Source organism: Gossypium hirsutum, chromosome A06, assembly GCF_007990345.1.
Source record: "Gossypium hirsutum isolate 1008001.06 chromosome A06, Gossypium_hirsutum_v2.1, whole genome shotgun sequence".
NCBI classification, from domain to species: domain Eukaryota; kingdom Viridiplantae; phylum Streptophyta; class Magnoliopsida; order Malvales; family Malvaceae; genus Gossypium; species Gossypium hirsutum.
In genome coordinates, this window is record NC_053429.1 from 41,488,809 (window position 1) to 41,560,897 (window position 72,089).

The 72,089-nt window shown below is 34.2% G+C and overlaps 1 protein-coding gene across 14 annotated transcripts; it reads right to left on the reverse strand.

The window, feature by feature from the left end:
• Positions 1 to 25,096: 25,096 nt before the first annotated feature.
• LOC107893937 (putative E3 ubiquitin-protein ligase LIN-1) lies at positions 25,097 to 41,439 on the reverse strand. 14 transcript variants are annotated; one of them, XM_041115868.1, is made up of 12 exons: positions 41,196 to 41,439; positions 40,784 to 40,941; positions 40,569 to 40,631; positions 40,138 to 40,486; positions 28,556 to 30,286; positions 27,958 to 28,227; positions 27,834 to 27,861; positions 27,100 to 27,748; positions 26,295 to 26,439; positions 25,891 to 26,148; positions 25,460 to 25,766; positions 25,097 to 25,384 (listed from the first exon to the last, which is right to left on the reverse strand). In XM_041115868.1, exons 5-12 carry the CDS (start codon positions 30,116 to 30,118, stop codon positions 25,266 to 25,268), a joined length of 3,339 nt encoding a protein of 1,112 aa, XP_040971802.1. In that variant the 5' UTR covers positions 30,119 to 30,286; positions 40,138 to 40,486; positions 40,569 to 40,631; positions 40,784 to 40,941; positions 41,196 to 41,439; the 3' UTR covers positions 25,097 to 25,265. The 14 variants fall into 14 exon arrangements, 8 of the variants coding, with proteins under 8 accessions (XP_040971802.1, XP_040971801.1, XP_040971800.1 ...); XM_041115867.1 differs by having other exon boundaries at positions 40,755 to 40,926; positions 41,196 to 41,434; XM_041115866.1 differs by having other exon boundaries at positions 40,755 to 40,941; positions 41,196 to 41,433.
• Positions 41,440 to 72,089: the final 30,650 nt, after the last annotated feature.

Here is a 72,089-nt window from a genome sequence, read left to right on the forward strand (position 1 = left end):
CCTTTGAAGTCTTTTTATATAGGAAGTATCTTTTTCAACATCGTGTCCCTCTCGTTGAATTCTTTGGGGCGGACCTTTTTGTCATAAGGTCGCATCATTCATTTTTGGTACATTGACCATGACGAATAACTTTCAGCCTACTTTCTTCGATCAAATTCAACTGATCATATCTAGATTAGATCAATTCTTCTTCATCTAATGTCAATTCTGATAAACTCAGAGAGAAGGAAACTCAACTTCAACGGGCAAGTCTGCCTCTATTCCATAAACCAATGAAAAAAGTGTTGCCCCGGTGGAGGTTCTGACAGATGTTCGATAAACATAGAGGGCAAATGGTAATTTCTCATGCCAATCTTTATATGTCTCTGTCATTTTCCCCACGATCTTCTTAATATTCTTATTGGTTGCCTCCACTGCACCATTTATTTTTGGGCGATATGGTGACAAGTTGTGATGTTTGATCTTGAATTGACTGTAAACCTCTGCTATCATGTTGTTGTTTAGGTTCAATGCATTGTCAGGTATGATCCTTTCTGGCATTTCATACCGACGTTTAATCTCTTTCCTCAAAAATTTGCTAACTGTCGATTTCGTGATGTTAGCATAACAAACGGCTTTTACCCACTTGGTGAAGTAATCAATGACCACAAAGATGAATCGATGTCTATTGCAAGCCTTTGGCAGATCGGCCCAATGACATTCATGCCTCATATAGAGAAAGGTTATGGAGAAGTCATAACATGAAGAGGTGAAAAAGGCACATGAATTTTGTCCCCATAAATTTGGCATTTATGACACCTCTTGGCATAATTGACACAATCCCATTCCATAGTGGACCAATAATATTTGAATTTCATGATTTGCCTAGCCACTATGAAACCATTGGCATGTGTTCCGCAAATGCCCTCCAAGATTTTCTTGGCATCGAAAGTGTCCACATATCTTAGTAACACCTAATCCTTCTTTCTTTTGTATAAGATCTTTTCATCTAGAACATACTCATTAGCCAGCCTTCTTAGCATCCTTTTATCATTCTCGATTGCTTGTTCAAGGTACTTACAGTTCTTTACAAATTGCAATATGTCATGGTACCAAAGGTGATCATCCCATTCTTCCTCCTCGATATTGTAACAATGAGCTGGAGCGTCATAGATGCCCATCTAGACGGGTTTTACATCCTCTTGTTTGTTCACTTTGATCATGGAGGTTAAGGTAGCCAAGGCATCGGCCATATTATTTTCATCTTACGGAGGTAGCAGAATGTGATGTAATCAAACTCCTTAATTAACTCAAGAATCAGTTTTCGATAATCAATCAATTTGAAGTCTCTTGTCTCCCATTCGTGATGCATCGTTGAGAGCACCAAAAATATCCTATTCCCTATAAAATAATGAAAAATAATAGTAAAGGGGAAGTAGGGTCGAATCCTCAAGGATTGGATTATACAAATACTTGTTTCTTGAAATCCTGGGCAGAATCGTGCCCAAGAAAACCTGCGTGGCAGAAAAAAATCAAAATAACAGAATTAAAGATTTAATTTGGAAAAGAATGAAAAACAGAATCCAAAGTTGACTGAAATTGTGATTACGAAAATAATAAAAATAATAAAGAGAGTTAAAGGAAAAGAAATTCTTATTGGTAGATTCCAGCCTCCAGTTGTCTCATTCCGCCTTGGGTTCAATCCTTGGCTTTTAAATGACCCTTCTCAACTCAAGTAAGCCAGTTATAGTAGAAGAGGACGCCTACGACCACCATATCCAAATATTAGACTTACGATTTTTAGGGAACCTGACTCTAGCCAGTAATCTATGCTAAATCAATGCTTCTCAATGGCGAATCCCACGCCATTTTGTCTCTTTGGCTCGCCAACCTCTGACGCAGTAAGTTAACGAACCGACTATGCAATCCTTCCAAAACATACAAAGCGGTCGCCTTTGCATATGCTGAAAAGCTTACTTCTTAAGGGCCATCGACGGAAGCGTCAGCCCGTAGTGCGGAGAAACGATGAATACTTGGCGAGAAGGCTAAGTACGGATTCTAGGCCTCAGGAACCCTTTTTGGGGAATATTGACAACTTTCAGCTAGATAGGTTTTAGTGGCTCATGATAATGGTGGAAAAGAAAAGAAATATAAAAAGGGAAAAGGAAATTTTATTGAAAGAAAATATGAAGAAACAAAAGCCTAGACTTTCAGGTGGAGAGTGTTCACAGAAAAAGATGAACCCAAATAGAGTCACTTCACCCCCTATTTATAGTAATAGGGGGATAGTCTAATTTAACTTAAATTCTAAAAAGATAAATACATTTAATTAAAGATAAATAGAGATAATTAAAATAAAATCCTAAAATTTAAATAATCCTAATAATTATCCTAATATAAATTATCCTAATATAAATAAAATGGAGTCTTATAGAATAAAATCTCTTCTTTTTGCGTTTTTAGTCCTTGTGTCTTCCATGCTTGCACTTTTGGCACAATCTTTTTCCTGTGTCGCATATCAGCCCATTGTGTCTCCAAATTCGCACTTTTGTCCATTAATTTTGCTTTTTTTAGTCCCTAATCGATAAAAAGACATAAATAGCTCAAATTAGTAGGATCAAGCCCAGAATAATCACATGATTAATACATAAAAATATGTTATTCTAGAGCATTATCAAATTCCCCCCTACTTAGCCCATGCTTGCCCTCAAGTATGGTTCCTTTCCACTGTGAAAATTAAATCCTGCCATGAAAGAAATACTACTCCAAAGTTTTATAAAAATTAGTGAAAATGCATACGAAAAATAAAGAGAACCTTTAGCTTGATTTAAGTAAAATTGAAAAAGTGTTCCAATTAACACACATAAAATTAAGATCGACTTGGATTATTTCATGAAAATTAGGTAATTTACCAAACCTATCAAGACACCCTATTCGTTTTTACCTTTGGTCCTCACATTTTATTAATATGACTTTTTTTATTTTTTTTATAGAATTTTGATTTAATTTATTTATTTTTACTTAGGAATATATTGAACCTTTTGACGTGAAGAGAGATAACAGCCAAGCACCCCACCCTAGTTACTCAGCGCAACATACTCCTAATTTTTATTTTTTCCTAAAAACATATCGAACCTTTTGACGCGAAGAGAGATGACAACCAAGCACCTCACCCCGGTTACTCAGCCCAACACATTCTTAGAAATTAATTCCAGTTAGCGGAGTTTTACCTAACACGTTACACAACCTTTTGACGTGAAATAGGATGACAACCCAAGCACCCTACCCCGGTTACTCAGCTAGTCACGTCTTAAGCTGCACTCATAACCACGGAAACATTATTATTATTAAACGAAATTTTAATTTTGGAGGACTTAGAAAAAACAAACAAGTGTCAAAAATAAGTTTCAATAACCACCTTAATAGTCATGAACATATTTTAAGCATGCAATTATATTAAGTGTCCTCTTGTATTTGACTTAATCAAATTTACCAAAATCAAGTTAGGGTTAACTCCATTAATCATAATTATTTAAACTAAAAGAAATAAAACAGTGGAGATAAAATCTATCAAGCAAAATCATAATTAACTCAGTAGATAAGACTCATGCATGTGGGTCAAACAGTGGGCAAGTCGTGGTCAAATTCTTGGGCAAGAAAAGAGGCAAAATATGCTTAAAAAAATTATATGGGCAGCAACAACCAAATCAGCAGCTAAAATGACGGAAATAATGAGGAATGCCTCCCCCTACTTAAAACACATAGTCCTCGATGTGGAATAAATAAAATAGGAGAAAAAGGTGTAGAGGAACTCCCCATGTTATTACTGTCATTTGCGTATGATGGCAATGACATCCTCTAGTTGCTGGCCAAAAGTATCGAGTAGGGGCTGTTTGGCTGCAGATTTGTCATTCCTCCTTTCTTCCTATCTTCGTTTCGATTTACCTAGAAGAAGAGAATTTTATTAATATTTGAAAATAATAACTAATAAAATAATAAGATAAAATAAATAAAAATAAAAATTGGGTTGCCTCCCAAAAAGCGCTTGTTTAACATCGCTAGCTTGACGCCTCAACTAGTATTGGGGCTGTTCCAGCTGAATTCTTTCGTTCGTATGGGTTTGGAAATTCTCCTTTTTTATCACATCCACTATATTTGGGTTTAATTGTCCTTGCGCCTCTTTCATAGGTTTCATATTTTCCTTCAAGGGGTTGATCCCTTTTAAGTCAGCAATGGTCTCATCATTCTCTAAAAATGTGCATTTGAGATGCTCGAGAAGTGGTTTTAATTTCAGATCTGGTACCTGCACAACAAAAGGTAGAAGTTTACTATTCATGGGAGCCAATAATTTATTAACATATTCAAAATCATTAAACATCATTTTAGATTTATCTCCATAAGATGACTCAAAAGTTTTTTCTACTGATGAGTCAATTATGTCGACACGGTTTATGTCCAAGACTTCACTTGGGTGGCTAATAGTGCCATAAACATTAAACTTCACGATCTCCCCGTCAAACTCCATCGTAAGGGTTCCGCTTTGTACGTCAATCTTAGTATTTGCAGTACTAAGGAAAGGTCACCCCAACAAGATGTCTGAAGACCCAGGAGCGTTATCCTCCTCCATTTTTATCACATAGAAATCTACAGGGAAGATAAGCCCATTAACTTTGACTAATACGTCCTCCAGGACTCCTTCGGGGTGTACAACAGACCTATCTGCCAACTGAATTATAACACCTGTTTTCGTCAGAAAACCCGCGTTAAGTGATTCATAAATAGAATAAGGCATAACATTTATGGAGGCCCCTAAATCACACATAGCCTTCTTAATTCCTAAATGACCTATTTTGCAAGGTATTGCAAACATGCCCCTATCTTTACATTTCGCTGGCATTTTCCGCTGTAACACTGCAGATACATTTTCACCAACACTTATCTTTTCATTACCTATTAATTTTTGTTTGTTGGTGCAAAGCTCTTTGAGGAACTTGGCATACCGCGGAATCTGTCTGATGGTATCTAACAGTGGTAAATTGATCTCGACATTCCTGAATGTTTCGAGGATCTCCTTGTCTTCCTTACTTTTTTGACACTAGTTTAATCGTCCTGGGAATGGAGGTTGAATTTTCGGCAGTGGAGGCTTCACTCAGACCTGTTCGTCGTCTTCGCGTTTTTCCTGGGTGATTTCTTGGCCAAGATTCCTATCAAGAATTGGTTCTAGTACCTTTCCACTTCGCAACATCACTATATTTGCGTGTTGTCTTGGATTAGGTTCTGTTTGTGATGGAAGCTTCCCTTGAGAGTTCAATTTCTCAATTGATATGGTCAATTCTCTTATAGATGTCTCGATTTTCTGTTGAAAATCAAGCATATTAGCTGTTAATTTATTAACCAATGTTTCTAGAGAATTACCTGAATCTTGTGGCTGCTGTGGAACCCGATTTTGGTATGGCTGGTTATATCGTGGATTGGCCCCATAACTTAAGTTAGGGTGGTCCCTCCATCTTGGGTTTTACGTGTTAGCGTAAGGGTCGTATCGCCTTTGTGGTGGCCCAGGAAAATTTCCCGCAGCATCTAAATGAGCCATAGTATCATCATTCAAACTGGGACATGCATCAGTTGTATGTTCAGGGGTAGCACATATTTCACATAACCGAGCTGTTTTTGCTTTTTCTGCAACAAGAGAATTCAAAATATTAGCAATTCTATCAACTTTATCTTCTAAGGTTGGATTACTTAGCTGATGAACCCTTCTAGGGGGTTCAGGATTGGCTCGAAATTGCTGAGAATTTGCAACCATTGTGGAGATTAAGTCTCTTGCTTGTTGTGGAGTCATGTTGACCAACGCTCCTCCACTCGCGGCATCTACCATATTCATATCCATGGGTTTCAAGCCTTCATAAAAGTACGGGAGCAAAGACTGTTCCGTTATACCGTGTTGTGGGCAACTTGCACACAACTTCTTAAATAGCTCCCAGTAGTCGTACAATGACTCTGTGTCTTTTTGCCTTATTCCCATGATTTCTCTTCTTAACTCGGCTGCACACGACATTGGGAAAAACCTGTTAAGAAATAAGCGAGATAGATCAGCCCAAGTTGTAATGAATCCAGGAGGTAAATAAAACAACCATTCCCTAGTTGAATCTGCTAGGGAAAAAGGGAAAGCGTGCAATTTAATTTGATCCTCAGTTAAACAACCATTCCCTAGTTGAATCTGCTAGGGAAAAAGGGAAAGCGCGCAATTTAATTTGATCCTCAATTACCCCCTGGGGTTTCATACTAAGGCAAACCATATGGAATTCTTTCAAATGCTTATGGGGTTTTTCATTCTGTAACCCCCGAAAAGTTGGTAGTAGCTGGATCAAGCCTGATTTTAATTTAAAATCAGTATCCATAGAAGGATACGCGATGCATAGTGGCAGTTGTTCTGTCGGCACTTCGGCCAGTTGCCGAATTGTCTGAGCTAGAGGTTGAGGTGCTAAATTAGGGTTTTCGTCAACCCTAGTGTTAAGCACTTCTTCAGAGGAATCGACTTCTACTTTTTTCCCTTTAAAAGTTTGAGTAGGGTTTTCGTTAACCCTAGACTCTGCTTCGTTGTCGATTCTGATTTTTGGAGGTGGATTACTTTGAGTCCCAACCACCGCTGACTGTTTTTTCTTTAGCTTTGTTTCCTTGCGATTAGCTCTTGCAGTCTTTTCAATCTCTGAATCAGACGCAAGAGTTCCTGGAGCAGATTTGGTCATAAAAAACAAAAAACAAGATTAGTACGTTACCGATACCCGGCAACGGTGCCAAAATTTGATGCGTCGTTGAGAGCACCAAAAATATCCTATTCCCTATAAAATAATGAAAAAGAACAGTAAAGGGGAAGTAGGGTCGAATCCTCAGGGATTGGATTATACGAATGCTTGTTTCTCGAAATCCTGGGCAGAATCGTGCCCAAGAAAAAAATAAAAATAACAAAATTAAAGATTTAATTTGGAAAAGAATGAAAAACAGAATCTAAAGTTGACTGAAATTGTGATTACGGAAATAATAAAAATAATAAAGAGAGTTAAAGGAAAAGAAATTCTTATTGGTAGATTCCAGCCTCCAGTTGTCTCATTCCGCCTTGGGTTCGATCCTTGGCTTTTAAATGACCCTTCTCAACTCAAGTAAGCCAGTTATAGTAGAAGAGGATGCTTACGACCACCAGCTCCAAAGATTAGACTTACGATTTTTAGGGAACCTGACTCTAACCAGTAATCTATGCTAGATCAGCGCTTCTCCATGGCGAATCCCACGCCATTTTGTCTCTTTGGCTCGCCAACCTCTGACGCAGTAAGTTAACGAACCGACTATGCAATCCTTCCAAAACATACAAAGCGGCCGCCTTTGCATATGCTGAAAAGCTTACTTCTTAAAGGCCATCGACAGAAGCGTCAGCCCGTAGTGCGGAGAAACGATGAATACTTGGCGAGAAGGCTAGGTACGGATTCTAGGCCTCAGGAACCCTTTTTGGGGAATATTGACAACTTTCGGCTAGATAGGTTTTAGTGGCTCATGATAATGGTGGAAAAGAAAATAAATATAAAAAGGGAAAAGGGAATTTTATTGAAAGAAAATATGAAGAAACAAAAGCCTAGACTTTCAGGTGGAGAGTGTTCATAGAAAAAGATGAACCCAAATAGAGTCACTTCACCCCCTATTTATAGTGCTAGGGAGATAAACTAATTTAACTTAAATTCTAAAAAGATAAATACATTTAATTAAAGATAAATAGAGATAATTAAAATAAAATCCTAAGATTTAAATAATCCTAATAATTATCCTAATATAAATTATCCTAATATAAATAAAATGGAGTCTTATAGAATAAAATCTCTTCTTTTTGTGTTTTTAGTCCTTGTGTCTTCCATGCTTGCACTTTTGGCACAATCTTTTTCCTGTGTTGCATATCAGCCCATTGTGTCTCCAAATTCGCACTTTTTTCCATTAATTTTGCTTTTGCCTCCAAATCAAACCCTAATAGATAAAAAGACATAAATAGCTCAAATTAGTAGGATCAAGCCCAGAATAAACACATGATTAATACATAAAAATACGTTATTCTATAGCATCATCAATTCACCTCTGAGTTGATAGATTACTAGTGTAGAGTCCCCATATATTTCCAACACTTTGATCTTACATTCTATAGCCGCACGAGTACCCATGATACAAGCTTTGTATTCCACCATGTTATTTTTGCAATCAAAATCAAATTTACTGCTAAAAGGATAGTGATCTTCGTTTAGAGATACCAAGACTGCCCCAACTCCGTTACCCATGTCGTTTAAGGTGCCATCAAAATTTAGTTTTTAGGGATATTCTCTTAGAGCAGCTTCTTCAGTGGTTGCAACATACATCATATATTCATTCAAGAAATCAAAATTTAAATGCCTGTAATCCTCTAGAGCTCTACTAGCTAGGAAATCTACTATTGCACTCCCCTTTACTACCTTCTGGTTTACATAGATTATATCAAATTCAGATAGCAACATTTGTCATCGAGCCACTCTTCCATTCAATGCTGTCAACTCCATCACGAACTTTAGGATCCATTTTTGAAATGAGCCAAGCCGTATGATACAATATATATTGTTTTAGCCTCTGGGTGGTCCAGACCAGGGCGCAACCCAACTTCTCGATTGGCGAATATCTTGTCTCGTATTTTGTGAACTTCTTGATGAGGTAATAGATTTCTCTTTATTTCCTCCCCGACTTATCATGTTGGCCTAGTACACATCCCATAGAGTTTTCAAATACTGCCAAGTATAGTATCAATGGTTTATCTGGGTTAGGTGGCATCAGCACTAGGGCATTAGACAAGTAATGTTCAACATTGTTGAAGGTGTTCTGGCATTTCTCATCCCATACACCTAGATTATATTTCTTAAGGAGACGAAATATAAGGTCACATTTCTCGGTTAGTTGTAAAATGAATCGGATAATGTAATTTAATATCCCTAAGAAACCCTCGAACTTCTTTTTGGGTATGCAGCAATGGTAAATCTTGTATGGCCTTGACTTTATCTGGGTCAATCTCAATCCCTTTCTCACTGGCTACAAATCCCAATAATTTACCCGATGTGACCCCAAAAGTACATTTTGTTGGTTCAACTTTAGTTGGAATTTCCTCAACCTTAAAAACATTTCCTCAATCTCTTTTAGAGATTTAGCGATCATATCATCGATATAAACCTCAATTTCTTTGTGCATTATATCATGAAACAAAGTCACCATGTATATTTGATATGTTGCTCCCACATTTTTCAGTCCAAACGACATCACTTTATAACAAAACATTCCTCACATTGTTACGAATGTGGTCTTCTCCATATATTCCAAATGCATCTTTATCTGGTTATATCCAGAGAAACCATCCATGAAAGAGAATAGTGAATAATCTACCATGATGTAGACTAAAGTATCGATGTAGGGAAACAAGAAATTATCCTTCGAGATGGCCTTATTTAAATCCCTGTAATATACACACATTTGCAGTTTCCCATCTTCTCAGGGATGGGGACTATATTGGCTACCCACTCCCAATATTTTACCAGTTGTAGGAAACTAGCGTTGAACTATTTTTTGACCTCTTCCTTTATCTTCAACAGTACGTTAGGCCTCATCCTTGGAAGTTTCTACTGAATCGGCTTGCATTCTTCCTTTATAGGAAGCTTGTGTACCACGACATCATTACTTAAACTAGCCATGTCTTCATAGGACCATGAGAAGAAATCTTTGAATTCTTGGAGTAACTCAACGAGATCTCGCCTTGTTTCTATAGTGATGCAAGTTTTGATTTTCACCTCTTTATTTTCTTGTTCATCTCTTAAGCTCACAATTTCCACCGATCCTTTGTGAGGTAAGAACTATTTCTTATCTTGCTCTACCATTCTTAGCAAATCAGGAGAAAATTTACGATTTTTATCATCTTCGAAGTCCTAAGGTTCTTCTAAATACATATCCTATTTAAAAGGAGACTTTGAGTCAGCAGCAGCGTCACTCATATCATTGATATCCGGAGATCTATTATAGGAACAAAAGGAGACCCAATGAACAAATGAATTTATGAATGATTAATTGTATGGTAAAAGTATGAATGAAATGAAAAAATAATAGAATATTTTTCGAGTGAGACACAAAGATGCATTGTTTTCATTGAAATAAAAATAGTGGACATGCGTCTTTTCACAAAAGGATCCCTATTTCTCCCAAGCTTTAAAGCAACAGGTGTGTTCTGAACATTACTCTGAAATAGTCGTAAAAACTATAGGGATCTCCTCCATAGTCCAGTTGTTCAGAATACTTTCGGGGTGTAGGGACGAATTCTTGTTAGGTTCCCTTCCTCAGTTCCCTTTTCAGACATGGCGTTGACGCTTAAATTTTCCAGCATTCTTCCTACATTCTTGGTTATCTGGTTTTCTTTTTCTACCAATTTTCGTTCAGGATAGATGACTTCTCCTGACATGAATGTTTCAGATATATGGGGAAAGATCATCGGTTCCCACTTGATCTCTTCCCCACTCAGTCGCTCCTTTTTTTCTCCTATTTCTTTTCCCGGTCTTTGCTCTTCTATCTTGCATTTGGCTTGTACCCTAGGCCAAAGCTATCCTGTTTATCTATCAACATTGGTGTATTAACCTTTCTTTGGAGATATTTCCCAAGTCCTCTCCCTAGCAAAGCTCCCTTCCCCACTATCACTTGCAAACCCATCCTTATGGTTTTAGATACTTTTGGTCTAGGGATCTTGCTTCCTTCAGCAATAAAAGTTGCATTGACAAATTCCAATGATCGAAATGAGCATTCTAAAGCATCTTCATCTACCCTTATGTAGGGCACATCATTAGTCACAGATGTAATGATGTCTTCCTTGACATTTATCGTGATAACCAACCTTCTGTCACCAACTTCAACTTTTGATGCAGTGATGACGGTATTGCCCCTGCTAAATGAATCTAAGGCCTTAGTTTTACCATGAGTACTGTAGCAATGTCAGGATTACAGATTCTCGGTATTTTCAAATGTAACTGTTGTAATTTTTGGTTAATTAGTGAATTTTTCATGAAATTTAATGCATGTAATGAAATGCAAAGCTAATAAATGGAAACATTGATTCCAGTTCAATTCCATTAAAACAACTTTACTAGAAAACAAGTTTCATTACATAAAGCAAATACATGTCTGGCCTCGCCTTAACACTCAAAACCTTAACTTTCCCAAGAAGCCAAGCTAATTCTTGGCCCCAATCCAACTCCAATTCATATTTTAGGTTTTAAACGACTAGGGTTTGCAAGTGTGTAGCCACTTCTCATACTTGGTCCAAAGCTTCACTCATAACATGGTCCCTATCTTTGACCTACCCCTCTAGTAGGATGTTACCTTCCTCTTGTTGCCTTCTCTCTAACCATATTCGCACGGCCGCATTGTATTCCACTTTATCAAGAAACCCCTTTTCCATGACAAGCTCTGTATTTAGTAATTGAACACGAATCAGCACCTTTCCTCCAAGATAAAAATGCAATGCAAATACAGCCAAATCAAAACAAAACCAGTTAGCGCATTTTGTATAAAGCTTGAATACAAAGGAAACAATAACAATTAAAATGTTTCTTCTTTGTAATCTATTATGGTAACCGCTAAAGGTTTGACATGGTTCTACCTAGGCCAGGCTCTTAGGGTTCATTACATACGATTTGGTTCTAAAGTAAAGGTAACTGAACCTGTAGGTTCCTTAATCCTCACCTATTATAGGCTCATACAGACCGAATTCAATTCAGAGGAATACATTTCCCTACGACTGCATGGAAGTAAAGACCTCACAAACACATAGGTACGAATGTATCCCGAAAGCGATCCATTATCCTACACGGAGGTGAAGACTTCACGAAGTAATAGCTTCTCACTCCCACTTAAGAAGGGCGAAAGACAATGATTATGTCATGCAATATTCGAAACCTTAAAGAAGAATTGTAACATCCCGAAATAGGGCCTAAATGGAACAGTGGTTATGAAACCACAAATTTGAGGTAGAAAAATTTATTTTATTATTATTTTGAGGTTCATGATATGATTGCATAATTGTGTGAAAATTTCGTGATGAAATTCTATGCATAAAGTGCTTAAGTTGAGATTAGGGACTAAATCGAATAATTTGCAAAACTTGCATTCTAGAAGTTTTTAGTATGAAATTGCTTTGGAATATTAAGTAGGAGGGTTTAAATAAAAATTTGACCAATTTCTAAGTTCATGGACAAAATAGGACATGGATGGAATTTTTGAAAGTTTAATAAGGAAGGGCATTTTGGTCATTTGGATATTAAGGAAATAAAAAGGGAAAAATAACACAAAATTCATCATCTTCTTCATTAGCACGAAATTTCAAGGGTTCTCCATAGCTAGGGTTTGTTTCAAGCTTTCAAGCTCCATAGTAAGTGATTCCAAGCCCATTTTTAATGTTATTTATGTTTTCGAAGTCTCGGTAGCTCGATAAAGGCTTTGCTAGCAATAATTTAAGTTAGGGTTCATATTTGGAAAAATAACCATAGGTGAAAAGTGTTTATTTTGATGTTATATGATAGAATATGAGGTTTTAAATTATGTTAGAAAACTTGTGCTACTCGGTTTTAAGTGAAAACGAGTAAAAGGGCTTAATCGATAAAAATACCTAATAGTCATAAGTACATGTTAGAGCGTGAATTTGACATTGTCATAGAAGGGAAAAATGATCAGCATGTCATAAAACATAAGAAAATAGGATGAAGTTTAAATTACGAGCCTTGGGGAAAAAGTGCAAATATGTGAAAGTTTAGGGGCAAAAATGTAATTTTGCCAAAGTTTGGGTCAAGGACTGTTTTGATAAATGTGAATATTAAATAAGTTAAATTTTCTATTATAGATCAAGAAGAGCGAAATTCAGGAGTAGATCGGGGAAAAGAAAAAGTAAAGGACTAAATTGTAAAGTTTAGTAACATTTTGTATCGAGGTAAGTTTACAGTAAATAAATGCAATATTCTTTTATTTTACATTATTATTGTCAATTTCCAGCATTTATATACTTATTTTCTTTGAATATTTAAAGTTCAATTAAAGGCGAAGTGACAGAGAAAAAGCATTAGGAAGCCCCGTTTGAACCTTAGGAATGTTAGGATATTGGGGTTGACAGGACAGGACAGGACAGGACAGAAATGAGCCATGTAAGTCCATATCAGTTATATGGCTTTGGAGACAGGAATGAGCCATGTAAGCCCATATTATATATATATGGCATTGGAGACAGGAATAATTCATGTAAGTCCATGTCGAAGACATGGCATTGGCAGGATATTGATAGACAGGAACGACCCTAGTATCCTTAGTATTCTGAGTGGTTCAACGGGTCATTGTACACGTTAAATTACAGTGAATTATCAGCAAAAGGGAAGGTAGATTATATTTATGAATAGTGAAAGGTCAGGTAAGAAAGAAGGAAAGTGAGTAAAGAAGAAGGTAGAAAATGAGAAGTAAAGAAAGTTTATGAGGCTAGGTGACATTATGTATAATTATTCATTATGTTGAATGTTGTAATTTATTTGCTTGTAAGCTTACTAAGCCTAGTGCTTCCTCTCTTTATTTTCTTTTTCTTATAGTTTTTATCGAGCCACTCGGGGATCGAAGGAAACGTCGGAGACCCGATCACACTATCGAAGAAATCATATTGGTATAGTTAGACGTTTCGTTTTGTGTATGGCATGTATAGGAACTCGGTTTCTTTTGATATGATATGATCAATGAATGATGTGTAAATACTTGCTAGTGATTAGCTAATAGAGTGGCTGATGATATACATGTTTAATAGTATGTATGATTAAGTAGTACTATCACATGAAAACTAAGAAAAATGCGAAAGTAACTTAAAAATAGATTCAAGTATCAGAAATAATGGGATTTTGAAAAATCACAAGAAATTGTAGAGACATGGGTTGATGGTGAATAATATATGAAATTAAAGCTCGTTGTGTCTATTTTCATATGGAATAAGCAAAACAGGTAAAGGTTTTGTATTTTATAGGGTATCTGAGTTTTGGTGAAATAGGGCCAGAGCGATTTCTGGATCCCCTGTTCCAACTTTAGAAATTCACCATAAATTTTAAAAAAATAATTTGGTGGTTTACTTTATATGGTTAGAATCCTTATTGAATCTAGTTTTAATAGAAACAAACAGTATAGTCATATGATTTTTGTACAGAGAGAAAAGTGGTTCGTAGTAAGTAGAGGCCAGTGCAGTCGAATTCTGAAATAGGGGTAACTTTAACTAATAAACTGTACTAATTGGATAAGTCAAAAATTCTAGAAAAAAATTATTAGATAGATATATGAGTCTAGTTTCAGGAAAAATTTACGAATCTTAATTTTGAGTTTTGAAACTCGAGAAATGAATTTTTAAGAAACCATGACGCAGAAAAATAGTTTATTCTGAAAATTAAAATAAGTGGTTTAGAGTTGTTTAAAAGGTAAGATAAGTTTAGTAATACCTCAAGCTTGACTCCGGTGACGGTTTCGGGCGTGGGGGTGTTACAAGAACTCTTAAACCTCAACAAAAAATAAGACCATATGTCTAAATCACTATGTAACCTGAGATTATTAACAAAGACATTCATACATTTCAACACCAAAACAAGACATGAACGATGAAATGCAAGAAAAGGATTACCAATTTAAACCACATTCTCGATTTTTGACAAAAAGACCAAAAAGTAATGAAATTGTTGCTTGACTGTCTTATGTCCCCAACGGAGTCGTCAAGCTGTCGAAACCTTTTTAAAAATCAACTTTTTATTTAAAAACGAAGATCGAGTCACCACCAATCCTTTTATTAGGTGTGATTGGATCACCTCAGAACTTAATCATTTTAATAAAAGGGGTAGATTTACTAAAATGATAATTTTCAGTCTACAAAATCCAGGAAATGGGTTCGACAGTTGGTTACGTACGAGGAAGGATTAGCACCCTCATAATCCCCAAAATTAGTACACAATTGATTACTTGATGTCTTAGCGTCAAAAATTGAGAATTTGAAAAGAATTTAAAATGCGATCCCCTTTTACATGATGTTATTTGATGACGTCTAAATTAAATTTTATGGAGGAGGCTTTCTTATTTCGGATCGATCAAGACGAAAAGTCATGTCTCGTAAGTTGGGCACAAAATCTCGAATTCTCAAAAATAAGAATGCTCATCGTTTAATTATTACCTAAATCTTATACGTTTTTAATTTTAAAAGGATGTTTGATTATTTTGGTTCAAGGAGAAAGTCCGTAAGTTAGGGGCACAACTACTTGGATCTCTAAATAAAGAACATTGCCTCTTTTTTAATTATTTCTTATGCGTTTGGGCAGAAAAATAGATGAATGTATGTAGCAATATTTACAATATACGATGATGGCAAAATTATGACATTAACAGAATAACAACATAAAAAATGAAATAAAATGACAATAATATAATGAATATAACAATAAGAAATAATAATAATAATGGTAATAATTATTCAATTAATAATACTATATAATAATGATGATAATAATAGTGAAATAATATAAAAATGTATAATGATAATATAATTATATCCAAAATAAAATAGTACTAATAGTATTAATAGTATCAACATTTAAAATAAAGGACCAAAATAAAATAATCATGAAATTCGATGGCAAAAACGTAAACTATGCAACTTAAAGGTTAAAAATTTAAAAAAAAACAGAAAGTACAAGGACTTAATTAAATAAACAGAGGACTAAATTGAAGCTATGATAAAACTTAAGGTATAAATAAATAAGAATAGAAAATAAATGGGTTAAATTAAAAATAAAAATGCAAGGACCAAAAGGGCAAATAACCCTAACCTTAGTACACCTATCACTCCCCAAAGGGTCAACAGTCTAGGGATTAAAATGAAAACAAGTTAAAATTAAATGGTGTAATTTAAATAGAAGAAAAAATTGAAATTAGGACTACACTATGTAGTGCTTAAAAGCAGAGGGACCTGGGTAGCAAATATACCAACCTTTCAAACGGATCTTAAAGGGATCTGGGTAGAGTTGTCGGATCATGCCTAAAACAACGTCGTTTTGGGGCTTCTGAAGTCAGGCCAAAACAATGTCGTACCAGTGCCCTATTTAAGTTAAATATTTTTGAAAAAAAAATCATATCTCCCATTGTTTAAAAAAAATCTTTCTTTCTCTTTTTTTTCTTAGACGTCATCTCTGTGACAGCCCAAAATTGACCCTAGTCGGGAAGTGGTTTCGGGACCGCTAAACCGAGTCACCGAAAGGTTTGAATGTGATGTTTATTGTCTAGAATATGTAATCATGAATGTGTGAAATTTTCAAGCTTCGATTTAGTCGATTGCATGTGAATTTAGTCAATAGGACTTATATGAGAAAATTTTAAAATGTGATAGGTCAATGCATGAGGACCTATTAGTGCATGTGGAAGAAAAAGGGGACTTGCATGTCAAATTCCCCCTCCCTAATATGTAGTGGCCGGCCATGCTATGGGTGGAAACATGTCACCAACATGTTGTGTTAGTGATGTATGGTAAGGAAAATAAAATAATAAGCATGATAATTAAATAATGAAAGGAAGGGTGATGAAAAAAAAAAGAAAAAAATAATAATAATGGTCTCATGCATACACCCCATTGCCGTGAGCTAAAGGAAGGAAAAGAAAGGTTTTGTTCATCCTTTTTCAACCTCTTTTGACCGAAAATCCTAAGGAAGAGGATTAGGAGGAAGTTTGGCCATGCATGTAACTAGATTGAGGTATGTTTAATGTTATTCTTTGAGATTCATGTATATTTTAAGTTGTAAGTTCAAAATCTACCTAGCCATGGTTCAAACTTTGTTAAATGATGGAGATGACATTCGGCCATGAATGTTACGTTCTTGGTTGGTATTTTGATGTCTTTGGTGATGAGGTAAGGAGATGGTTGACTTTGGGTGTTTAATAAAAGGGTTTGGATGTGAGAGTGTGTGAGAAGTAGAAATGAGGAGTCTTAGCAACTCCATGAAGGTTCGGCCATGGTAGTTTGAGGATTAGAGATTTTATTTCTTGTTAAAAATTTGATGAATCCTAGTGTGTGAAGTGTTTGAACCAACTAAGGATTAATAGATGCATGGGTACAAAGTAGGAAGAATCGGCTACTATGGTTGACACCAATGCCGAATGTAAAGATGTTATAGTAAATAATGTATGTGATTTGAGTTGATAATGTGAAAAAGGATAATTAGATGTATTATAAATGATATAAAGATTTTAGAAATTATTTTGGTTAGGTGTGTGTATGATTAAGTATATTCGGCAATATACTTAAAGTGAGTACTTGATATTATATGGGAGTATGTATATTCGGCCACATGAGTAAATATATATATGATGTTAAATTTGATTATGTATAATGGGCATTAAGATGTGGAACTTAAGAAATGTAGTCATATGTGGAATTACATGATGTTATAGTTGACATTGTACACACATACATCCATCCGGCCATCAACATGAGTAATTAGTGAGGATGGTTGCCGAATATACAAACATACATAAGCATGTGTAATTGAATTATGAATGTTTAACAAGATGGTTAAACTAGTGAATTATTGATTAAGCTCAAGGAGCTAAAGGAGGAGAATCAAGCAAAGGCAAAGAAAAGATCACTGAGTAGCCGAGTTGGAACCGTCTTACCCAACACAAGGTAAGTCATTAAGCATGTAGTTGGTATTATTTCAAATGGTCATAATGTTTATGTATTGATGCTGAATGGAATGAATAAATATACATATATATATGCATGTACGTATGTGATGATGAAATTGTTGAATGAAAAGAGGTAAGATGTACTGAGTTGTTGATCTTGGCACTAAACGTGCGGGTATAACCATTTATGACCATGAGATTGGCGCTAAGTGCGCGGGATTAAATTGTACAGCACTAAGTGTGCGATTTGACTATGTTGCACTAAGTGTGCGAAATGAATATGATGCACTAAGTGTGCGAATTGACCATGCGGCACTAAGTGTGCGAGTTTGACTATGTAGCACTAAGTGTGCGATTTGATTACGTAGCACTAAGTGTGCGAGTTGATTATATAGCACTGAGTGTGCGGACTCAATATACATTCGTGAATCATTATGGACACTATGTGTGCGACACTATTGAGTCGATCGCGGACAGCGGATCGGGTAAGTGTCTTGAGTACATGGCTAATAGGTGCTATGCTTATACTTGGTGTTGAGCTCGGTAAGTTTGAACCTATGTGACAAATATACTTGAAGTCACGTACATAAAATTTATCGTAGGATGGGTGAAAGGCCGTTTAGTCGTTTGATTGTAACGAAAATAAATTGATTTATGAAAATGCTTCAATGTCCTATTGATGAGTATATGGAATGTGAATGCATGAATTGATATGAAACTGAATCGATAGGTTGGAGGAACTATGGTATGGTTCGGTATGGATGGAGTAAATTGTCTCGTTCTATTTTGTTTCCTCTTGTGATAATGTTATTGATGGATGGTAGTGCATTACTTATGACTTACTGAGTTATAAACTCACTCGGTGTTTCCTTGTCACCCATTATAGGTTGCTTGGACTCATCTATTTTTGCGGGGTCAGGCCGTCATCGAAGTCATCACACCGGATAGCAAGTTTTGGTACTTTCTTCTTAGTTGGCTTAGAAGAACATTTTGGCATGTATAAGCTATTACGTTGTGTTTGAACTTTGGCATGTAAACTTTAAGCCATGCGAAAATGGCACGAATGTTCGATTGAGTTGGATCAAGGGTAGGCATGAAATGGACCTAGTTACTTTCGTAACAGATGCTGGCAGCAGCAGTGTCTTGAGATTGAAAAATCACTAAAAATAGTAGGAGTGGAATTAATTGATGAATAAATTATGTAATCGAAGCTCGATGAGTCTGTTTTCATGAGGAAGTAACGAAAAGATCATATGGGCAGTATATTAAGAGATAATCAGATTTTTGTGGGACAGGGCCAGAACGGTTTCTGGATTCCCTGCTCCGACTTTGGAAATTCATTATAAATTAACCAGAGATAATTAGGGGTCGTACCATATATGTACAGATTCCTCTCTGAGTCTAGTTTTCATAGAAACAAACGGCATCAGTATTGAAGCCCCGTGCAGGGAGATATCCAAGTCGTAATGGGCAAAGGTCAGTGTAGTTGACCCTGCAACATGGGAGACTTTGACTAATAAACTGTACTAATTGGCCCGACCAAAAATTCTAGAAAAAAATACATAGATGGGCACATGAGTCTAGTTTCTGGGAAAAATTACGAAACTGATTTTCGAGTTACGAAACTCAAGATATGATTTTTAAAACGACTAGTACACAGATTGGGCAGTGTCTGGAAAATAAATTTTTTAAGGGGTTAAAGTCCGTTAACACCTCGTGTTTGATTCCGGTGTCGGTTTCGGGTTCGGGGTGTTACAATCTCCCCCTCCAATCCCAAGGCAACCGTAACCTTAAGTGGCCAAAAAATTTTTAAAAAAAAATTGGGCCCTTTTCACCCTTTCAAGACCCTAGAGATATATCCAAAGTTAAAATGCCCAAGAAGGTCAAGATCGGAGAAAAAAGAAGAAGAAACCTTTTGATTTCTACCCTCTCCGACGAGGCCCTCAATGAAACCCTAAGGGGTTCTGAGGCTTCTTGAGTCAGAGATGGTTTTCGGCGATGGCACAAACAAGTAAAAACTTACTTTTGTTTATTTTTTATATATATTTGCTTGGAAAATAAAGGATAAAAGAACTACTTTTTTTTAAGAACTTCGCTGTTTTTTTTTATATTCTCTTTTTTTTTGTTACAATCCATTTTTGGCTTTTCTAGCTGAAATATATTACAAAATATTATTTTTTTGTCTTTCTTTTCTCTGCTTCTCTGCCTCTATTTCTCTATTTATGTTTCTCTATTTTTTGCAAGTGGTGGTGGCAAACAGGAGTGTGGGTAACAGCTGGAGGGGTGTCTGCCAACGTGATAAAGGCAGTTGTAACACCCTAAACCCGAACCTATTGTAGGAATGGGTTATAAGGCATTACCTAACATAACACAACATCTAGACATTCGTGGATATACATATGAAATAATTATTAAAAATTTAATAAATCAAAAGAAAAATTATATTTTATGGAATTCACATATACAATTATGATTCCTTATAACTTGAATCACTATTCAAGTAGTCAATTCCAATTTCCAATGCCAAATTTTAAACATGCTAATTACATTTATATACGTCTTACCAAATACCTACTTTCATTTTTATTCTTCTTATTATACATCAAACACATTAAGCATAATTCATTTCTATTTATAATTCATAGCCTAACCATCAAACCACATACAAATACATCATACAACATCACTTAATCAAGATGTAAAATCTAACACACTGAATAGTAAGCCATTATCGCATGGCCCAATTATACAAACCGAATTACCACAATTCATGACACACTCCAGCCTATACATGCCATAGGTTCAAAACGTAACTTTTATAAATACCAAAGGTGGTCGATAGTGTGTTAAGCTCCTCTGACGACTTTCAAACTCGTAAGTTGGGTTCAATATCTACAAAGAAAAAGACAATTATACACACAGTAAGCTAACTTAGCTTAGTAAGCCTTAAGCAAAACAACACTCTATATATTAACATAACTTTGAATATCTATCAACTCAAATATCCAACTTAATTCCATACGTTCGTAATATTATACAAATACAATTTAATAACTTCCATTAATGTATATATATATAATACATATCATGCCTTTATATTAAACACTTTCATTTCGGCCGAATATATTCATGTACATTATCAATAAACTTTCAATTTCAAAGTTATAAACTCTTGCATCACAAGTTATTTAATTATGTTCCTACCATCGCCGAATTTACTTGTATAAAATATAGCCATAATTCAATTAATCACATGCTCATAAACATTTAAGACTTAATACTTAATTCCGCAAATGTTACAATTTTTCTTTTCATCTCATGAAATTTGCACTATAATCTCAATAACTAATTTACATTATAACACAAACATAAACTTGCTAAAACATACCTGTTCCCTTTAGCTTATTGTTCATATTCATAAAACACTTCAGCATCAAAACTCTTTAACGTCAATTCCTTATAACTCACCGGCTTTAAGCCTTTTAAGTATCAATCTGAATTCATAACAGCACACAGCCTACTGGCCTATAGTTTGAATTAATAATTTTAACATTTCAAAATAAACAGATTTTATCAATGACGTTATACTTTTACTCAATCATATACTATTATCGAATGTTCAATACCCAACTTTACATCACATAAATGTTTACCTATGTAATCATTTATACCATCTCATTTATATCATCACATAAATGTTTACCTATGGGCCGAATACAAAGAAATAGTAAACGTTCAATGTCATCTTTAGTTTAATTTAATATAACATCCCATTAACTGAATTTGCACATATATAACTAGGACCGCATGTTCATGTGGCCAAAATTAACATATTATATTTTAACTTCTAAAGCCAAATAGTTATTAAATCTAGTTCACATACATTCAAGTATATAAATTCATGTAATACCATATATTTTCACATACATAAATTAGCTACATAACCAAATACACATTATCACATATGCATACAATTAAGACTCATTCAATACTATTCACAAGGCCCAATATACTTAACTAGTTCACATAATAATCTTTATATTGAGTAAATATCAAACTGGTTCATACCTGCCATTCAGCTATATACATGCTAACTATATTACTTTCAATTTATACTTACCATTCGGCCATGCAAACATATCCCAATCTTACTTTCATTTCATAGTAGCCGAATTAAACATTAACGACGTACTTTAATCCAATTGAGTTAACTTGACCGAGTACTCAAAGTCAATTATACCATCATATAATTACTTACATATGTGGCCAAGTATATACAATTCACCATATATATATACATATATTTATACGATATATCCTTACATGAAATTCAATCCTTTAATTAAATGAAACACTTCATATGACCGAATATGCAATTTCTATTCAATTCCCCACATAAACAAATATATCAACTCAATATAGGCTTATATGTTTCACCAATTCAATATAACTTACCTTCAATTGGATATACCAAATCAATATCATTTAAATCATAGCCATCATTCAATCATAAATTACATACAAAAATTCTCATAACTATTCACATGCGTACCTTATTACGAATTAATAACAATTTAACTCATACTTGGCTTTACACTCATTTTTAACTTGTTCAATAACACATCAATTCTTAGTCACGAAAAATCATACCAGCATGTAGCCTGCTAGAATTATAACCTGAATCATATCACCGGCAATATGCCTGCTAGGCTTTTAGCCCGATGTTACAATCATTCACTACTTAGCTCATTGCTAAGATTACACATAGTATGAGTCGTAACACAACTACTTTGATACACATCAATTTCATCAATCCTTTCATTTGAAAATACCTTCGGCACCTTGTCTCAATGTCTATTTCAATTCAAAAAGTATAACCACATTCAGCTCAATTTATTTATTCAAACACACATGCAGCACATTATATTTCTATGTCTATTTCGGATTAATAATTTAGCCACATTCGGCTCTAATCATTTCTCCAAACATATATCCATCACATTATATTTATACATCTATATAATCAAGCATTTTACCTTACTATGTTTATTTAAATTCTAAGCATACCAAATTGAATTTAAATTACTTAAGAACTTACCTCGACAACTTCGTACAATAGTGTCGACTACTCGGCTAACTTTGCCTTTCCCGATCCAAATCTCAGTTCTTTGGGTCTTGAGCTTGAATTAAAGTAAAGCAACTATTTAATCGATCAATTGATCCACTTAACATTACCCTATAGATTATATTATATATATATAAAATAACACAACTTAAAATTAATTCGCATAACATCCCCCTTTATAAAATTCGGACATTAACAATTAAGCCTTAACATCCTTAACATGTAATTACTCAACATTTTATCTATTTCACTTCATCCGAATATTCCTTAGTATTTTCAAGTCCTTACAAATTAATCTAAGTTCATGCAAAATAACAAGAACCAAATTTGTCAAAGATACTCTTAACCGAATGCCATCTCTTCACATACAAGTCCCTCCAACTCATTATTTTACCATTTAGTCACTTATAATTATAGATTCATAAATTTCTCTCCTTAATTAAGACAAACAACTAAATTTGATTTAATTTCCTCTATGACCGAATGCACATACCTCAACCGAAATCAAAATTTCAATATGGGCTTTAATACTAATTAAACAAGGATCACACATCTATTAAAAATTAACAAAAACTACATGAAATTTACCTTAAATTTTTAGCTTGCTATATTGCCGAAATCCTTAAAGCATATTTCTTCTTTCTTTCTCAAACATTCGGCAAGAACAAGGCAAGGATGTATGGCTTTCTTTTCTTTTATTAATATCTTATGTTTATTATATTATAAACTAGCTTTTAACATGTTTTACAACTTTAACCTTGAAATAAAAATAATATAACCCTATACAATAAGGGTACATTCGGCCATCCCTTAATAGTGGACTAATTCCAACATAACTACTCCATATAAAAAAAATCACAATTCAGCCATTACACATTTAACTATCAAATTTCCATCTTATGCAATTAAGCCCTTTTTATTCAATCGGGCACTCAGACAATAAAATTTTTATACGAAATTTTCACACATGCAAATTCACATATGATAAACACGAAATAAATAAAAAATATTTTATTTTTTATTTTTTTATTTTTTTATTTTTTATTATTATTTTTTTACTAGGATTCGGAGTCCCAAAACCACCGTTCCGATTAAGGTCGAATTTGGGCTGTTACAGCAGTGGCGTTGATGGAGTTTAGGAATTAGGGTTTTCTATTTAGTTTTTTTTAGGTTTTGGGCTATTGGGCTGTTGGGTTAGTATTTGGGTATGGGTAATTTGGGCTTCGGGGTAGTTTAGGTAATCGCTAGGGTTAGTATTTGGGTCTTGGGCTTGTATATTTGTAAATGGACCCTTCTTTCTTTTAATAGACTTTTATTAATTTATTATTTTTTCGTTTCTGATTTAGTTTGTTTGGGCCAGATAAAAATGTACTTCTACGAAAATTATAACTTTTATTTTATGGAAACATAACCTTGAAATATTTTTTTTTCTTGTAATTCTTTAGATGTTATGAAAATAACTTGCTAATGCCTATATTTATAATGTTAAATATTAGTTTTAATTGGTATATAACTATCACACTAATTAAGTAATAAATAATCTAAAAAAATAAGTATAGTTTAATATGGATTCAAAGTATAATGAAGTTATAATAACTATTATAATAATAATGAAAACAATAATAATAAAATAATTATAATTATTAATAATTTATTATGAACGTAAAACCTATTTATTAGTTTTATATTTAAGATTTAAGAGAAATTATTAATAAAATAATTATTATCATATTTAAAAATTATTTTTATATTTATAAAAAATGATTTTAATATGTAAGATATTTAAAATAAAATCTTTTTATATATAAAAAATATATTTATTTAATTAAAACCTTGGATTTTTATTTTTTTTAATTTATGTAATTATATTAAGTGGTTTTATATATTTACAATTTCAATAACTAATAATATATTAAGTTTTTTTATGTAAAACTTTTAAAAGATATGATCAAATGAATTAATTTCACATTAACATACTATTATACTAATATATATTATTTTTATTATTATAGCATAATAATACTAATAAATTATTTTCACTGTTAGTTTAGTAATATAATTAATAATAAAAAATATACTCATCAATTAAAATGTTCTTTTTTTTTTAAACTCATGCTTTCATATGGATTATAGATTATTGGTAAGCTAATAAAAGTTACATAATTGTAAAAAAGTGTGACCAAGTATTGCTCGAAAACATAATTGTACTGTTGAGAAGAAAAACAAAAGACATCACCGGAAAGTCTTTCTATTGCTTTTGACAATGTTGTGATGACAATACTATCAATAGTTGGTTGTACGGATCACTTAGAAAACTAAAACTTTCTCTACATCTTTACAGCAACATATGGCATTTATCAAACTGGAATATTTTATATAGTAACATATTATATGTCTGCATTTAGAGGTCTGCTCCAGAAATTATGCCATGTAGCTCCTTTGCTGTCCATGTTATATCAGCAAGGCTTCTTAAAGGAACCACCATCTCTTCTGCAATTGTCATTAGCAAGACCCTGCATTCTGCCAAAATAAGGGGAGAGGTCATTTTATAGTTTAAAGCATAATATGAACTTCATTCTGAGAAAAGTAGCTAACCTGAAATTTTACTCAAGTTTAGCAAAGACATTGAAGCAAGAATCTTATGTTGAAGTTGTGCACCATTTTCCAGGCTTTGTTTCAGGTGGGAGATAAGTGAGCATAAGGTCCGCTGCAACTCAGCCTCAGTTTGTAAGGGAAGTGCACTGGTCAACCACGCAACACTAGTTAGGCAGGCAGTCACCAGATCCCGGTTTCCTGACCCTAAACACTTTGAGATTGCCTCTAAAAATGATACTTTGCCACTTCCAATTAGTGATGCTGACAAATTCCTCAACCACTCTGCAATGGCACATTCTTCATCTTCCTGCTTGGATGCAAACCTCAATAAAAATGAATCAGGACTTGAGGAGCAGTGCTCCTATATCTAATATGATTGTTATAGAAGAAAGGAAAAAGAATAGTGAACACGACCTCGAGAATAAACTTACCAATATAATACTGTCACCAATATCTAAATCCTCTTCCTTTTCAATAGAGTTCACTTCTGGACCATCATTGAACCCAGCTACCTTCAGAATCCAATCCTCTATCAATAACTTTCCTGACAAAGAAAAACGTCCACCCAACATAAGTAGTACTTTGCAACATTTTTCTCCAACCTCCCCATCAATCAAGCTGCTATCTAATGCTTCTGTAATGGCATCAACAGCCTCTTGTCTGTATAAGCCATATTTTCGAGGATCTACCTGCAGTATGCATTCATCTCAGTCTTGAAACAGTCTTCGTTCAATATTAACAAATGACAACAGAATAAAAGATCTAGAAACAATCACAACATTCACTGCCAAAGGAAACAATAATATGAATCTACTACTAAACCCAAAAAGCTTACCAGCAGATCTATGTTCAACAAAAGTGTGGCACCCAACGGTCTTTGGATAGGAGGAGAATTTAGGAGATGATCATGAAGAGCATGCATAATATTCATTATCTCTTCACTCTGAAACTCACTTAGAAGTAGTGGGACATATTTCCTCCTGTTATGACGAAAATGAGACTTGGAATCAGTGATAGCTGGAACCGGGTGATGCTCAACCGAGTCAAATATCAAATGAAATCTCACATTTTCACTCTTATATACGTTTGCTCAAGTGTTTTGTTTATTTTTTTCTTTAATGTCATTTCCACAATAGGGGAACTTTATTGACAATCTCCCTACACTTCTCACACTATCTAAAAGTAATATTGATAGATTTCATAATTTTTATTTCCAATTATTTTATAACATGTTAAAACACAACAAAATGATAAGATAGACAGAGCATCTTTCAAAAAATATTGGACAAGTCATCAATAGTAGTAATAATACTAGTTAGGAAAGAGAATCATAACATGATTAAGGGGAGTTTGAGTTCTAAGTAAGAAAATGGAACAGGAATTTCTGAAACTCCTGCTAGATCTCTCCAACCTCACTGGGAATAGGATATATATGCATGCTTTCATTCCTCATTTGACAATGCACACACTGACAACGTGAGGAGAGTGAAGTGGAGTGGAAAGATTAGCAGGAACTTTTGTGAGAGTTGAATCGAACATTTGCATATAATTTTTTTTCCTATCTACCCTATCAGTGCTGCACAGAATGGGAAGGAAGAAATCATGTCGAAACTGTCATAGATAGATTAAATATCACAAACCTGCTCAAGCATATCAGTTCTGTCAGTAACAATACCGCATTTGTTCTCAAGTTAACTTGCTTGCTGCAAACCAGCTCAAAAAGACATCTTTTGTTAATGTCTCTTGCTATGTGATATTTGCAAACTGAATCTGCTTCAATGCAGCAGGAAAGAATTGCTGCAATACGTATTTTCTCTTCCACATTTCCAGCTTTAAACCTTTGAAGAAGAAATGGTAAACCCCCAAGAGAAATTAGGTGTTTGGTATTCCTTGTTCTTTCTTCTTTGCTTAAAGTAGTAAGAAATTGGTCTAATATGAATATAGCTGCTTCCTCTCTCCCTGGTAAGCCATGTTCCCTTGAGTTACCAACTATCAGAAAGGCCAATGCCAAGTTTTTCCTACAAATTTCCAATTTCCAACTATCGATTACATGTTTCAAAATAATGTTGGTTAGTGGAACAGACAGATATTCCAACAATTTTCCTGTTACTGGACAAGTTCTGTTTCCCTGATCAAACCACTCCTTGATGGCTACTCTCTCAAAGGTTTGACCCGTCTCCAGGGTTACTGGGTCTTCGAAAAACTTTCCTGTCAGAGGGCAAATAAAGTCACTGCGCATGCTTGAGAATGAGGATTGTTCATGAAAACGTCTGTAAGTTTCATGCAACTCTGCACCGAGACAAGATCAATATGGGCAATCAATTCAAAACCTTGAATATAAAGCAAAAGCATTCATAACGTATTCCCCTCATACCTTCAAAAGTAGGCCTGACTGTTGTTGGCTGCCCCAGTGAAATAAAAGAGCTTAGTAGTAAATAAAACACAGCAAGTATACTACAGATAAAAATGGAACAGGGTTAAAAAAATAGAAGAGTTACATATGCAATAGAATTGTGGTGCGGATCCTCACTAAGATTTGGAGGACCAGAGAGAGTAAGATCATATGTGATCCTAGTTTGTTGCAACTCAAATGCAGGTTGTGCTAGCCTCTTGAGCATGAGTTCATTGGCAGTTAAAAGAACAGGTGCATGCAGCTTATCGTAATCTTGTGCAGTTGACTGCAATGTATTATAAGCTTCTTTTACTTGCAGTATACTTGGTCCTGGCAGTCTCCATTCTTCCTCAGCTGTTGAGGAGCTGCCATCTTCCTGCAGCATATTTAAATTCTGAAAAGGGTTGCTTAAAAACAATTGTCTGACATTTCTTTTTTATTATATTTGACTTTGTCCTATTTTGCTCAATCAATAATGGACACTGCAAATATGTCAAATACAGCATGCAACAGAATACAATATAGTCCTGGACATTACAAAATGCAAAGATATATATATTAGGGAACAAGGCTTGACCATGTAGTACTGGACCTTTGTGAAAAAGGAGAAACAATAAACTGTAAGCGAAAGGAAGGAAAAAAGGGCCACATGAATTTGCAAAGGAAAAAAAAATGAAGGTTGATGTTTGTTGAAAGTTACTTACAAGAAAGGATGCATCATCCTGCGGACTTTTGGAGGAAGCTTCACCATTAGTTTGGTATGGATATTTAACTGTCTCTGAAGAGCATGTTAATGTTTGTTTAACATAAATAGTAGAGCCATCTGAGCTTCTCCCACATGTATCATAGTAATGTGACTCATTATCTTCGGTTTCCTCCAGTCCAGGTTTACTGGATCGTCCAAATACAGCATCATATAACTTTTTACTCACCATTGGCTGCGCTGAGCAAGGACTAGTTGGACTAGCTAGATCTGGAGAACGAGCAAGTGAATCATTATGCTGAATGTTTCCAACTGATATGGATGGAACATGGATGGAAGGAAAAGGAGGAGCTTCAACCCCCTCTGAGAGCCAATCCTTGTAATAAGCAGCTAATTGGTAAGTGCTAGAATCCATAATTTCATTGTACACTTTCTCAAGAAGCTTCAGTTTCCTCTCCCTGTTTGGTGCATCTGATAGAGAACTAGCTTCCTGATTGTACCAACCCTTGAGATGGGAAAGATGTGGAAAAAATACATCTTCCCACAGTTTGGGCAATAGATACATCCGTGCCTGAGAAGGTGAATCACAAAACACTTGCAAAAGATGCCTTGCAGAAATCCTGTCTTTCTTTTGTAGCTTATATATCACACTGAGGTAAAGATGAGCACATGAGGACAGCATAGCATATGGAGCCCCGTGCATGAAGCCATCCTTCAGATCATTTGAGTTCAAACCAGTTATCACACTAAGCTGCAATGAAGCTTTTTTCAATTCCCTTGCACTTACAGACTCTCTAACGGCTTTTTCTACAATCTGAATTGCTTGTTCAAGGTTGACAATGACTTTTTCTTCAATGTCATAGTCTTGTAATCTGATAAAGTTGAAGGAAGAAAAACATTTGAGATGAAGGGCAGTCTGAAATTCCTCATCTTGGAGAAAGCATTCAATATAGACACTTAAGATGGATACAATAGCTTGAACAGCAACTTCATCGAGTGCAGGTTGAGGAACTGTTGGTACCAAATCATCACACTTTTCAGGCTGGCCATCTTTATAGCTTTTGCTATTTTGTGAACCTCTATTAGATATGTCATAAGCAGCACCCTGCTGCTTCAGGCTGTTTTGTTGCTTATCACTATAGCTTCTTCGGCCAAGTAGTTGTTTAGTAGAAGCATTATCATTCCTCTTATCTCTTCTTCCTAAACTATGCTGCCCTACCTTGGCAAATACATCCTTTACTCTCTCAGTTTCTTCCTCAACAATCTCAAAATCTCTTCCTTCAAGTCTGCCTTTATTTTCTTTCTTCAATTCAGCATTCAGTTTCTCTCTTCTAACAAGATAATCTCTTGGCCTCCTATATGTAGTACTATCACTTGTTGACAATTCACCTTTCAAGCTGTACCAAGATGCATCAGACCTTGTTCTCTCAGTCTTAACTTGGTAGCTAAATGGAGAATCTGTCTTGCTCGAAGATTCTAACCTGTTGGATGATCTGGATTTCGTGACTGATTTTCTTCCTCTAAACCCTTCCTCTGCAAGAAGCTCCTCCAAAGATGATGCCATATCTTTACGCTATTAGAGTTCCCCACTGTATGCTGAATACTGTTGCAAAGATAAATTTGAAGAGACCAGAAATATAGTACCCGTTGAAATCAATTGTCTTCTATCAAGTGCCCATTAAAAGACAAGATGATTCAAAGAAGGCCAGCAACATGCAACCAATAACATCAACTGGGAAAGAAAATTGAGTTGATTTAGGCCATATAATAGTAGTCTAAATAGCCACAAAATTACTTCATCTGAATGAGATTTGATTAGAATACATTCATTTTTACCATTCAAGGGAAAACTCCATAGAAATTTCACTACTAAATGCTTGCATTTGGGCCAAAGAAAAACTCTACTCTAGCAATGCTTGACCAGAACGTCTTGTAGACCTACCTTTTGAGAAACAGAAAGATAAATATGGTGAAACTACCTAAATTACCTTACTAAAGTAAACATTCAACAATAAAATTACAGTATTTTCCATCAAAATAATGAAAAAAAGATAAATATGGTGAAACTACCTAAATTACCTTACTAAAGTAAACATTCAACAATAAAATTACAGTATTTTCCATCAAAATAATGAAAAAGATAACCCCTTTTTTCTATCTACTTCAAACTTACTTTCAATCAATTAAAAAGAAAAACATAAACGGGAAATAAAAAAAGTACAGACACTTACTTTTCACTCATAAAATCCACTTTTCAATCTCATCCAATAAGTTGGAAACAGAATTCAACAGAAACTGGAAACTCAAAACCTGCTAATGGACAGTATAAACCGAGTAGAGGAGGCTTAATGGGTGGAAAGCAAATATGAAGAATAATGAAGAGTCGTAGGATGTTAAAAGAATGGAATATATAAGCAGGAAATGCTGAGAGAGGAAAAGCCAAGGGGTTATGTATGAGTAGTTGTTTCTGTCTATTAAAAAAGATGGGGACTGCAAAAGAACAGACGGAAAAGAAAAGCCAAAAAGGAAGGGCGGATATGAAGGGACATACCACTGGGCAATAAGGCAAGAGCTTTGGCTTCGTGACTGACAAATGAAAGCAGACAAAATGGAGGCAAATTCTCTCCACCTTTGTAATGTAGACAATATACGTGTTTCGTATTTGCAACTTTTCTATTGTTTATTAATCAATTTACGATTTCAACAGTCATAACTGCCGCCTTTGAGTCGCTATCTTTTCTTGCATTGTATCCTTTCCCTGGGAATTAGCCGGTTGCTAACCAAAAATAATCCTTACATTCCCTTTGACCCATGTCAACAATTATAATATTATAATAATAACTGGAACCCATTGTTAATAACTTATGTTTAATATTTATTTACAATAATATAATTTTAGAATCAAAGGAATTTATATGGTAACATTAGATTTGTTAAATTCATTTTAATTCTTATTTTTAAAGAAATTCTAATAAAATATCTTTTTTTTTTCTAAAAAATGGTAATTCCTTTTCAATAGATTTATTAACTTTCTGTCATTATTTTATAAAAAATCGTATTAAAAAATATATTTTAAAAAAAATCATAATACAATATATATATATTTAAAATTGGTAATTCCTTTTCATTTTATAAATCTATAAGCTTTTTTTTATTTTATAAAATAATATTTTTCATTTTAACATTTTTAATACAATCACTTAAAACTCAATTAATTAGATATTGAATTAAGAAAAAAACATAAATTCAAAAGAGTCATTAAACAAATAACCAACATTTGTTTTACAAATACCATTTCTAAAATAGAAAGTGCAATGACTAAATTATAAAATGACTTAATATATGGCACACCTCAAAATATATACGGTTGGATGAAATAAATAATTAAAAAAATGATTAGGTTTGATGGTTAATTGTTTAGTGCACTCCTTAGAAGTCATCGGTTCTATTCACTCTTCTTCCATTTCTTCCATTTTTATTTTCATCAAACTAAGATAAAAAAAAATTAAAACAAATATTATTTGGAATAAAAACCTATTAAGAGTGGGCAACAGCCCAATGGTTAAACATCTACATCTTTCTCGCGATATACTTTAGACTTTAAATTTTCGCAAGATTAACTATAAACACCCAAAGTATACGTGATAGGGGTAGAGTCACCCACTGTTCAGGGCGAGAACTTAATTCTTTAGGAAAAGTACTTTGAAAATACTACCCCAATGATAGCAGAGGCTATGAGAACGGCAATGATGTCGTGACACAAGCAATGTTGAAAGTGTTGCAAAGGGTTATTGGAGCCCAAACTGGAATGGGGAGTCGTGAATCTATTATGGAGAGACTCCGATCAAATGGGGTCAAACCATTTAATGGAGTTGTTGGGACGACTTCTACTGTGGTTGAATATTGGATGGAATCAACAAAGAGAATTTTGGAGGATCTAGATTTGTACTCCAGTAAAGGGAACCATGTCCTTATTAAGGGAAGAAGCCTATTGTTGGTGGCAGTCAGTGGCAAGAAGTACGTAGGCTGAACATATAACCTAGGAACATTTCCAAAAGGCCTTCCAAAAGAAATATCTAGGTACTAGGTACGTGAAAACCTACGGACTCAAATTTATCGAGTTAAAACAGGGAGATAAGAAAATACGAGGCTAAATTTTTTTGGCTCAGCCGTTATGCCCAAGGAATGGTCATCGCAGAGCAGGATAAGAGAATAAGGTTCAAAAATGGGCTATGATACGATCTCAAAATACATTTCTCCACATCAGAATCGAGTGTATGAAACCTTAGTGGAAAAAGCTAAAATCGTAGAAGAGATCAAACAAGTGAAACGCAAAAAATGAGAGAAGAGTAAGGCCCCGGTAAAGAGAGATTCTAGTTCCACTTGTTCAAATACTCGTCCCATCAAATGAATCAGGGAGGTTAGTCCATAACAAGGGGTTGCTACAACTAATCCTATAGGTAAGACTCCTAATTGTACATATTGTGGAAAACATTATTTGGGTGAGTGTTGGAGGAAATTGTCGGCACCCAATTTTGAGTCGGCACCTAAAACCAGAGATCGGGTCAGTTACTTCTAAGGGGCCAAGGCTAAAATAGGGCAGCAAACACCATAGCAAATGGTGTGAACTAAACTGAGGTTAGACAACATATCCTTGTTTATACCATCAGAGGTCATGAGGATAGAGAGGAGTCCAATACCATAGTAGGTATTTTGCCCTAATAGACATAGGACCCACTCATTCATAAGTTATTTATAATATGTCTGATAAATTAAATAATGAAATAGAGAGAACCACTACTGATATTATCGTAGTAAGGCATAGGAAGTTTAGGGAGAAGTATTATATGGAATTGCATAAGAATCAAAGTTGCGTAGCAAAAGCATGGAGGTTGGTTTGAAAGGAGTAATAACGGATATTGTGATTAAGTAATTGTTGTGTCAGTAGGAAAATTTCTAGGATGAAATTTCTTTAAGGAGTGGAGAATTGTCACACCTCAAAATAACCAAAAAAATGATTAGGCTTAATGGTTAAGTGCTTAGTGCACTCCCTAAAAGTCCTAGGTTCTATCCACTCCTCTCCCATTTCTTTGATTTTTATTTTCAACAAACTAGGATGAAAAATCACTTTAAAAAAAATATTATTTAGAGAAAAAACCTATCAAGAGTGGGCAGCAGTCCAATGGTTAAACTTCTACTCCTTCCCCTTGCTTACTTATGTTTGAGTCACACATTCTCCTCCATTTCATTTTAAATTTCAACCAAATTTGAGTAATTTACCATGTAGGCCCTTAAGATTTGAAAACCCTAAGTATTTAATCCTTCTTTTCCTAATTACCCTAAGATTTTGATTTCTTTTCTATTTCAACTTGAGTTCTCCCTCTTTTCCCTTTATAATCTTCTTCTTTTTTTCTCCCCATTTTCTTTTCATCAAATTTTTCATTCCAATGCTGAAATTACTTTTTTTCTTTAATCAAAATCTATTCCCAATTTCAACTCATTTTTTAATCGAATCCGTAATCTCTATTAGAAACATTCTTTGATCGTTGCCAAGAATCAGTAAGTATATTTCAATTCCGATGGTTGATATCAAATCTTTATAGAACTCTATCTAATTATAATCTTATGGTGATTAAACAATCTTTCTCGATTTTTTATCAAATCTTTTGACAATTTTATTTTATCTTAAAATCAACCATTAATCCTTGTTTAAATCTCGTTTGAATGACCTATTTTAGGTGCATTGGATCAAACTTGATCGAGAGGGACATTAATCGAGCTCCTGATGAAAGGTGTGTGTTCTTTTACAAGCGAATCATGGCAAACCATGCCTAGGATTAAGACCACACAGTCTGCCATGTAGGAGTGTGGGCCACACGACCATGTCCCCTTGAAACCCTAGGATATTTGATCCTCACACGACCTAAGACCCTCCACATGGCTGTATATCCCTTATACCTTGATTTTGCAATTGTCGCACAACCTTAATCTGTTACATGGCCATGTGCCCCTATTTTTTAGATTTTACAGTTTTACCTAGAATTTTATGTTTTGATCAGTTTAGTCCTTAAATGATCCTCGAACTATTTTAATGTTTATTCTATTCAATTAAGTCCCTGATAATATGAATAAATGTTAGAACCCATGACTTAATTGGCTGAATTAATGTTATATATATAATTGCATGAATTGAGAATAATATATATGTCTATCGTATATGTATTTTTGATTGTACATACAACCTAACTTATGTTATCGTTAAACTGAACTCATGATAAGCATGCCTTTTGCTACTGAATCAATCTATTATAGGCATAATATTTGCCACCGAATCAAACTTTTATAAACATAATGGTTCTATTGTAATGTTCTATTAAAAGCGTATTAAATGCTACTGTATTGATCTATTTTAAACATGTCTATTATAATATTTTAGATTTATTATTTGAAATTTTCCGTTATTCAGAAACCGTAATGTTTTTGTTTAAACTGTGGTATAAGACTTAAAATTTTTTTTAGAGATTATTTAGCATGTAAGACCTTTAAATTTTGATTAGGTTATTAAAATTAAGGAATTTAATTATATATGCATAAAATACAACTTCTACTAAAACTAAGATTAGGTATCAATTTATTTGCTGCTAGATCATAAAATTTGAAGTATTAAATAAACCGAAAATTAATTAAGTTCTCAAAAGTAGTCATCTCAAAAGTAGTCACCATTATGTAGGAAAATTAAGCTAAATCAGTTTTTGTTAAACTTGTATACTTTTTTTTTTAAAATAGATTAAAGATTTTACCAAAATAAACAAAATTTATAAAAATAACTATTTTATAAATCTCGATTGCTACTAAACCATTTCAATGACTGATATAATTTCCTGAATTCAAGCCTAACGTCTAGGCCAAATTAGTGAGGTTACAATATAATTTAGTTAATACTTACAACTAAACTCGGGCCTTGCATATGTATGCAAGCTAATATATATCACTAATTTTAATGCGACATGCTACACGTGACTATTGTTATATTTTAGCATAATAAACTAATTTAATAATTTACACACAAATATTTATAAGTAAAAGAATTTAAAAAATATTTTAAATTTGAATTCAAAATATAAATACATAAAATAATGAAATAAAAACAAAATATGATTCAAATGTAAATCTAGTAATATAATAAGTGATTAATTACTATAGAAAATAAAAATTTTATCATTGTATCTTAACTTTACTATTCATATATCTTCTTTTAAAATGGTTCAGTTTTAAATCACTGTCATCAAATCACAATATATTTTATTTAATAGTTTTTTTATAAATATATAATTAAAACAATCAGTGTTATGGGACTAAATTAAAAATCTCTCTATTTTAGTCCAAGAGTGCTTTGCTTAGAGTCCTAGAGAAAGCAGTAACTGCTGTAGCTTGGGATGGAGGAAAGTGGTGGCGGCAATAGAGAGGGGACAGATGAGATCTCTTTCTGACAGAAGAACTCATTCAGTTATCAGTTAAAAGTTCGATGGTAGTACCGGGTGCAAGTCCAACCCTGATCTGTACAATCTGGACAACAAAATTATACAACCTAGAAAGTTTTAGGGCACAGATGAAAAGCATATGGAAGACAAGGAAGAAATTTGAAATTCAGATGGCTGGGCAAAATTTATTCCAGATTGTGTTTGATTTAAAAGAAGACCTGGATACAGTAATGGAAAGGAGGCCATGGCTTTTCCGTAAAAATCTTATATTATTTGACAGATTAACTAAACATATAGAAATGAACCAATTACGGCTCAATTCTTCACCGTTTTGGATTAAAATAGGCTCATGTTTATCAAAATTTGACAAAAAAAACCTTCTTCATGCAATTGGAGTCACGTTTGAAGAGGTAATCAGATCTGAAATTATTGGTGATTCATGTCGCCTTAGGATAAATCTTAATGTGTAGCAACCTCTTCGACGAGGTATTTTTGTTTCAATAGATAATATAAATAAATCATGGATTTCGTTCAAATATGAGAAATTACCAATATTTTGTTTTGGATGTGGAATAATGAGGCATGATTTTAAGGGTTGTCTTCAACTAAGTCCTGCAGAAAAGAGTAAATTTAGAGACGATCCACCATACTCTGCAGCATTAAAAGTATAATCAAATTTAGTTGGTAAAGAAAATATGAAATTTAATGCATTTTTTAAAAAGGCGGCGTCCCAATATTCTTATACTGGTCGTTCAGAGTCACCATTGAATTATGCCAAAGTAGCAGTAGATGGTAATAATATGTTTTGGAGGTCTCTTGAGAATTTAAAATTGGTGGGCTCGAAGGAAGCGTCAACAGAACAAGGGGAAGGAAATACAATTAATAAAGATGAAATAGTAAATGCAAGTAACAGCAAGCTGGCTACAAATCTGAATTCAGCAAAAAGGGCATCCTGGAAAAGAATATATCCAGTGGCTGGGTTGAATCAAAAAAAGGAAGAATGCACTTCAAGGAAGAGGAAATCCTCAGAAGAGGAAATCAGAGTTTTCAGCACAGAAGTTGAATATGACGATGGAGTAAAAAGACTGAAACATGAAGAAGTAGCAGATCAAAGTGTTGGTCGAACAAGTATGGAGATAGAAAATCTAGAGCAGAGTGTAAACTCAAATTTTATAGGATCAGTGGCTGGCAAGAGGCAAGCCGACCGAACACAAAGAAAATCTTAAGCTGGAATGTCCGTGGATTGGGGAGTCCACGGGCTGTAAGAAGGCTGCGGTATTTTGTAAAGTAGCACAATCCCCATCTGGTCTTCTTTATGGAGACAAATATTGATAAAAACCGTATGGAAAAAGTTAGGAGTTGTGGACTACTGAACGGGATCAATGTTGAGGTAGAGGGTTCTCGAGGTGGATTATGTTTGGCACGGAAAACGGATACCTCTGTCAATTTGAGAAGTTCTTCAAAAAGTCACATTGACGTCACATTAAAGGAAGAAGGTGTCATAAAAGAACGGAAATTTACGAGATTTTATGGCTCACCATATGTTCATAAAAAGAATAATTCGTGGAATCTGCTAAGATACCTGGGTCAACAACAATCTTTCCCATGGCTAGTAAGCGGAGATTTTAATGAAATCATGTTTTCTTTTGTAAAAAGTGGGAGCTTACCAAGGGAGGAGAGACGAATAGAGGACTTTCAATTAGAGGATATAAGGTATTTAGGGGTTTGGTTTACATGGGAAAGGGGAAACTTGTTGGAAACAAATATAAAAGAAAGACTTGATAGGGGTGTGGCGAATGAAAAATGGAGGTAGCTATTTCCAACAGGATACGTCCAGCATTTAACCCACTCATTGTCTGATCATTGCCCAATTCTTTTGAATATAGACAGCAGTAACTTGTATAGGGGAAATTCAATGTTTAAATTTGAGGCGTGGTGGATCATGGAGGAGTCTATAGAGGAAGAAATTAAGACATTATGGGAATCAAAAGTAGGCATACTAAATGAAAAACTTGAGAGATTGCAGATACATTTAAAGAGCTGGGTAGGAAAAATTAAAAAAAGGGTCAAGAGGAAGCTTACTAAGGACTTAGAGATACTGATTGTGAAAGAAAGGGATGGTGATACGATGACAAAGATTATTGATACTAAAATTCATCTCAATATGGAAATTGATAAAGAGGAAATGTACTGGGAACAGAGGGCAAGGGCAAACTGGCTCAAACTAGGAGATAAGAATTCAACCTTTTTTCAGAAATATGCCTCAAATCGTAAACGAATAAACACAATATCAATGCTTGAACTCGATGAAGGAGGAGAGGTTACTGAAGAAATAAAGATTCATGAGGCTGCCACATCATTTTTACTGAAGCTATTTACGTCAATCGGTGTTAGAGACCCATCTTATCTACTAACGGGTATTGAAAACAATATTTCGCAAGATATAAATACTTTTCTACTGTCAACATTTATAGCAGATGAATACACAACTTTAAAAGGGATGGGGCCTATTAAAACACCAGTACCCGATGGTTTTCCCACATTATTTTTCCAAAAATTCTGGCACATCGTAGGTAAAGACGTCACAACTTTTTTTTTGGAAATTTTGATTGAAGATAAATGTTTTGGATTTTTCAATTCAACGGATATAGTGCTTATCCCAAAAACCTCAAACCCCACAAACCTTGTTAATTACAGGCCTATTAGCTTGTGAACAGATATTTACAAAACTGTGGCCAAGACAATAACCAATCGACTCCAAGAAGTAATTGGGAGATGCATTGATATGACTCAAAGTGCTTTTGTCCCTGGCAGATTAATCATTGATACTGTGCTTTTAGCTTATGAAATTTTGCACTCTCCAACTAAAGCGTACAGGAAAGGATGGATATATGGCAGTGAATTTAGATATGAGCAAAGCCTATGATAGAGTTGAATGAGACTTTTTAAAAGAAATAATGTTAAAGATGGGTTTTGCTAGGGAATGGGTGGCATTGATTCTGAAATGCATTACCACAACTTCGTATGCAGTAAACATTAATGGAGGAAGGGGAAAAATTTTTAAAAATACTAGAGGGTTGAGACAAGGAGACCCTCTGAGTCCTTTTCTTTTTCTTTTATATAGTGAGGGGCTTTCATCGTTGATGAGATTGAAAATAAGAGGTCTGATTAAAGGTGTCAAGGCTAGCAGACGGGGTCTAGCAATTTCACACTTGCTTTTTACAGATGATTATATATTGTTTGGAAAAGCAACTTGTAATGGAGCGATAGCCTTAAAAGATATTTTGAAGGAATATGAAAAGTGCTCAGGACAATGTGTGAATTTTAACAAATCTACAACTTTTTATAGCTCGAATACATTGGAGGAGAGAAAATATGAAACTTCGGCTTCGCAATTCTACGAATCCAGAAAAATATTTAGGACTTCCCAATGTGGTTGGCAAACAAAAGAAAGAATCTTTCCAAAATCTTAATGAGAGGGTCCAAGCAAGAATTGAAGCCTGGAGTGTCAGATTATTATCACAAGGGGGAAGGAGGTTTTTATCAAATTAGTGCTTCAGTCAATACCCACTTATGTTATGTCTTGTTTTCTTCTTCCGAAATCTTTCTGTGGGGACTTAAAAAATATCTTTACTAAATTTTAGTGGCAACAGGGATATGGGAAAATAGTAATTCATTGGTGCCAGTGGAAATTTCCATGTCAATCGAAAGAAGAGGGTGGAATGGGTTTTCAGAGTCTGACCCAATTTAATACTTCATTATTAGGAAAGCAAGGATGGAGAATCTTAAATAGTCCAAATTCTTTAATCGCGTAAGTCCTTAAAGCGAAATATTTTCCAAATGAGAAATTTTTAAATTCTCGATTGGGGAACAATAGCTCGTATACATAGAAAAGTATATGGGCGGCAGAAGGAATTTTGGGGGAGGGACTTTGCTGGAAGGTGGGTAGGGGCATGGATATCTCGGTTCTTCATGATGCGTGGATTCCGGATAAAAGAAATTATAGATTACCGTCAATTGTTAATAATTTATGTGATTTTAAAGTTGCTGAGCTTATTGATGTTCATAATAGAAGCTGGAAATGAGAGAAGATTGTCAATACCTTTCCTCACAAAGTAGCTGAGAAGATTCTGCATATTCCTCTGGTGAAAGCTCCTCATGATGATTTCCTGGCTTGGAGTGGTGAACTCTCGGGAGAATACTCTATCCGTAGTGCCTATAAACAAGGTTGGAAGATCCTAGTGCTTATGCTTTACAGACCGACTACAACAATTTCTATAAAAAACTATGGCTATCTACCCTCCAAAATTAAGATTACAGTTTGGAAAATCTCCTGGAATTATTTGCCTACACGAGCTAACATGCAATACAGAAAGCTAATTACTAATATGCAATCTGCCCTCGATGTGAATCAGCAGTGGAAACAATGGACCATCTCTTCTGGGAATGCCCTGTATCAATGACAATATGGATAGAACTATCATTCCAGAAGCTTCTATAGGAACCTAATATGGAATTTCTACAATGGCTAACCTGGGTGTTTGCCCAGAATAATATTTCCTTGTGTAGATTATTTTGTTGCGCGTTATAGGCAATCTGGGGAGAAAAAAACAATAGATTACATAAGAAAGTTAGTAGATCTGGGAAAGAAACTGCAAATTTTGTCCAGAGCTACATCAGTGAGGTAGATGGGAATGAAAAAGAAACACAAAAAATTACCCAGGACGTCAGTAAATGGAAACATCCACCTGATCAGATAGTGAAGATTGATTTTGACGCAGCATATGATAAAAGATCAGTCAAGCGGCTCCAGGGATAGTGGTTAGAAATAGTGGAGGAAAGGCCTTAATATCTTGCTCAGAGATTCATCACCAGATAGGCTCAGCTTTCACTGCAGAGGCACTCGCTTGTTGTAGAGCAGTCCAAATCGGGATGGAGATGAAATGGTCCAAGATCAATATTGAGGGTGATTCATTATCAATCATCAAGAAATGCAAGGAAAACAGAGAGGAAAAATCACATATCGGAGCATATATACATGACATCCAGCAAATAATGTTTAGATCTAGAAACTTAACGTTTGCATATATCCCAAGAGTAGCAAATATGTTAGCACATTTACAAGCCAAAGAATCAATGAAGAAAAGGGAGGAGATATACCTGGTGGATAGTGTTCCTAAATATGCCGAATTTCAGAGAGTAAATGATAGTGTGTGTGAACCGGATTGAAAATGGATAGAGAAGAAGAGAAAGAAAGGGAAGCTGTGAAAATGGGCAGATCAACAGACAAAGTGTTAAATGCCCCCTTTGGAATTGTGAAAACGTCTTGAAGAAGAAATGCCAGCCTAGCAGACAAGACGTGCAACAGGTTTTCTGATTGTGCAGAATAGGGGTTATAATTATGGTATTCTAGAATACTCTTAATTTAGTTTTTGAATTTCCTTTTGGGCCAAAGCTTAAGTGTTAGGCCTCTTTTTGTCTAGTTTATTTCTGTTTTGATTTGTTGGATATTACGTTTTATGGTCAAATAAGCCCAATCTGATTTTTGTCAAAAAAAAAAACAATCGGTGTTATATTAAATCAATATTAATTTTAATTTTAATTTTAAAATATAAATAAATATAATAAAAAATTAAAGCATAATATCAATAAAATAAATATGTAATGATTTTTTATTTTATTTTTTTCTATACGTATTAACACGTGAATTATTTAAAATACAAAAATTATATGTTTTACAAAAATTAACTAATTAATTTTGTTTAGTAATTTTAAAAATATGTAATTATTAATTTAATTGTAAGTTAAACTTTTAAATTATATATTTTCATTTTGGTATTAAAAATATTATGATATTTATATAAATATCTATTTTTTACTTTGTTATTAAGTTATACAAATTTGAGAATTTTTGTTATAAATTTACAATTACTTTTTATTATCATTTTTTATTTTTATGTTTTATATAATTTATTATTTTATGAAATAATGTTTTTATATTTTATTATAAATTATTTAGTACTCCTTTTATATTTATGTTATTAATTGCTTATAAAATATTGTTATTTACTGTTATGTTGTACATAAGTTGAAAATCAATTATAATTAGAGTTGTACATTGCCTGAGTCGAGTCTGTCCAAAAAAAATAAGAGAGTTTGGGTGAAAATATAAATTTAAAAAATGAGTTTGGACAAAAAAAAAGTTCATATAGAAAACGGGTTAGATCTCGGGTAATGTTTTTTTGGCCCCGAGTCCGACCCAACCTAAATTTTCAATAGAAAACCTTGCTGTTTTTGTTGTTATTTTCCCACTTTTTGCCACTATTTGTTATCATTTCACTATTATGTTGCTACTATTTTGTTGTTAATGTTTGGATATTGTATAACACTTACTTTATTGTTTATTTTGCTACTATTTTAGAGGCATTTACTTATTAAGCTCCACTTATCTTAGTGTTATTTAAATATAAACACTTTTTTAATTTATTTTCAATTTGTTGGGAAACATTTATTTTAATGTTTTAAGTATATTTGGTGTATTATATTTTTTAAATTTTTTTACATAAAATTGAAGTTAAAAAAATTAATACGGGTCAAGTCGGATTGGATCTAAATTTTAGCATTTTTATTCGGGCTGGGTTTAGACAAATATTTAAGCCCATTTTCTTGGTTAGACTAGACCAAAAGCTAACAATTGGACCTAAAATTTCATTAGGACCCGACTCAATTCATGAACAACTCTAAGTACAACTTAACATATTAGTAATTTTTTAAATTTAAAACATGCAACTTAACCAAATAATGTAATAAATATTATACAACAAAGCTTAAATTATAATTCCACTTAGATATAGTAAAAGTTATAATGCAATTAGTAATTTGATCTCCTGATATCAATCATGTACTATTATTGTATTTGTCTACAATTTTGTTAGCTACTATTAATATCATTACTATTTATATATAATTTATTATCAAGTTATTTATCATATGATACTATTTTTTTATAAAATTTATAAAATATTATTAATAAATTACACATCTTTCGACTATTTGAGAGATTTAAATTTAGTTATCAAACTATTAAAATTTATTAATTTGAGCACTACAATTAATAAAATAAAATTAGCAATTTAATAAGTGTTAGTATTATGCCATATATTAGGTAATATATAGTATTACCAATTCTTTAATGTATCACACAATATTTCTCACACTCTATTATAATTTTAAATCAAAAGAATAAAAAGCTTGATTACCATTTTTTTAATTATAATTATTTGTTTTGTTATTTTTATTAATAAATTACACAATTAACCATTCTACTATTTGAGAGTTTTGGACTCAATCACCCAACAATTAAAAATATAAATTTGGAAACTAACATTAATGACATACAAATTTTGGTAACCTAATTGTCAAAGACTAACAATTTGTTATACCTAAAAATATCAAGAGAAGATGCAAATTGGTATTTTAAAATTTCAACAAACTTTTCTACAATAAATGATTAAGGAAAGAAAAGTTTCAGCAATTGATTTATAGATGTTCGTCCCTAATTATTTATGTCCATTACCTTGGTATACCATAACCAAAGGTTTCTAAATTAAGTATACTTGAATTGTTACCTTTTAAGAAAAAATGTATAACATTTACAATTCATATCTTTTGAACAAGGCTAAGATTGAACACTAGTTCTTATGGCTTAATTAAAACTTGTCACACCCGAAAATTGGGTCTAGAAGGTTTGAGGATAAATGGGGATTTTAGCTCTAGTGAACTCGAGAATTTCGTTAGCATGGTATTCAGAAATGTTTTTGTCTATGACATTTTGGAAGTTAAAACAATTTTTGAAAATAATGTTCAAAAGAATTTCAATTCTGAAATAAAGACTGCTTTGTAAAAGGGTCTAAATTATTTTTAAAAGGCAATTAAACCAAATTTTAATTTTCACCCTATTTTCCCCCTTCATCCTTATAAAACCCACGTGAGTCTCTTCTCCATATTATTGTTTTGTCGTTCATTGCATTCCAAAGCTCCTCTCATCCAATTTTGATTCTCAAACTTCATTCCTTTGATTTCTATCATCACCCAATCAATAAACTTCCATAATATTTCAAGAAAAATACTCAAAACACCATAGATTTAGTCATCTCTCAAGCTTGTGGATTTTTGGGTTTTCGATCAAAAGTTTAGTTTTTCGTCAACTAAGGTAATGATTCAATTCCTTATTAGTTTTTTTATGTTATTTGATCCTTTAAATTGAGATTTTAGCCGTTAAATTGAATGTTTCGAATAAAAGTCAAAAATTGGGTCGTTAATGGTGGATTTTGGAATTTTGAATAAAAACGTGATTTCAAAGTATTTTTCAATTAGTTTTGAGGAGATTAAAAGGATTCTAAACTTACTTTGAAGTTTTGTTAAGTATTTCTTGGGTTTTAAAAGAATTTTGTGAAAATTTCCATGAACATGTCGAAAATTTTGATACCATGAATTGAGTAGTTTTGTGTAGTTTAAAGGTTAAAAATCTGTCGTAGGTGAATAATTAGATGAACGGAATCATTTTTAAATGAAAATATTAAGTATAGATCAAGATATTTGGAATTTAAGTTTGTTATGTCGAAGGTTTCGATTACTTCAGAACTTAGCTTAGGCTTATGTTTTTTATTGCTTGACTGGAGTCCTTAGCTAATTTTTGAATGTGTTGTTGTGCAATTTTTTTTTGTTAAAGCTTCAGATTCATTAAGACCATCTACGAGTTAAGGAAATGCTAGTTTGGGCTTTCGGCGAAAGCATATTTGGTTAGTGTTTAGAATAGTTGCTTGTTGACACGATCCAATGCGTTAATTGAGAATTTAGAAGTAGCCTAAACCCCTACTCTATATTCTGAGTGTAAGCTTTCTCATAATCATGAATTTATATATGAAAATATGTTTTGAATTTGTGGATTATAATGTGACATTACGATATGTGTAATAAGCTTATAATGGCTATAGTGAAAGATTAATTATGGGCATGATATACGTGTCATATGAAAATGAATATATTGTGCTTATAATGTGATTATGCAGAGATAAAGTGCAGTGAACAATAAGTAAATGTGTGTGTTAATAACAAATATTTCGGCCTTATGAATCTTGAGATCATTGGATATAGTTGGCATGCCATAGAATTGTGAGTATTTACCTATATAAGTTATGTGCTTTGGGTGTTGAGGCCTTGGGACATGTTGGACAGATAAGGGAATGTAAGCTAAGCTCCATTCAACGAGACATGTTTGATGTGATGGAGAGTGTTAGCTCTATACTTCACTTTTTTGGGATATGTTTGACTCTATGAGTCTTTTGGTGTGTTGGAGATCGGTGTATCCAATGAGTGGTGATAGAGCTCACTTTTACGTTTCATAGCTCAAGTGCCAAATTATCTATAAATATGTTTATGAGTATTGTGATATATGCTTCAATGTTATGTGATTATATGTGTAATGTGAGATATGCTTAAAAGTAGATGTGATTACAATGTAAATGAACTAGTAAATAATGCACGAGTGAAGTATAATATGACGCTAGAGTTGGAACTGTTGAGGTTGTTTTATATGATTGTTCCATTAATGCTTGATGAATTTTTTTCGTGGTAGTTGTTCTAGGCATTCACTAAACTTGTTAAGCTCACCCATTCCTTTTAATCCATTACAGATTAGTAGTGTTTTGGTGTGAGCGGTGTGGTTCCGAGGGGTGATCCAAGCAAGTCTTTTACGTTAATTCATAGGTGTTTATTATCCATTTATGATTTGGGAAATAAAGGCAATGTGGTAGAACTATTGCATAAATGTTGCCATGATGTTTTGGTTATTTTCATAGCTTATTAATTCTTAGGATTTATGGATACTGTTCTTATTATATCGCTTGGTTACTCGGACATGTTTTCGATAATTGAATTGTTATTGTGGTCATTCTAATATTTATTTGATGAGGTATTAATTACATGTTGATGGTTTATGATTGAGATGGGTTATTAGCCTTATTATGTTGTATTTTTGTGTCTAGAGCAGAGGTATCGATATTAGGGTTTTAAAAATGATACCTCTGTGATATTTCGTTCTGTAGGAAGTTAGTATTGTAATTTGGTATCGATACCTTATCATGAGTATCGATACTCATGGTAAAATAATTGATACTTTAATAAATGTATCGATATATTCTGGGATTTGATTGTTAGACGAGAAATAGAATGTTGTTTTGGTATCGATTTTTCAATCTGTATCGATACCGTGTAAGAGAAATATTGATACCTATATGTTAGTATTGATACCTACGTGATTGTTTTTAGAAATTTTGTTAAGTGGACCTAACGCTTGTTCAACTGTAATTATATGATCATTAAAGTGTGGCATGTCTGAATGATAATTATGAGTATGTTTAACTTAATACTCGTGTAAATGCTAAAATGGAAGACGTTTCTTTAATAAAGAGCTCATTTGTACTGTGTATGATTTAAGACGATGGTGTGGCAACCTGATATTCAAGCTCGGCGACCAGGCCGAATATAAGGTGTTACAAAACACTTCTTAGTTTTTTTGGCTCTATTAAAACCCTTAAAATCCCATAGAATCATAGGATACCATAATTACAAATCTTAAAATGGTATATGTCCTTACGTACATACCATTTCAACATATTCTAGTACAATACCATAACTTTAACCCTATCCAATCTTCAAGTGACGATGCGATGCCTCCAAGTCACAAGTTCAATCTTCGTAGAAGGTTTTCACCTATGCGTTTAAACAATTAATGTGTTAAGCTCAAAGAGAATAATTAGTACAGATGGAAACTTCTAAATTAAAGAGAATAGTAAGTTCGATCTTCTTCCCTTATTAGTGTCGAGTCCTTTGCAAAAATTTACTCAAGTTCAATATGACCACTTGTTAATGAAAATTTAAATTAAAAAATTTACTCAAGTACAATATAGCCACTTATTAACGAATTAGGTCAAAATCCCAAAACAAAAACATGAACCATAAAAACCACAAATGCTTGCCATCGCCAATTTCCATTGTTGTTACTATTCCACTATTTTTTACTTCGGTCGTCATTTTGTGCTACTTGGCCTTACTACAACTGGCTCGAGAGCAAGGTGTGCACCTCCTGCTTACATGCACCGATTCTGCTTAGCACATACAAACCAGCTGAGGAGCAAGACCCTAGCCCTATTTTGTTGCATCATTTGTTATTGTCAATCTTACACCCAACATGGGTTGCGAAGCTCTACTGCCTTCCACACAGTCTAATACTAAGCCTAGCCGGTTGTTTGGCTAAGCAAGTTTTCAAAGGACACCATGCACCCATACCGCTACATTTGGTGCACGCTGCACTCTCACACTAGAGCATGATGTCTCGACACTTTCGCTTGTGACCTCTATGTTAGGGCATGATGCCTTGGCTCTCCAGCCCTTTCATTGACCGCCTATAAACGTGTTATTGTTTAGAGTATAAATATCACAGAAAAAATATAAGAAATTAAATCAGCGGTGTCCACAAGTGTACGGGTCAAATTGTAATATAGAAATGTTACAACGGAACACCGATGAGTATTCTGAGGATTGTACCCAAGGGATTGCATATTAAAGAAATTATTATTAAATTAATTACAAAAAATAATTACTAATATAATCAAGTCACTAATTAGTAGTGCTATTCCAAATTAAAATATTAATTAAACTAATTAAATTAATTAACTTAACTAACCTACTGGAATTTTCTATTCCTAGCGACTGATTAAATCCCTATTTATCTAATTAAATAATTAATTATCCTCGATCGAGTTATTCATCACTCTTAGTTAAGTCCGATCTCATCTTCACTAAGGGCTACCACCCAAGTCACCCTTTTGGTCTCTTTCTAGGCATATAGATACCCTTTCAGTCTCGCCGCTTGACATAAGTTATACACGACAGGATACCCTTTCGGTCTCACCTATCTCGATATTGTACTAAGGGCATCACCCCCTACTATACTAAGCACTCTTGAATAAATAACCAATTTCAGATAAATAAGCACAATAATTTATTCAATTATTCATACAAATGCTAATTGATAAGGTTAACAAAAATATAAATAAAAGAATAAGAGATAGGAGAAAGTTCATGAATATATATATTGAAGTGCGTGCCAGAGCAGTTTCTGCTTGTAATTGTCTTCACGTCGAAATAGAGAAGTTCCGACTAAGCGGACATATAAATAAAATACAAAGAAAACTAAATAGGAAAAATTGTTTGTCTAAGTTTACACATCAATTCTGGTGACCCTAGGGTTGCTTATATAGGCAATGAGCTATTTGGTGAACATTCAACCCTAGATACCAATTAATGCAATATTCTGATAAATGTTAGGGTCTAAATAAGAAAAATATCCCAAAAGTGTTGTCTAAGGAATCAACCATATTTTGGCTTACCATCGTCGTGACGTAAGAAGACTCCTCGTCACGATGTCACCATCATGAATGCCTTCCTATTTCCATCGCATCCTCGTGACGAGAGGAAAATCCTTGCCAGCATCGAGTGCTTTCCCAGCCTTGGCAGTTTTGTTGTTCTATTGGGCTCCCTTGTCTCGCGGCCCAATCATCAGCCCATGTATTCTTGGACTTGAATTGGCATCCTACATACTTAAATAGCAAAAATGCATAAAAAATGCTTATTTTATTAATATTTAGTTCCTAACCATCTAATACTGAAAATGTACTAATTAATTATAAAATGCCAAGAAAATAAGCTCGTTAAGTGCCGAAATGTACTTAAACTACCACTACGATTGGTGGCTAGTCAAATACCCCCACACTTAACTAAATGAAAAATAAACACACAAGGAAAAAAAAATAATAGAACATGCTTTGTACAGAAGAACGGATCAGAACCATATAAACAAGATAATGTATCTAAATATGTAATTCTAGTGCAATAGATAAATTACTCATGATCTCTAAAATTAGGTAGATTAGTTTAATAAATTACAGGGAAAACAAATAAAAGAATGTTAAACATAGTTATCCATCAAAACAAATACATAAAAATACATTTATGTTCAAAGAATCTAGGAAGTAAGAAATTTTAATTTTCAGTTTAATTTTCATCCATCCAGTGTATCACCTAGGTCACGTAAGGCTTTTTGCTTGTAACATTCTGTGGCTTAGGTTGGTTTGGAATTCAAGAATACACTCGACAAAACGGGTTAAGCACGAAAATAGTTTGGCACATTATATTATTCCCAATACTCCCCCAAGTGTACATTTAGCATACCACCTTATATTTACTTCTCTCACCTTCCTTATTTATACATCAGTAATGCCTAGTATAGTATTCATGAGTACAATCATTTGAACTTAATTTTTTTATTCGAACAAATGTCAGCGTACTTTTTTTCAACTCACTTTGTGTTTATTTTTTATATTTTTTTTCTTTTTCGAGATTTTCTCGATTTGACGTTTTGCCTTATTTTTCTACAAGCTCAAAAATCTTATACTCACTATACCATACAATTTATTAGTTCATTCATTTTTTTCTCTTTTTGAAACCATCGTGATGTCTCTACCTAATCCCTCAATATCAATGGTCGGACGTCTAAATCCGTGAAATGGCCAAGAAATAAAAGATCAAATAAAATATTCTTTAAGCTTAGGGTTTCATTCATGATTCATCAAGAAAATGGATTCAGGCTCAAAATAGGTACTAGGGAAAATCTTTACAGGATAGTTTTTCGGCTCAAAAAATGGTTTATCAAACAATGTCTTAGGTCATCCTTAAGTATTTCAATACATGGATTCAATTAACTGATGGATTCAATTAACTGACTTTATCAATTTTTACAACCTACAATTCAATTAACATACATGCTTTTTGTGTTCTTATTTATCATTTGGTATGTTTAACACACTTTTACTCATTCACTGTGTAATAAATTGAACTAACTAGTCTAAAATTAGATAACCTAGAATCACTTATTATCGAATTAAATTTACATTTTATGCACATAATCTTATTTACATGCTCCTAACCAATCATTTGTATTTCTACAAGCTCGAGCACAAACAAAACACAAAAAAAATTAAAATTTAAAAATGACTAAAAACATATAAAAACAAAACAAAATAACAAAAAAATTTAAAAAATTTCTGTGTCATCCCTACACTTTGTTAGACACATTGTCCCCAATGTGCACCAAAAATAATAAGGAGATGAGATTAGCTGATTAGCTTGATAAGTGCAACGAAATTGGTGAGACTAGATCCTCTTTGCAGTTTTGGCTTGAAATTGTAGTGCCTTAAAAAATATGGGGTTCTTACACAAAAAATAACACAACAATTTTTTTCGATAAATTAGATAAAATAAATAAAACACACAAACTAAAAAAAAATCTTATGTACTTCCTCCACACTTTATAACAAATATTGCCCCGATATAAAAGAATTAAAATGTGAACAAGAAAACTTCCTTGAAAAGGTTGAATTCTTTTTGTCTTGGAACTCTTGTGATTTGTGTGCTCTAAGTGAACATAAAATACTTACGAATAAAATATAAACTTAAATAAATAAATAAAAACTATAGTCACTGAGTTTGTGGAGAGTGAAGAATGGCGAGAATCGCATGGGTCGACTGGACAGTTAAGGCACTGAAACGTTGCATAGTAGTCGGCTCATTGCAACGGAATTCTCTCCCTGTCATGATATTGTGATAGCTTTTGTGCTCCCCTAAGTCGTTTCGACAAGGTATGTTGCGACACCCTATAGTAGTATCATGATTTCGATCAACTTTGTTGCGGCTTGGAATCTTTGCTCGTCACTACTAACGATGATGGCTTGTCACGATTTTGGATTATGGCTTAGCCCTTTCACATTTGAAGGTATTGTGGCTCGTCATGATGTGCGCATGGTGGTCGTTGGGACATGAGATCTCATTGAGACGACTTGTTTTCCTTCATCACAAGGACTTGATTCATTGATGGACTTGTTGGGTTGGCTCGTCATAGTGTGTCGCACCACGACTTGGAAGTAACCCAAACTTGTTTTTTCATCTTTTCTGAGCCTATCAGACTCTTTGGTTTGTGCTTAATCGCCTTAATCCACTTCACAAACTCCACAACTATTATGAAAAGCAAATAACACACATAATTAAATACTTACAATACAATAAAAAATAAACAATGAAAAATAAAATTTAAAATCAAATAAAATTTAAAAAAAGATGTCCTTTTTCGGAGTCAGGGCGATCTGTATCACCCGTAAAAAAGAACTTCCAGCTGGTATTTGACATTGTGATCCATCATTTGTTCTTCCATCGAGAGATATAAACCAGTGCCACTCATGCACTTTTGGATGTCCTTAAAGGTCACTCATGTATCTATTCTATTATTTTGTTTCTTTGTTGAAGCAGTTATTGCATCTTTAGTTCTCCATGATCTCCTAGTGGTCGTATACTCCCTCCTCGTACACTTTTTCTTCATCCCATAGGTTTGTCGGATATCCATTCTTCTTGTACATATACTTGTTCGACTTAAGTGGGAGTTTGTTCGAACACTCAGGCTTTTCGTCTTTGTAATCACGACTCCATTGGTTTGTCGAAGCTCTGTATAACCAACTTAATTTGGATAGTTGGTACATCGACCTATAAAAATCAACATTCATTATTAAATCTAAAAATCAACAAGGAGAATAAATAAAAATATAAGAATATTTAATTAAATAAAACTTTTTAAAATAAAAATATTTAATTATGTACAAAAAAATTAAAACACTATCTAGCTCGTTTGTCTTTTGACTAGTATTATTTTACAGTGACCAATCTAATAAAAATTTCACTGTCCCAATCCACAGCAATGGTGCAAAAAACTTGACCACCTATAAATGTGTAATCAGTTATAGCATAAATATCACACCAAATATATAAGAAATTAAATTGGTGGTGACCACAAGTGTACGGGTCAAATTATAATAGAGAAGTGTTACAACGAAACACCAATAAGTATTCTGAGGATCATACCCAAAACATTGTAGATTGGAGAAATTATTATTAAATTAAATACATAAAATAATTACTAATCTAATTGATTCACGAATTAGTAGTGCTAATGCAAATTAAAATAATAATTAAACTAATTAAATTAACTAACTTAACTAAACTATTAGAATTTGTTTGTTCGCAGAGTGATAAGATTGCTTTATATGGAAATGATAGCTCAGTGAGCATCATTAGAGTTCAGTTTAAACCTAGTTGGAATTGAACTAGAGTACTTTAGATGATGAGCAGATATGTTTAGGCAATCGAATAACTTGTTTAGTTGGTTTTTTAAGTGTACAAACAATGTTTTACCACTCTGATTAATGGTAGTAGTTAAATTTGGTAAGACTTAGATTTCAAATCTTATTAGCCAAGCTTAGTCACTGAATTCAAGGTCGATAGTGCGGTCTCAGGCCTTCCCACTAGGCTTATTTTCATTGTTTGTGCTATAAAAGGGTGTCTACAACCAACATGTTATGCTTTTTCTTTTCTCCATGTGTTCTCTCCAATGTACTGAAGAAATTTCTTTTAACTTATATTCTCTAGAAGAGACAAGGAAAATTTCCAGAAGCTTGTCAAACACCATTGATAAGTACCAGTTGACTGATAATTTCTAGGAAACCCTTAGGATGTTGTCGAGGAAATTTACGTCTTTGCTCTAGTACATGCATGATCAATTTATAGTAGATAAATGATCTGATAATTATGGTTGTTTCTTATTTAGCTCAATAAGCTAGAGAAGGTCCAAGCGATCAAGGGAAAGGACCAATAGAGTAGATTCTATACTGAATGTTCTGGTGAGTTAATTTTTTCTTCCTTTAGGTTTTAAAACTCTATGATATGAAGTCGTGTAAGGTAAGTTTTCTTTGCTGAAAATATGTAGATGAGTTGTCAGTGTTGTGTGTACATGTTCATGGTCACGGTTAATACCCACCTTGTATGCTAGTCCAATACCAAACTATCTGTGATGTGCGAAAATGTGGAAAGAAGATTATTTGTGATGCCTCCGGTAGGGTAACTTTATTGTAAACATGACTGGCAGATCACGACCCAACCTTGCGAGAGAACATGTGTTCAATATGACAAGGAATATGAATAATTATATGATTGTGATTGGTATACGATTCTGATTTTTGAATTATGGGTCTGAGGTTGGTACAAACTTGGGCCATAAATAAACATGCATGATTGAAAGAAGTATGCATGAATTACTAGCATGTGTCCACTAAGGATTTTGCATGTTATAATTGTGATGTGTGCACCAGTGAACTGTACAGGCAAATTGACGTAGTGTTATTGTAAGGCAAAGTTTGAAAAATGTATTTATCTTTGATTCGATTAGGGGTAATCTGATAATCATGTTGTGTCTATTGGGAACTCAGTAAGTTCAAATAAACTTACTCCATTACCTTTCTCTCTTAAGCAATTGAGTAGTAAAAGAACATCCATAGAGAGGGACTGCGCCAAAGTTGTATCTACAAGTGAGTCACTTGTCTGTTTGTATCATGCATGGCTATTCGACAAAGTGTATCTACACACATTTTATGTTTAACTTTTTTTTACTTCACAAATGTATTGTTTTGTCTTATAAAGTGTAATTGACCTTGTTTATATTTATGATCTCCAAATTCCCCTGATTTATAATTTTCAAAACTATATTTTCCTAAGTGTATTCGCTTTTGATGGTGGAGCCTAATCAATGGGTATTTTATTAATTCCTATTACTCTCCTTAAAGGTGTAATACAAAGTGAAAAAGGAATAATGATTTTAACATAAAAGGAAATCCTTATAACTGATTTTCTCAAACTTTGAAACATGTCAAAGGTAATTTTGTCAGTAATGCCTCAGTCCATTGGACAAACTATTTGGTCTTTTGAAATATGCCATATCTTCCTAAGGAGCTAATGGGTGTTACAAGTTTTTAGTATTAGAGCCTAGGTTTAGCTGATTCTAGAAAAACTGAAGGTTAAATCACATCCGCCATGCATGATATAACTTTGGCCTAGTCCTTATGGTTTTGATTTATTTAAGTTTTGTTATAGCTTCGAAAAAAAGACTTAAAGCTTAAGAGAAGATACAAAAGAAGAAACTGAGAGCCATGTACCACCAGTACAAGGACAAGGTCTTACAACTAATTGGGCTCGACCGAAAATTCTTTTCATACCGCTTCTGTCACAATGATGAGTAAGATGTTTAACTAGTTCATGCAAATAGCCCAAGCACCCTAACCACAACAATCTCAACCTGAAGTGGTACAGCCAGTACCTCTGGCACCAGCCGCCAACCAATTTAAAGGAAATCCTGTGAGAGAAATCAGTAAGCATGGTGCTAAAGTATTCTTGGGGGATAAGGGTGATGGCCTTACTACAGTAGAACAGTGGCTATCACAAGTAGGCGGAGTGATTGCAAAACTAAAATGTACGCCGATGAATAGTCTTTTATGTGTTTTTTTCTTGTTAGAGGGAGAAATGTATCAATGGTGGGAAACATTAGTAAGCGTAACCCCGAAAGAACAAATAGATTGGGGGTTCTTGTTGAATAAGTTTAGAAAGAAGTATGTGAACCTAATGTCTGTGGAACAGATAAAGAAAGAGTTTTTGTATCTCAAGTAGAGACTGATGTCAGTAATAGAATATGAACTGGAATTTGTCAGACTAAGTTGTTATGTAAGGGACATGTTTCAGACTAAAAAGGCCTTATGTAATAAGTTTGAGTGGGGCTTAAGGGATGCAATCCATGCCTTGGTAGTAGCATCAAAATTCTTAAGTCTAGCAGCCATGACAGCCAAGGCTCAAAAGAAGGAAATGATTATTCAAGAAAGAAGTAAAGGTTAGGATAGGGAAAGAATGAATCAAGCATTCTCTAGTCCACTACCCTCTACAAATTTCAAGAGACCAAAAGATAAAAGCTTCTCTGTTCCAATGAGAGATTTTCCACCTTGAGTTTTCGACGAGAAGAAGGCACACGACGTGACACCTCAATGACGAGTATTGGAGGATCTAGGGTGATGATGGATCTACTATGCGAGCATTGTGGAAGAAATCATCAGGGCAACTGCTGGAAACAATAAGGGGCCTATTTTGTTTATGGATCAATGGATCATCATATTAAAGACTTCCCCCCCAAAGGCTGATACTGTCTCAGAACAATCTGTATGTTGGATTCCAAGTACTCAGCATGAGACAATATTCAAAATAGTTGGAAAGTCAGGATCATTTCATGGAATTTCAAGGAAAAGCTACATTAAACCCACCTCAGGGGTGTCTGCCAGAGCCTATGTGATGAAAGCTAAGGGAGATGCAGACCTACAAAAAGTTATCACGGGTAAATTTTCCTTTTTAGGACATGATATTCATGCATTCATAGACCCTGGTTTAATGCATTTGTAGAAGATAAAAGTCTAGAAGTTGTTCCTTCTAAGACAAACGTGTTGGTGACTAACCCCTTTAGTCAAAGTATCGTAGTTAACAGAGTAATCAGAGATTGTCCGTTGATTTTTGGCGAACACATCTGTTGAAATTCTTTGATTATTTGATGGCATTAAATAGTACAACTTTAGATATTACAACTGATTTTTAGGGAATTTATTTAAAGATATTCTTTCCTTAATTGATTCAATACTTCATGTATATATAGTTGTACATATTTCTAAGAAATACAAACTTTTGAGTGAGTTTTTCCTTAATACATTAGAGTATTCATCTCTGATTTCATCATGGTATCAGTTTTTTATACGATTTTTTGGACTTTATTCTGATTTTAAATTTTGTTCCAAAGAAAAACCCTAGAAATACAAAATTGGCACTTTCCACCCTAGCCTTATTTTTTTCTCTCAACGTCACTACCATTGGACTCAAATCCACTCACCAGTGAAACCCCAAAATTTAGTGACTAGAAGACCTACGTGTGACCCTCACATGTTGTTACAAGCTACTGGACCCTTGTGTCATGCACCTTGTGTGGCTTTCACTTGCTGTCGTCGTGTTTTCTTCGATGCCGTCGCTGTGCTCTTTACTCACTTCTAGTCATTCTCCTCTAAGTGGTGGTTTTTTTTTGGCTAAGTTTTTTTGGGATCTCTTTTTGTGTTCTTTTTAGGTGTTTTTTCCCCTTAATTTTCCAAGCAAGTATTTTGGGTATTAGTTTTTTTTCCAACATTATGTCTAAGAACGAGAAGCTCGTGATTCCAATTGATAATCCTCGTTGCAAATTAGTCATGTAAAGCTTGATGGACATAATTACCCTTATTGGTTGAGGTCCTGCTTGTTGTTTATCAAGGCTCGCGGGTTGTAGGGATACATCACCAGTACAACATCGAAACCTAAACTCACTGATTCAATGTTTAGTCAGTGGGATCCAATGATTTCTCTCATTATGGAATGGCTTATCAACTTTATGCAACCTAATACTTCCAATACTTATTTATTGCTTGATACTGCGGAAAAAATTTGGATTGTTGTTGCTCTCACCCATTCTAGTGTTAGGAATTATGCCCAAATTTTTTAGATTTATAATAAAGTCTATAGTACAAAATAGTGGGAGCTAACAATCTCTCAATATTTTGCTGAATTAAGTGGGTTGTGGTAGGAATTTGATTATTATCAAGATTTTCAAGCTTATTTTACTAATAATGGCAAAAAATTTCAGAAGATGGTGGATAAGGAACATGTTTTTTTATTTCTTGGCTAGGTTGAATATTGAGTATGATCAAATTTGGGTTCAAGTTCTTGGCAAAACTTTGTTCCTTTCTCTCTATAAGGCATAATCCTATGTACAAAAGAGGAGAGTCGTCATGTTGTTATGCTCTATAATCCACCTAGTGAGAAAGCTGGTCTTATTGCTAACCAGGTTGGTCCATCGGGTGGTAAGCCTGCCAAGGATTACTTGATGTGTAAGTACTGTGGTAGGCCTCGACACATTAAAGATTCGTGCTGAAAGTTGCATGGTTGCCTGGTCGAGGTCAAAAATAAGAGGGTAATTCTAGGCCTTTGACAAATTTGTCACTAGGCCTTTGGCAAATTTGTCAGACTCTATGACAACTAAGGAAAAACCACTTCTGCTGGGAGCTTTACCTCAAACGAGATTTAAAATCTCCAATGCCTCTTCTCTCAATTGGATTCTACCTCAATTGCCAAGTCTAATCATGCAAAATCAGGTACAATTTTAAATGCTCCATCTACTTTTGAATCATGTATTATTGATTCCAGTGCAAGTAGACATATGACAGGGTCAAATAAAACCTTATTTAACAATAGTACTTGTCCATCTAAAGATAGTATGTGAATAGCCGATGGCTCCCTTACCTCCGTCTCTGGAACAGATTCTGTTGTTTGTACTTCCAATCTCACTTTATCCTCTATCCTCCATGTTCTTCAATTCCCAATTAACCTTTTATATGTTAGTACTTTCACTAAAGCCTTAAATTGTAAACTTGAATTCTTTCCTGATTACTGTGTCTTTCAGAACCTCCAAACAGGGAAGACGATTGACAGTGGTAAATTGTGTGATGGCTTATATCTTCTGGATTGATCACCCAATATGTCTCAAGCATTATTTGGAGACAATAAAGATGTCAACTGGGAGATAATTTAGTGGCATAGGCAGTTAGGACATCCATCATTTACTGTTCTTACCAAGATGTTTCCTACTTTGTTTTCAAGAACTCAATTAGACTCTTTAGTTTGTGATGCTATGAGTTTGCTAAGCATTCAAAAAAAAATTATCATTTACGTAATAATAGAAGTACTCTTCCTTTTGAGATTATTCATTTGAAAGTTTGGGATGCTACTTGCCTTACTTATTTATCTGGTAATTGTTGGTTTGTTACATTTATTGACTATTGCACTTAGATTACATGGGTATTTTTATTGAAGTCCAAAAGTGATGTTTTATCGTATTTCCATTCTTTTCATAAATTGATTACTACTTAGTTTGATGCTAAGGTTAAGATTTTGAGAATTGATAATAGAACCGAGTATAAATTTAATGATTATTTAGAATCATATGGGATTTTGTATTAGACCAGTTGTCCAAGTACAAGTGCTCAGAATAGTGTTGCTGGAAGAAAAAATCGGCATCTTTTGGATGTTTTTAGATCACTTATGTTCACTATAAAGCTCCCAAAGTTTTACTGAGGGGATGCAATTTTGGTTGTAGCTTATCTCATTAATCGGATGCCTTTTTAGGTCCTTGATTTAAAAGTCTCATAGAAACCTTACAGGGTAAGAAAAATTATCCAGTTTCACTGAAGCTCTTTGCTTGTGTTTGTTTCGTTCATCTTCGACATTGGATCAAACTAGATCCTCGAGCAAGCAAATGTGTTTTCATTGGATATTTTCCCACACAATAGGGTTACAAATGTTATTATTTTCCATCTAGAAAGTATTATGTAAGTATGGATGTAACAGTTTGTGAAGATGAACCCTACTTTTCTTCATCACAATTATCTCTTCAGGGGGAGGTTATTGAAAATGAAGAGATGACACCCTATTCTATTACCCTTTCGGGGGAGAATTTAGTTCCAGCAGAGACTTTGGCTTAAGATATGACTAGTGGACAGTTGTTGGATAGGCTTGATCTAAGGATATACACTGGGAAAGGCAAGAAAGAAAACACCATCATACAATTTACTTTATGCCCTGACTTTTCACTGCCAGGTGAGTCTTCTTTACCTGAGTTTGCTACTGATTTAAAATTACCAATAGCCCAACGAAAAGGTGTTAGAACTTGCATTTTACATCCTATCACTAACTTTGTCTTTTATGATTCCTTATCCCCGTCTTATAAAGCTTTTGCTTTGTCTTTGTTCTCGATGTCTATTCCATAGGATAAGAGAGAAGTTATCACTAATCAAAGATGGAAAAAGGCTATGATTGAATAAATGAGGGCTTTAGCAAAAAATGAGACGTGGGAACTGGTTAATCTTAAGGGGCAGAAAATGGTTGGCTACAAATGGGTATTTACTATCAAGTATAAGGCTAATGGTTCAATTGAAAGACTCAAAGCCAGATTAATAACGCAAGGATTCATTCATACATATGGAGTGGATTATCAAGAAACATTTTCTCCAGTTGCTAAATTAAACACGATTAGGATCCTTTTATCATGTGCAGCAAGTCTCGAATGGGACTTACAACAATTTGATGTAAAGAATACCTTCTTACATGGAGAACTGGAAGAAGAAGTGTATATGAAAGTTCATATAGGATTCAAGAATAAAGATACTCAAGGGAAGGTATGTAGACTAAAAAAGGCCCTATATGGACTAAAGCATTCTCCTAGAGCCTAGTTTGGCAGATTTAGTAAGGGCATGGTGTCTTCTGGCTATCAACAAAGTAATGCTAATCATACCCTCTTTATAAAACATGACAAGGGTAAAATTACTCTTCTAATAGTTTATGCTAATTACATAATTATGATAGGTGATGACAGAGAAGAAATGACCTAACTTAAGAAACAATTGGCTTAGGAATTCAAAATCAAAAACTTGGGAAAGTTACAATATTTCCATAGAATAAAAGTTCTTAGATCAAAAGAGGGAATCTTTATTTACCAAAGAAAGTATGTCTTAGATCTTCTAATAGAGACTAACATGTTAGGTTGCAAACTAGAAAAATCACCTATTGAGAGTAATCACAAGTTACAAGCAGAGATTAGTGAAATGGTGGATAAAGGGAGATATCAAAGACTCATCGGACAATTGATTTATCTCATTCATACTTGACCTGATATAGCCTATGCGACTAGTTTGGTAAGCTAGTTTATGCATGATCCTTGCGAAGCCCATATGCAAACAGTATTGCAAATTTTGTGCTATTTGAAGTCTACACTGAACAAAGGTATTCTCTTTCCCAAAAATAGTCATTTCAAGATAGAAGTATTTACATGTGCAGATTGTGGTGGCTCTCTTGATGGTAGAAGGTCTACAATAGGTTATTTTACTCTTGTGGGAGTAAACTTAGTCACTTACAAGAGTAAGAAATACAGTGTTGTAGCTCGATCAAGTACAGAGGCAGAATATAAGGTCATGGCTCAAGGTGTTTGTAAGCTTTTATGGATACAAAAGGTATTGAAAGTGCTAAAGTTGTTGAACAAAAATGGATTAACTTTGTACTGTGACAACAAAATGGCGCCTTAAGTCCAAACAAGCACATCAAAATAAAGCATCATTTTATCAATGAAAAAGTAGCCAATGGTGCCTTAAGTCTATCTTATCAAGTATCTAAAAAAATAGATGGCTAATGTTTTTAGGCTCAACTGTCAGACTTATCATAATCTTCTTTCCAAGTTGAGCATGTGAGACATCTATACACCAACTTTAGGGATTTTATTTAAAGATATTCTTTCTTTAATTAATTAAACGCTTCATGTATATATAGTTGTACATATTTCTAAGAAATACAAACTTTTGAGTGAATTTTTCCTCATTACATTAGAGTATTCATCTCTAATTTCATCAACATCTTTTTGATGGATTTATTACTACTATAATTTCACGAGTTCGATGTTATCCTTAGGTTGGACTGGCTAATTAGACACAATGTTGTGGTAGACTGTTGAACTAGAGGTGTATGTCTTTTAACTACAGAAGGGAAATAAGTGTTACTACTGGCATGAAAACTAGTTTGATGGGTAGCATAATTTCAACAGTTTACTCTGGGAAGCTTATAGTTAAAGGCGTAGATGCATACCTGGTGTATATTATAGATTCGATTGAGGTGAGGAAAGACATCGGTCAAGTACCAATTGTGAAGGATTTTTTCGATGTGTTTCCAGAGGAATTACCAGACATATTGCAAAACAAAGAGGTAAAGTTCTAGATTGAAATAGCACCTGGTACTACACCTATATCTTGTACCTCATACATAATAGTTCCATTGGAGTTAAAACGAGCTAAAGAAGTAACTATAAGACCTTTTGGATAAAGGCTTTATTCGACCAAATGTCTCACTATAGGGAGCACCAATCTTTTTCGTGAAGAAGAAAGACGAGACTCGTCGCTTGTGCATTGATTACCGCCAACTAAACAAGGTAACTATGAATAACAAGAATATGCTCCCTCGAATAGAAGACTTGTTTGATCAACTGAGTGGAGCTACTATTTTCTCCAAAACTGATTTGCGGTTTGGCAATTACCAAGTGGACATTAAAGGTGACAACATTCTGAAGACTACATTTCGTTTACGCTATGGACATTATTAATTCAGTGATGTCGTTTGGATTAACGAATGTGCCAACAATATTCATGGATATAATGAATAAAGTCTTCCAACCCTATTTGGACTATTTTGTAGTTGTCTTTATTTACGATTTTTTGGTCAACTCTAAAAGCGTGGTGGATCATTAAGAACATTTGGATATTGTTCTAAAGACTCTGCAAGAAAATAAGTTATACACCAAATTCAGTAAGTTAGAATTTTCGCTAAGAAAACCTAATTTCGTAGGTCACATTATTTCTATAGAAGGTATCAAGGTAGACCCTGATAAGATCAAAGTTGGCTTGATTGGAATCCGCCAAAGAATGTCACTGAGATACGTAGTTTCCTAGGTTTCGTGGGTTACAACAAGCGATTTATAAAAGGGTACGCCATGTTAGAAACAACTCTCATGTGTTTGCTAAGAAATAAGGAAAAGTTTGAGCTGATAGAGGTGTGTCAAAAGATCTTTGACAAGCTAAAAACAATTCTAACAAAGACTATTACACCCCTTACCTGTACTCAACGCCGGAACAGGATACGAGGCATTACTAAATTACAAAGCGAGTAAACATACAATTCCAGGTCATAAATTTTCATCAAAATTAAAACCATTCCCATTCAATCATAAGTCCCTAATACGAGCCTACAAGGCTCGAAACATGCTTTGGAAGTGGTTTGAGACTAAACCAAGCACTTGGGAAATTTTTACAAAACATAGAAATTTTTTGCTATGAACAGGAGTCACACGCTCGTGTTGTCACACATGCCCGTGTCCCTAACCCGTGTAACTCTCTATTTTGCAAAGCATGAACAAATTGATGTCACACAGCCAAGTCACACGCTCGGGACACACCCGTGCTTGAGGCCGTGTCCCTCACACAACTGAGACACACGCCCGTGTCTCTGCCCGTGTGCTTAATTCTGAGCATTCTATTTCTCAAAATTAAGGTGCAGATGACACACGGCTAGAACACATGCCCATAGGGTAGACCATGTGTCACACACGGCCTAGACACACGCCCGTGTGTCTACCTGTGTAGACAAAATAAAGGCTATCTACCAAGCCATTTGTCACCCTCATTTACACCTACACACACACGAGTTCAATGGCATAATCCATGGCATGTTTAAGCAACCAAAACATCCATAATCAAGGCTAAATCATATCATTCATTACCAACACTTAACATATTTACTATAGCATAATTTACCAAATCAATTCATACAAAACTCACATTCACAAGTATCAACGTGAATACTTTCGTCATGCATAATTCCACTTAGATTTCCTAGCACACCAAAAGACCCATCTCATCCATTTCACAACAAGTTATTTAACCATAATAAACACATAGCAACCCATTGCAAAACAGAAAAACAAGAAGGCATTAACACATATATAAATGGCTTTACAATCATTTTAGCCAAAATAAGCCAATTACATAGGTAAATACCAAATCAAAGTAAACAAATATAAGCCAATACATTTGGCCAAATCAAATGACACATATAAAAAAATGACCAAGTCCCTATTCATGCCATACTCTTAAAATGTTTTATAATCATCAGTACCCAAATGACAGTTTGATAGTGTGATGCGACTTCCGACGATCTCTAATCCCAAACTAGCTTGGTGACACTATATAACATTGAAAATACAATGGAGTAAGCTATATAGCTTAGTAAGCTATTATGAAGTAATAAGAAACCTTACCATACATTAATCATGCAAGTAATATAATATAAGATAACATAATTTACCATAATCTCATAATCATAATTCACTTCCATCACAATTTACCTTGAAATCGTCATTTCACGAATTAATAATCATAAGCTTCGAGTACATACCTGTACCATTTTGTAACAAATTCACACTTATTCTCATCTTTGATATACCCGTGAACTACTCGGAATAGTAATGTCGGATACTCAGGAATTTTGCAGACTAAGTGCCACATATGTAGCCAACGCTACCTAAGTCTCATATCTCATAATTGCTTGCTCTCGAGCTATCGATGGGCCTACTCATACAAGCCATCAGTCCAGACGTAGCTATACGGTGCTGCTCACACAAACTATCAAGTAACTGCACAATATGCCGGTATACTCAGCCACCGGTAGGACATACAGGACCATAATCACATAACACATGGTAACCCTAGTGACATGTCACTTGTATCCTAATTTATTCCTAAGGTTCAAACGGAATTTCTTGCTTATCAAACTGTCGTCGAACTCGTCCATAAAGTTAACCTCATCACACAACCAATGATACAGTTCATGCAATATTAAAGCATTTAAATACAATTATATTAAAACATATTTAACATACGAACGTACCACGGTTACAAAAAACGGCTATTAGTTCGATTTAGTCCTCAACCTTGTTCTTTCCCCACTTTAAAATTGAACTTCGTTTTTCTTGATCTATAATATCAACTTATTTAATCATCACATTATTCAATTTAGCCCAAAAACACACTATTTCAAAAATTATATTTTTGCCCATTAACATTTTAACATTTTTATAATTTAGTCCCTAGGCTCGTAAAATGAATTTCTTTCAATTTTCTCACAACCTAAGCCTAGCCAAACCTTTTTCATGCTCATGACAGCCCACATTTTTCATTTATTCACATTTTTCTACTCATTTTATAGACTCACAAATAAGTCCATATTTGTCATTTTTACCAAAAATCACTTTACAAAAGTCATTTAACAAACAACAAACATACATTTTCTACCACCAAACATCAAAATACATACATGTTCAACATGGGTAAAATTTTATACTTCACATTTCCTTCAAATTAGTCCTTGAAATAACTAAATCAAGTTACAACGATCTCAAAAATATAAAAATCGTTAAAAATAGGACAAGAATGGACTTACAATCGAGCTTGAAAGTGGCCAAAACCCTAGCTATGTTTTCTCCTTGTGAAATTCGGCCGTGGGGAACTAATTTGAAGAAGATGAAATCTTTTATTTGTCAAATTTTGTCTTTATTTACCAAATGACTAAAATGCCCTTTTAGTCAAATTGAAGGCTTTAACCATGTCCATTTTTGTCTACCCTAGAGTATAATGGTCTAATTACCATTTAAGGATCTGTAATTTAAGGATTCATAGAAATTAGACACTTTTAACATAGAGAACTCAATTTTTGCACCTATTGCAATTTAGTCCTTCTAGTCAAATTGAACACTGAATCGATAAAATTTCTTAACGAATTTTTCACACAATCATTCAATCATACTGTAGAGCTTTAAATAATAGTAAAATAAATATTTCTACTTCGAATTTCTGGTCTCAAAACCACTATTCTGATTTGACCCAAAAATGGGCTGTTACAACTCTCCCTCCTTTAGGGATTTTCGTCCCAAAAATCTTACTAGAAAAGAGGTTAGGGTATTATTTTCTCATAGCTTCCTCAGGTTCCCACGTAGCCTCTTCGACCCTATTTCATTGCCACAGAACTTTCACTAGAGCTATGCTTTTATTTCTCAACTATTTAACTTCCTGAGCTAAAATCTTGATTGATTCTTCACCATAAGTCATATTGGGTTGAATCTCAATCTCTGTCGGCGAAATTATGTACGAAAGATCTGATCGGTATCATCACAACATCGACACATGAAATACATTGTGGATCCTTTCTAATTCCGATGGCAAAGCTAGTCCATATGCCACTGGCCCTATTCTTTCAATAATCTCATACGACTAATGAACTGCGAACTCAACTTACCTTTGCGGCCAAATCTAAGTATTTTTCTTCCATGGTGATTTCTGTCGATCCGAAGCTGCTTTTAAACAATCACGAATTACTTTCACCATTTCTTTGAAATCCCTATTCTTTCAATAATCTCATACGACCTAATGAACTGCGGACTCAACTTACCTTTGCGGCCAAATCTAAGTATTTTCTTTAATGGTGATTTCTATCGATCCGAAGCTGCTTTCAAACAATCATGAATTACTTTCACCTTTTCTTTGAAATCCATGCCCAATTCAATCTCGTGAATCTGTTTCTCATTAAGCTCGGTCCAGTATAATAGAGTTTAGCATTTGCCACCATACAATGCTTCATACGGTGCCATCTTTATACTCAACTGATAACTGTTATTATAAGTAAATTCGACCAACGGTAGGTATTTCTCCCAACTACCTTTGAACTCTAAAACACAACAGCGAAGCATATCTTCGAGAATTTGAATCACTCTCTCAGATTGACCATTGGTTTCCGGATGGAACGCAATCCTAAAATTCAACTTTGTACCCAGTGCTTCTTGCAATTTCTTCCAAAATTGCTATGTAAACCCTGATTCTTTATCCGAAACAATAGAAGTAGACACCCCGTGCAATCTAACAATCTCAGAAATGTATAATTCAGCTAGCTTATCAAGTGAATAATCAGTACGTACCGGAATAAAATGAGCCGATTTCGTCAATCTATCAACAACGACCCAAATAGCATCTTTCTTCTTCGGAGCCAGAGGTAATACAATTACAAAATCGATTGTAATTCTGTCTCATTTCAATCGGGAATCATCACAGGCTAAAGTAAACTAGAAGGTACTTGATGTTCAGCCTTTACTTGTTTACAAATCAAACATCTCGATACGAATTCAGAAATATCTCGTTTCATGCCCGACCACTAATACAATTTCTTCAAATCATTATACATATTCGTACTTGCTGGATGAACAAACAGACAACCACTATGTGCCTGTTGAAGAATTTTCTAAATCAACTCAGTATCTTTCGGTACACAAATCCTACCTCAGAACATCAAACAATCATTAGCCCCAATCTGAAAGTCTGATTCACTATTCGATTCGCACTGAACTCTCTTAGCTTGTAATTCACTAACATATATTTGAGCTTCGTAAATTTGCTGAAGCAATACCGGTTTAGCTTTTAACTTGGCTAGAATCGATCCATCATCAGACAAATTCAGTTGCGTATTCATTGCTCTCAAAGCAAATAAATATTTCCTACTCATAGCATCGGTGACTACATTCGCCTTCCCAAAATGATAATCGAGTACCAACTCATAGTCTTTCAACAACTCGAGCCATCTTCGCTGTTGCAAATTCAAATCTTTCTGAGTCATCCAATACTTTAAACACTTGTGATCAGTAAAAATGTGACACTTCTCATCAAATAAATGGTGTCGCCATATTTTTAAAGCAAACATAATAGGAACGAATTCCAAGCCATGTGTCAGATAATTCCTTTAGTGCAGTTTCAACTGTATCGAGGCATAAGCTATCACTTTGCCCTCTTACATCAACACACAACCAAAACCGTTCGGTGATGCGTCGCTGTAAATCATAAACTCTTTACCTGACTCAGGTTTCACTAATACCAATGCCTCAGTTAACAACGCTTTCAACTATACAAAACTCTTTTGACATTCTTCAGACCACTCGAATTTCACATCTTTTTGTAACCATCTAGTCATAGGTGTAGAAATCATCGAAAATTACTAAACAAAATGTCAATAATAACTAGCAAAACCGAAAAAGCTTCTAACTTCGAATACATTTCTCAGAGGTTTCCAATCGATAACTGTCGAAATCTTACTCGGATCAACCCGTATACCTTCTACTGAAACAATGAGCCCCAAAAATCTAACTTCTCGGAGCCAAAACTCACTTTTGCTAAATTTAGCAAATAATTTCTTATCTCTCAAAGTCTGCAATACAGTTCTTAAATGTTCAGCATGCTCAGACTCATCTCATGAATAAATCAAAATGTCATCAATAAAAACAACCACAAATTTATCCAAATACAGTCAAAAAATTTGATTCATCAAGTACATAAAAATTGTAGGAGCGTTTTTTTATCCAAATGGAATAACAAGAAATTCATAATGGCCATACCTCGTTCTAAAGGCAGTCTTTGGCACATCTAACTCTTTAACTCTCAACTGATAATAGCCTGGTCTCAAGTCTATCTTCGAGAACACTATTGTCCCTTTCAACTGGTCAAAAATATCATCAATTCTTGGTAAAGGATACTTGTTCTTTATCATAACCTTATTAAGTTGACGATAATCAATACAAAGTCTCATGGATCCGTCTTTCTTCTTGAAAAATAACACTGGTGCACCCCAGGGCAAAAAACTCGGTCTCGCAAAACCCTTATCTGTCAACTCTTGCAACTAAGATTTCAATTCTTTCAATTTGGCTGAAGCAATTCTATACAGATCTATCGATATCGGTGAAGTTCTCGGTACCAAATCAATAGTAAACTCAATCTCTCTAATCAGTAGTAATCCAAGCAACTCCTCTGGGAACACATCTAGATATTCACAAACTACTGGCATAGATTCAGTCTTCAATTTAGACACTTTTGTAATCAGTACATACGCAAGATAAGCTTCACAACCTTTTCTTACATACCTCTGAACCGACATCGATGAAATTAAAATAGGCAACTCAACCGACTCCTTCGATTTAATCCGAAGAATTTTATTATTTTGACATTTCAATTCAATAATCTTTCGTCTACAATTCACTACGACATCATGTAGAGTCAACCAATCCATTCCAAAAATTACATTGAACTCATCAAACGGTAAAAGCATTAAGTCAACTGAAAAACAGTGGACCCAAATCATTAAATGACAACTCTTGCAAACTTTATTAACTAGAACATATTTGCCTAAAGGGTTCAACACTTTAATCACATACACAATAGACTCAATAGGAAAATTCTTACTAGATACCAAATTCATGCAAATATAAGAATGAGTCGATCTAGGATCAATTAATACAACTACATTAAAATCATAGACAGAAAATGTACCAGTGGTAACATCAGGGGATGATGCACTTCGCGAGCGCAAATAGCGTAAGTTCTAGTAGGTGCTCTGACCTCTGATCTCCCAGTTAACTCTTTTGTCACACCTTTGCTACTGTTCCCACTCCAGTATTTCTCGGTGGCCTTCCTCTAGTGGCAATGTTACTTGGCCTTGCATTCTGAAAATTATATTTCTCAGCCATTTTAGGGAAATCTCAAATGAAGTGATCTGGGGAGCCACATTTAAAGCAAGCCCAGTTTTTCATCCTACATTCATCGAGATGTCGTCTACCACAGTGTTGACATTCAGGTCTATTAGACCTAACATTACCAACACTCGCTATTGATGTAGTTTGGGCTTTAGAACCTGAATACTACTTCCCACGATCTCTGTTAGAATACCTAGCTGAAGCATTAGAACAAGTATACAAATCCCTCGACTTCTTTGACAGAGATTGAAATGACTTATTTATCGGTCTTTTTCTTGAGTCTCTAGCCTCAAACTCAGCCTTTCTCTTTTCTTTGCTCAACTCTTCGACTTTGCAAGCTCGATCGACTAGCACGACAAATTACTTCAACTCTAAAATCCCAACTAACAGTCTGATATCCTCATTCAGCGCATCTTCGAATCTCTTGCACATGATAGCCTCGGTAGAAACACATTCTCGAGCATACTTACTGAGCCTAACAAATCTTGCTTGTATTCAGTCACTGACATATGGCCCTATTTCAGCTCTAGGAACTCTTTGCGTTTCTGATCAATGAACCGCTGACTGATATATTTCTTTCTGAACTCATCTTGAAAGAATTCCCATGTAACTCTTTCCCTCGGTACCACGAATACAAGAGTATACCACCACTGATACGATATGTCTCTCAAAAGCGATATAACACATTTCAAGCACTCATCTATTGTGCAAGAGAGCTCATCAAATACCCTGATAGAGTTCTCAAGCCAAAACTCTGCTCTCTCTCTGGAACATCGTCAATATTATCTCCAAATTCTTCGGCCCCTTGCTTTCAAATCTTATAAACTGGAGACTTCTTCAGTCTTACCAATTCCACACCTTAGTGAGCTATGGGAATTGGTTAGGGATTAGGTAGGGGTGGAGGATATTGGGTAGCCGGATTTGTTCGAACAAACTCGGCAAACCACTCATTCATCCTTTGGAAGAAGGCTTCTCTAGCCTCTCCTCCCTGGCTAACCGTTACTAGTCTATTTTTAGATGGTGCTGTCCTTTCAGCGGAAGCCGGCGCATTACTTTCAACATCGTCAGCTACCTCTCTGTTGGGATCCATTTACTTTATGAAATCAAAATTTAGATTGTCAAGAGTCGTCACACTATCACAAATTAAATATGGCATGTATAGTTAGCCTCTCACACATGCTACGTTAGTCCAAGAATCGACTAAATCATAGCTTTGATACCATTAACTGTAACACCCCTTACCCGTATCCAACGCCAGAATAGGATATGAGGCATTACTGGACCTACAAAGTGAGCAAACATACAATTCCAGGTCATAAATTTTCATCCAAACTAAAACCATTCGCATTCAATCATAAAGTCATTAATACGAGCCTACGAGGCTAGAAACATGCTTTGGAAATGGTTCGAGACTAAACCAAGCACTTCAAAAATTTTTACGAAACTTAGAAAATTTTTGATATGAACAGGGGTCACATGCCCGTGTGGTTTGGCACACGCCCGTGTGGGCAGGCCGTGTGGTCACACACGTCCATGTTCCTACCCATGTAACTCTCTATTTTGCAATGCATGAACATATTGATGTCACACAACCAAGTCACATGCCCGTGTGTCAGGCCGTGTGGTAAATTATATTTTCATAAAATAGGTGCAAACTTCACACAGTCAGGACGCATGCCCGTGCCTGAGGTCGTGTCCCTCACACGGCTGAGACACACACCCGTGTCCTTGCCTATGTGCTCAATTCTGAGCATTCTGTTTCTTAAAATTAAGGTGCGGGGGACACACAGCTAGAACACATGCCCATGGGGCAGACCGTGTGTCACACAAGGCCTAGACACACTCCTGTATGGACAAAATAAAGGCTATCTACCCAGCCATTTGTCACCCTCATTTACACCTACACACACAAGTTCAATGGCATAATCCATGGCATGTTTAAGAAATCAAACATCCATAATCAAGGCTAAATTATATCATTCATTACCAACACTTAACATATTTATGGTAGCATAATCTATCGAATCAATTCATACCAAACTCACATTCATAAGTATCAACATGAATACTTTCATCATGCATAATACTACTTAGATTTCCTAGCACACCAAAGGACCCATCTCATCCATTTCACAACAAGTCATTTAACCATAATAAACACATAAAAGCCCATTACAAAATACAAAAAAAGGCATTAACACATATACTTATATAAATGGGCGTACAATCATTTTAGCCAAAATAAGCCAATTACGTGGCTAAATACCAAATCACAGTAAACAAATATAATCCAATCTTTTGGCCAAATCAAATGACACATATAACAAAATGACCAAGTCTCTATACATGCCATACTCTTAAAATATATTAAAATCATCGGTACCCAAAAGACAGTTTGATAGTGTGATGCGACTTCCGACGATCTCCAATCCCGAGATAGCTTGGTGACACTATAAAACATTGAAAATAAAACGGAGTAAGCTATATAGCTTAGTAAGCTCGTATGAAGCAATAAGCAACCTTACCATACATAAATTATGCAAGTAATATAACATAAGATAACATAATTTACCATAAACTCATGATCATAATTCACTTCCATCAAAACTTACCTTGAAATCGTCATTTTATGAATTAATAATCATACACTTCGATTACATACCTGTAACATCTCGTAACAAATTCACACTTATTCTCATCTTTGACTGACCCTTAACCACTCAGAATAATAATGTCGAATACTCAGGAATTTTGCACACTAAGTGCCACATATGTAGTCAATTCTACCTAAGTCTCATATCTCATAATTGCTCACTCTCGAGCTATCGACGACTCACACAAGTTGTCAATCCAGACGTAGCTATACAATACTGCTCACACAAGCTGGCAAGTAACCACACAATATGCCGGTATACTCAGTCACCGTTAGGAATCACATAATCATATAACACATGGTAACCCTAGTGACATGTCACTTGTATCCTAATCTATCCCTAAGGTTCAAACGAGATTCCTTGCTTATCGAAACATCGTCGAACTCGCTCGTATAGTTAAACTCGTCCACACAATCAATCATACAGTTCTTGCAATATTAAAACATTTAAATACAATTATATTAAAGCTTATTTAACATACGAACTTACCTCGATTACAAAAATGACTATTAGTTTGATTTAGTTCACACTTGTTCTTTCCCCGATCTAAACTCGAACTTCATTTTTCTTGATCTACAATATCAAATTTAACTTATTTAATCATCACATTATTCAATTTAGCCCAAAAACACAATATGAAAAAATTACATTTTTGCCTCTAACATTTGGACATTTATATAATTTAGTCCCTAGGCTCGTAAAATGAATTTCTTTCAATTTTCTCACAACCCAAGCCTAGCCAAACCTTTTTCATGCTCATGACTGTCCACATTTTTCATTTATTCACATTTTTCTACTCATTTTATAGACTTTTACAATTAAGTCCCTATTATTTGTTTTTACCGAAAATCACTTTACAAAAGTCGTTTAACAAATAACAAATATGCATTTTCTACCATCAAACATCAAAATACATACATGTTCAACATGCGTAAAATTTTAAACTTCACCTTTCTTTCAAATTAGTCCATGAAATAGCTAAATCAAGTTACAACGATCTTAAAAATATAAAAATCATTAAAAATGGGACAAGAACGGACTTACAATCGAGCTTGAAAGTGGCCAAAACCCTAGCTATGTCTTCTCCTTGTGAAATTTGGCCATAGGGGACTAATCTGAAGAAGATGGAATCTTTTATTT

Excerpts from the sequence above, each read along its gene's own strand:
- LOC107893937 (XM_041115868.1), bottom strand. The coding sequence starts at position 30,118 with ATGGCATCATCTTTGGAGGAGCTTCTTGCAGAGGAAGGGTTTAGAGGA. Across the intron at positions 26,149-26,294 it reads TGTTGAACATAGATCTGCTG|GTAGATCCTCGAAAATATGG; the intron begins GTAAGCTTTTTG and ends TGCATACTGCAG. Across the intron at positions 25,767-25,890 it reads TTGGTGACAGTATTATATTG|GAAGATGAAGAATGTGCCAT; the intron begins GTAAGTTTATTC and ends GCATCCAAGCAG.